The following is a 55,047-nucleotide window of genomic DNA, read 5'->3' on the forward strand; positions in this document are numbered from 1 at the left end:
ATACGGATCCCCCAGATCCTCTCCACTACGGACCCCCCAGATCCTTCTCCACTATGGATCCCCCCAGATCCTACTCCACTATGGATCCCTCCAGATCCTTCTCCACTACGGATCCCCCAGATCCCTCTCCACTACGGTTCCCCCAGATCCTTCTCCACTACGGATTCCCCCCAGATCCTTCTCCACTACGGTTCCCCCCAGATCCTACTCCACTACGGATCCCCCAGATCCTTCTCCACTACGGATCCCCCAGATCCTCTCCACTACGGACCCCCCAGATCCTTCTCCACTATGGATTCCCCAGATCCTTCTCCACTACGGATTCCCCCCAGATCCTTCTCCACTATGGATCCCCCCAGATCCTTCTCCACTACGAATCCCCCAGATCCTTCTCCACTACGGTTCCCCCAGATCTTACTGCCTTATTGCTGTTTTTGGATTGTGGGGACCCCAGCCAGAGTTTATAGCACCAAATTCCCAAGTTAGTCATGTGGACAAGAGTGGTGTTGGGATTTTTGAGATGCAAAGAAAGTATATCAAATATATTATTTAATAATATTTTACTTTTTATTTTGGGCAACAGTAAGTCCAACATCATGTTACATACTGATCCTGATACACATGTATTTGTTCTGTTTTGTTTTGTTTTGTTTTTAGATAGCATGTACTACTGGGGGGATCCTTCTCCACTATAGATCCCCCCCAGATCCTTCTCCACTACGGATTCCCCAGATCCTTCTCCACTACGGATCCCCCCAGATCCTTCTCCACTACGGATCCCCCCAGATCCTTCACCACTACGGATCCCCCAGATCCTTCTCCACTATGTATCCCCCAGATCCTTCTCCACTATGGATTCCCCAGATCCTTCTCCACTACGGATTCCCCAGATCCTTCTCCACTACGGATTCCCCAGATCCTTCTCCACTACGGATCCCCCAGATCCTTCTCCACTACGGATCCCCCAGATCCTTCTCCACTATAGATCCCCCCCAGATCCTTCTCCACTATAGATCCCCCCCAGATCCTTCTCCACTACGGATTCCCCAGATCCTTCTCCACTACGGATTGCCCAGATCCTCTCCACTACGGATCCCCCCAGATCCTTCTCCACTATGGATCCCCCAGATCCTTCTTCACGACGTTTCCCCCCAGATCCTTCTCCACTACGGATCCCCCAGATCCTTCTCCACTACGGATTCCCCAGATCCTTCTCCACTACGGTTGCCCCAGATCCTTCTCCACTACGAATCCCCCCAGATCCTTCTCCACTACGGATCCCCCCAGATCCTTCTCCACTACGGATCCCCCAGATCCTTCTCCACTACGGATCCCCCAGATCCTTCTCCACTACGGATCCCCCCAGATCCTTCTCCACTACGGATCCCCCAGATCCTTCTCCACTACGGATTCCCCAGATCCTTCTCCACTACGGTTGCCCCAGATCCTTCTCCACTACGAATCCCCCAGATCCTTCTCCACTACGGATCCCCCCCAGATCCTTCTCCACTACGGATCCCCCAGATCCTTCTCCACTACGGATCCCCCCACATCCTTCTCCACATCCCCCCACATCGTCGGAAAAAGCTAATTTGCATACCCGACGCGGAAAACGACGCAAACTCCACCCAGCGGACGCCGAAGTATTGCATCTACGATCCAAAGCCGTACGCCTGTCAGATCTAACCCAGATGCCGTCGTATCTTGGTTTGAGGATTCAAACTAAAGATACGACGCGGGTAATTTGAAAGTACGCCGGCGTATCAGTAGATACGCCGGCGTACTCTCTCTGTGGATCTGGCCCACTGTATATAGAGAGAGAGAAGATACACTGTATAGAGAGAGAGAGAGAAGATACACTGTATAGAGAGAGAGAGAGAAGATACACTGTATATATATAGAGAGAGTATGCACTGTAACAACATTGAGGACAGTGAAGGGGTGTGAATACTTTTTCAAGGCGCTGTACATAATAAGAAATATTGAATGAAATATTATAAATCCCACGATTCCCGGCCAACAGACATTCGAGTTCCTCAACTCTTTTATTATTTGTTTATTTACCAAGTGATACAATAATGACAGGAGGTAAACATGAAGATTTTATTGAAGGCACTTGTGATCTCTATACAGATCTGTCAAATGTAACAAACTCCCATCTATACAATAGAATCAGTTCCAATCACATGTGCAAAAATCTGACTTTTTTTTTTTTTTTTGAGGGAATAACAAAAACCTCTAGAAAATAAAACGATACATTTCCAACGACTTATAAAAATGAGACATTCACCATCGTCAAAAATCGACTAACAACAAAGTATAAAGACGGATTGTTTCGGAGAGTCTGTCGGAAGGGATTTTATAGTTGGATTCATACATTTTTGTATCCAACCTGATAAAGTTTTTTTATTCAGCTTTTTTTTTTTTTTACCAGTCTGATGATTTAATTTTTTGCTCTCACATTAAAAAAAAGCAGATCCTTCACCGGCCGGCACAAGACGACCCGTCCTGACCGCGCTGCAGGCAAGGCGGCTCGTTACCCACTACATTTTTCACTGGCTGTTGGTCGTTCACGTTTACCTACAATGACGGAAGTGTGGTATATGTTTTGTTTTTTTTATTATCATTATTCATTCTTTATTATTTTGAACAAGATCCCATGTATCGCCCCCTCGTCGCCCCCGCTGCTTTTTTCTGGGTAGTATTTATTTTTTATTTAAAAAGAGACAATCTGAAAGCAAAACAACAACTGTACTATAGTATTCATAAAAACAAAGGGCCAGATTCACGTATAATTGCGTAAATCTGCGGCAGCGTAACGTATCACATTTACGTTACACCGCCGCAAGTTTTACGGGAAAGTGCTTGATTCACAAAGCACTTGCCTGTAAAGTTGCGGCGGCGTAGCGTAAATCCGCCCGGTGCAAGCCCGCCTAATGCAAATGATCCGGGTAGGGGGCGTGGATCATTTAAATTAGGCGCGTTCCCGCGCCGATCGTACTGCGCATGCGCCGTCCCTAAAATTTCCCAACGTGCATTGCGCTAAATGACGTCATTGGTTTCGAAGTTGACGTAAATGGCTTCCAGCGCCATTCACGGACGACTTACGCAAACGACGTTAAATTTTAAATTTCGACGCGGGAACGACCGCCATACTTAACATTGCCTACGCCACCTAGGGGGCAGCTTTACCTTTACACCGCATATCTCTTACGGAAACGGCGTAAATTTACTGCGACGGGCAAGCGTACGTTCGTGAATCGGCGTAACGACTCATTTGCATATTCTACGCCGACCGCAATGGAATCGCCACCTAGCGGCCGGCCTGGAATTGCAGCCTAAGATCCGACGGTGTAAGTCACTTACAATTGTCGGATCTTAGGGAGATCTATGCGTAACCTGATTCTATGAATCAGGCGCATTGATACGACCGGCTGGACTCAGAGATACGACGGCGTATCAGGAGATACGCCGTCGTATCTTCTTTATGAATCCGGCCCAAAGATTTTATATACATAGTAAAAAATATTAAATCAAATTGATCTTTTCTGATATCTCCTACATCTGACCAGCCGGCTATATCCTAGTAAATGCTGGTGAATGCCCTCGAAAAATGTATCACCCCCTCCCCCCCCTTCCTCCGCCTTCTTTTTTTTTTAGACAGAGCGGTATTTATTTTCAATTAGAGAGAGACAGTCTGAAAGCAAACAGCTACTGCTGCACTATAATATGTATAAAACAACATTTTATGTACACAGTGAGAAATATTAAATTGACCTTATTGTATTTCCTACATCTTCCTGGCCGGCTAAATCCCTGTGAATGCCAAGGAATGCCCCCGGAAAATGTATCCTGAGTGTTCCAAGTATCCCCCCGCCCGCCTTATTTTTTTTAAGGCAGGTCAGTATTTATTTTCAATTAGAGAGAGAAAGTCTGAAAGAAAACATCTACTGCTTCACCACATTATTTGTAAAAAAAAAAAATACATTGTAAGAGATATTAAATTGACCTTATTGTATATCCTAATATTCGCCTACTCTTTGCTTTCTTTTTTTGTAGACAGGGCAGTATTTATTTATTTTTTTTCATTTAGAGAGAGACAGTCTGAAAGCAAAACAGCTCATTATGTGTAAAACAAATTTTATGTACATAGTAAGAAATATTAAATTGAACCGGCTGGCTAAATCATTGTAAATGCTGGTGAATGCCTTTAGAAAAGGACCTTCCTTTTTTGTAGGTAGGGCAGGATTTGTTTCCACTTAGAGAGAGACAATCTGAAAGCAAACAGCTACTGATCCATTATATTATGTATGTGTAAAACAAAGTTTAAATACACAGTACGAAATAATAGAAAATGCATTTTGAGTGTTCCAAGATCTCATGTATTGCACCCCCTTTTTTTTAAAGGCAAGGCAGTATTTTTTTAAATTAGAGAGAAACAGTCTGAAAGCAAACAGCTACTGATCCATTATATTATGTATGTGTAAAACGAATTTTAAATACACAGTACGAAATAATAGAAAATGCATTTTGAGTGTTCCAAGATCCCATGTATTGCCCCCCCCCCTTATTTTTTAAGACAAGGCAGTATTTTTTTTTCAATTAGAGAGAAACAGTCTGAAAGCAAACAGCTACTGATCCATTATATTATGTATGTGTAAAACAAAGTTTAAATACACAGTACAAAATAATAGAAAATGCATTTTGAGTGTTCCAAGATCCCATGTATTGCACCCCCTTTTTTTAAAGGCAAGGCAGTATTCTTTTCAATTAGAGAGAAACAGTCTGAAAGCAAACAGCTGCTGATCCATTATATTATGTATGTGTAAAACAAATTTTAAATACACAGTACGAAATAATAGAAAATGCATTCTGAGATCCCATGTATTGCGCCCCTCCCCCCCTTATTTTTTTAAGGCACAGCAGGGTTTTTTTTCCAATTAGAGAGAAACAGTCTGAAAGCAAACAGCTACTTATCCATCATATTATGTATGTGTAAAACAAATTTAAAATACACAGTACAAAAATAATAGAGATCCCATGTATCGCACCCCTCCCCCCTTATTTTTTAAGACAAGGCAGTATTTTTTTTCAATTAGAGAGAAACAGTCTGAAAGCAAACAGCTACTTATCCATCATATTATGTATGTGTAAAACAAATTTAAAATACACAGTACAAAAATAATAGAGATCCCATGTATCGCACCCCTCCCCCCTTATTTTTTAAGACAAGGCAGTATTTTTTTTCAATTAGAGAGAAACAGTCTGAAAGCAAACAGCTACTGATCCATTATATTATGTATGTGTAAAACAAATTTTAAATACACAGTACGAAATAATAGAAAATGCATTCTGAGATCCCATGTATTGCGCCCCTCCCCCCCTTATTTTTTTAAGGCAGAGCAGTATTTTTTTTTCAATTAGAGAGAAACAGTCTGAAAGCAAACAGCTACTGATCCATTATATTATGTATGTGTAAAACAAATTTAAAATACACAGTACAAAAATAATAGAAAAATGCATCCTGACTGTTCCAAGATCCCATGTATTGCACCCCTCCCCCCCCCCCTTATTTTTTTTAAGGCAAAGCAGAATTTTTTTTCAATTAGAGACAGACAGGCTGAAAGCAAACAGCTACTGCTGTACCATATTACGTGTAAAACAAACTTTAAATACAAAGTAGAAAAAAAATCAAAAATCAAAATTGTCCTTATTATATCTTCTACATCTGATCGGCCGGCTAAATCCTTGAATGCCCTTTAGAAAAAGTATGCTACGTATTCCAAGATCACAAGTAAAGCCCCCCCTTTTCGTCCTTCTTTTTGTAGACAGGGCAGTATTTTTTTTTTTCATTTTTAATTTAGAGAGAGACAGTCTGAAAGCAAACAGCTACTGCTGTACTATAGTATTTGTAAAACAAAGATTGTATATACAAAGTATAAAAATGTTAAATTAAATTGACCTTTTTATATCTCCTACATCTGATCGGCCGGCTAAATCCTTGAATGCCCTTTAGAAAAAGTATGCTACGTATTCCAAGATCCCAAATAAAAGCCCCCCTTTTCGTCTTTCTTTTTGTAGACAGGACAGTATTTTTATTTTTTTCTAATTTAGAGAGAGACAGTCTGAAAGCAAACAGCTACTGCTGTACTATAGTATTTGTAAAACAAAGATTGTATATACAAAGTAAAAAAAATGTTAAATCAAATTGACCTTTTTATATCTCCTACATCTGATCGGCCGGCTAAATCCTTGTAAATGCCGGTGAATGCCCTTGGAAAATGTATTCAGAGTGCTCCAAAATCCCAAGTATTGCCCCCCCCCCCCCGCCTTATTTTTTTAAAGGCATGGCAGTATTATTTTCAATTAGAGAGAGACAGTCTGAAAGCAAACAGCTACTGCTGTACCACAGTATTTGTAAAACAAATAATAAATACATAATAAAAAATAATATTAAATCAAATTGTCCTTATTATATCTCCTACATCTGACCGGGCCGGCTAAATCCTTGTGCACGCCGGTGAACGCCCTTGGAAAATGTATGCCGAGAGCGTTCTACAGCATCCGGAGAGGTTTACGGCACACATACAGAAGAAGAGGTAGGCCCATCTATGAGCACCATAAAAAGCCTGCTGAATTGGGCTGCGACGGTTTAAATTGAAAGGATCTTGTGACTTTAGCACAGCTGCAGCGTTGCCTGGATGGCATTAACCAGTCCCCCGTGATGATCCCGGCTCGTTTCTTCCCCAGAACTAGCACAGGCTGAAGTCTTTGGCTTTCTGGCTGATGGTGTGACGCCGCCTTCTTTTGGGCTGGGGGCACTCCCCTCCGTAGGACGGCCAATGGAAGCCCTTCATGTGGCAGTTCTCGGCCCCGATTTCCTCGGATTCCGAGTCGTCTTCCTGGGGGAAGGGAAAGACACGGCCGGGATAAGCTTCCTTCAGCAAGTCCTCGAAGATCACTTCCAGGTTCCTGCCGGCTTCGGCCACCTCCGAATCTTCCTGTCGTAAAATAATAAAAATGCTGAATTTTTTATTACAGTAATGAAAAAAAATTCTGGAAAAACATGGAGGACGGCGGGAAAACGTTCCTCTTTTAAACCCCCCCCCTCCATCCCCCCTTCAGTCTCCCACCGGCAGAGATAAAAGATACACATTATATCACTTTGTATCCTTTTTATACATCATTATTGTATCTTTTTATATCCTCCCCTTCAGTCTTGCACAGTTGTACCGGCTCCTCCCCCTGGACTGAAACGCCTTCTTCTGAATTCACCGCACACTGTGAGCTTCTCACCATGTGCATTAGAAGCTCCAGCAAGTCAGATAGAGCCCCGCCCCATTTCCTGGCTGGATTTCCGCCCACCGTCATCTAGCTCTTTCCGCGTAATTTTGAAGCGTATCAATTTACTCGGCGTAACATTATCTTTCACATTCTAAAAACAAATTGGGCTAACTTTACTGTCGTCTTTTCTTCTATTTCGCATTGTAATGTGGATTCTTTGGGCCAGATCCACGAAGCAGTTACGCTGGCGTGTCTATTGATACGCCGCGTAACTGCTAGGTTGCTCCGGCGTATCTTTGTTTTGTATCCACGTACGTCTTAGTACGCCGTCGGATCCAAGGTGCATATTTACGCTGGTCGCTAGGCGGCGCTTCCGTCGATTTCCGTGTCGAGTATGCAAATTAGCTAGATACGCCAATCCACAAACGTACGTCCGCCCGGGGCTTTTTTTTCGTCGTTTACGTAAGGCTTTTTTCGGCGTAACGTTACCCCTGCTCTATGAGGCGTACGCAATGTTAAAGCGGATGTTCCGCCAAAAAAAAATATTAAAAGCCAGCAGGTACAAATACTGCAGCTGCTGACTTTTAATATTAGGACACTTACCTGTCCTGGAGTCCAGCGCCGATCGCAGCAGAGCACGAGCGATCGCTCGTCACCCTGCTGCTCCCCCCGCCATCCACGGTGAGGGAACCAGGAAGTGAATCGCTGCGGCTTCACTGCCCGGTTCCCTACGGCGCATGCGCGAGTCGCGCTGCGCCCGCCGATTGGCTCCCGCTGTGTGCTGGGAGCCGAGTGTTCCCAGCACACAACGGGGGGGGGGCGACGGGATGTGACGCAATGCCCGTCTTTTGCCCGTGAATGCCGGGCCGGAAGTGGGTGCAAATACCTGTCTTTAGACAGGTATCTGCACCCCCCTGCCCCCTGAAAGGTGTCAAATGTGACACCGGAGGGGGGGAGGGTTCCGATCAGCGAGACTTCACTTTAGGGTGGAGAACCGCTTTAAGTATGGACGTCGGGCCAGCGTAGAATTTTCCGTCGTGTACGTCGTTTGCGTAAAACGTTCGCGAATAGGGCTTTGCGTAAATTACGTTCACGTCGTCTAGGCGTTGAGTGGGCGTAGTTTAATTTGAAAATTCGACGTGATACTGAGCATGCGCGCGCCTGCGCTGTACGAAAAAAGCGTCATTTACGTGGGGTCAAGCTTATTTTACATAAAACACGCCCCCCTGTTCATCATTTGAATTCCACGCCCTTACGACGGGAGATTTACGCTACGCCGCCGTAACTTTAAAGGCAAGTGCTTTGTGAATACAGCAAAAGTAGCGGCGGCGTAGCGTAGCTACGCCTGCCTAAAATGGCGATGCGCTACGTGGATCTGGCCCTATGTCTAACTGCAAAATTTATATATAAACACCTTTAAAATTTATTTTTGAAATTAAAAAAAGTGCGCTTGCAAGACCGCTGCGCAAATATGGTGTGACAAAAAGCATTGTAACGGCCGCCTCTTTATTCTCTAGGGTGTTCGAGAAAAAAAAATGTATAATGTTTGGGGGTTCTAAGTAATTTTCTAGCAAAAAAAAAAACGTGTTTTTAACTTGTAAACACCAAATCTAAAAAACAGGCTGGGTCCTTAAGTGGTTAAACTTTGCCAGAAGTGACAGAAAAGGGTGGCGAAGTGGTAGAGCCGGGAATCCGAAGCTCCTCTGTACATAGGATGATGATATTGGATACAATGTCACCAAGAAAAGGAAGGTGTCACCGCCGGAATCATTGATGACATTTAAATCTCCATTTTCAGAACTCGATCGTCTGCAACAGAACACCGACCTCTCCTGTTACCGAGATCCATTCATCACCCTCCCCCGTCTTTCCGCGATACGATATCCCCGTAAGCTGCAGGTTTAAATCTGCGCAGAGCGGTGAAACGAGTTGGCCGAGGTTCAGGTATTGAGTGTCCGTTTGTGACGCACTTCAAAACCCCACTAATTGCCTGTAATGTACACAGAGCCGCGAACCGCGACCGAGCCCTCCGCAAATATTTAGAGGCGGAAAACGCGGCGGCGGCCAACTTTTTGTGGATCGTCATTGACTGTGAATGGGGGGGGGGGCCGAGAAACATCAGAGAATTTTCATTTCCATAACGAGAAATTTACTAAAACGTCCATAAAATTTGAAATATTTTGACGAAGCGCGTTGGAATCAATGATCAAAGCTGAAGTTTAATCTACATATACATTCCCCTCCCCCCATCAACATTAAATAATAATTAAATCCTTCTTATTTTTTCTACATTATTTAGGTCTCTATGCAATGCAGGCAGATCGTGGCTTTTGGGAGGGGCCGTCAGGGTGTTGTGATGTAAAACATCCTGCTGGCCCCTCCCCCCCTTATCAGCATGCTAATTAAATATTTAAATTAAACCTGTTTTCATTACATACCTTATTTTAGAGGCATTGATTTATTTTTGATTTTTTTTTTTTTTAGTTTATTGAATTTTATTTTATTTATTTCTTTATTGATTTTTTTCTTTTTATTCTTTATTTTTTTAGTTTATTTTAGAGGCATTGATTTATTTATTTTATTGAATTTTTTTATCGAATTTCTTATTTTTTTCTAATTCTTTATTTTTTATTTTATTTTAGAGTCATTGATTTTTTTATTTTATTGAATTTTTTTATCGAATTTCTTATTTTTTTCTTATTCTTTATTTTATTTTAGAGGCATTGATTTTTTTATTTTTATTTTATTGAATTTTTTTATCGAATCTTATTTTTTTCTAATTCTTTATTCTTTATTTTTTATTTTATTTTAGAGTCATTGATTTATTTATTTTATTGAATTTTTTTATCGAATTTCTTATTTTTTTCTTATTCTTTATTTTATTTTAGAGGCATTGATTTATTTCTTTTTATTTTATTGAATTTTTTTATCGAATTTCTTATTTTTTTCTTATTCTTAATTTTTTATTTTATTTTAGAGTCATTGATTTATTTATTTTATTGAATTTTTTTATCGAATCTTATTTTTTTCTAATTCTTTATTCTTTATCTTTTTATTTTATTTTAGAGTCATTGATTTATTTATTTTATTGAATTTTTTTATCGAATTTCTTATTTTTTTCTAATTCTTTATTCTTTATTTTTTATTTTATTTTAGAGGCATTGATTTATTTATTTTTAATTTTATTTAATTTTTTTATCGAATTTATTATTTTTTTCTTATTCTTTATTCTTTATTTTATTTTATGTTAGAGGCATTGATTTATTTATTTTATTGAATTTTTTTATCGGATTTCTTATTTTTTTCTTATTCTTTATTTTTTATTTTATTTTAGAGTCATTGATTTTTTTATTTTTTTATTTTAATTTTATTGAATTTTATTATTCTTTATTTTATTTTATTTTATTTTAGAGGCATTAAATAGTCCCCGCCTCCCCACAAATCAACATTTAATATGAAATACATTTTTATGATTTTATTACATTATTTCAGACCGAGTGATATCCTCACCGGGTCTCTGTGCTTCTCTAAGCAATGCAGGGAGATCATGGTTTTTGGGAGGGGCCGGCAGGGGGCTGTGATGTTTTCAGGAAGCTATGTACAACATCCTGCTGGCCCCTCACCCCTCATCAGGATGCTAATTTAATATTTAAATTAAACCTGTTTTCATTAATACCTTATTTTAGAGGCATTTTTCTTATTGAATTTTATTTTATTTTTTATTCTTTATTTTTATTTTTTTATTTAGAGGCATTGATTTATTTATTTATTGTTATTTTATTGAATTTTATTGAATTTTTTTATTCTTTTATTTTATTTTATTGTAGTGGCATTAATTAGTCTCCGCCTCCCCACAAATCAACATTTATTATTACATTATTATTATTTTTTTATTTTTTTAGTTTATTGAATTTTTAATTTTTATTCTTTATTTTTTATTTTATTTTAGAGGCATTGATTTATTTATTGAATTTTATTTAATTCTTTATTTTTTATTTTATGTTAGAGGCATTGATTTATTTTAATTTAATTTTTATTTTTTAGTTTATTGAATTTTTTATTTTTATTCTTTATTTTTTATTTTATTTTAGAGGCATTGATTTATTTATTGAATTTTATTTAATTCTTTATTTTTTATTTTATGTTAGAGGCATTGATTTAATTTAATTTAATTTTTATTTTTTAATTTAATAGATTTTAGCGGCATTAAATAGTCCCCGCCTCCCCACAACTCAACATTTAATATTAAATACAATTTTCATGATTTTATTAACATTATTTCGGAACCAAGTGATATCATCACCATCGGGTCTCTGTGCTTCTCTAGGCAATGCAGGCAGATCATTGGCTGGTGGGAGGGGCCAGCACAGTGTGCTTCCTGAAGACGCCACCTCGGTACTCCTCCCAGGACCCCCTCAGCCCTGATGTCATCAATGGGAGGGGTTATTGCAAATATCAAAAAGCCTTGATGGGAGGAGTCAGTCTGGAGGAGTGGGCGTGGCTAGTCTGGCTGTATTTGCATAGGTTACGCCCACATGTGATGCTGAGCTTCTATGATTGAAAGAACTGAGAAGCGATGAACAAAAGGGGCGGGGCCATGGACAGTCAGGCTGGGGAGGAACGGCGACCTCCAGCCAGGAAATGAGGCGGGGGGAGGCGGGGCGAGACGGGGCGGGGCTCTGTCTGACTCAAGAGCGAATAAACAACATTTAATTCGATATTTTCATCATCACTTACATAGTTAAATTTAGCGCAATTCCAAAACATGAGCCTTATGTCGGACACCAGCTCCTCGGGGGCGGAGTAATGGGGGATGTGCCTCTTCTGCAGCTTCTTCCGGATGATTGACAGGTCCATCGGCCTCTTGATAATCTGGTAATAGTGACGCGCCTTCATTAAAAGATGTGCATATAACAAACACACCAATTAGTCTGATTGGAGGGTCACCGGATACATTGCGAATCCCTAAAATCACATCACATGACCGTCACGGACCAATCACATCACAGAGGTCCGTGTAGAAAACAATTCGCTGGGCAAAGATTCTCATCCTTCACAAATAATCCCCAATACATTCCTTTCCTGGGATCAGCGGCTCCCTCTAGTGGTCGAAATACGGGATTGTCCTGATTGAGGCGTTTCAGGAAAATACAGCATTGTGGCCACTAGGTGGAGCCGATCATCAGGGGGAAAAAAGGGCAAAATACGAGGATTATCCGCGACATTCACACAGCAAATGTTTTATAAATAAGACCCATTAAGTGCATCTAAACTTTTTTTTATTTTGGATGAAGTATAACCAGGATAGAAGCTCGGTCCTGTCTCTGTCCCCGCTATTGACAAGAAACTCAACAAAAAAATTGTATCATCACTAGAACAGGAAGAGAGGGGAAACCTTCCAACGGTGAAACCTGTTTAGGACAGATAGGTGCAGATTGAGGTAAATTAGTGTCCAAAATCTGGTAAAAAAAAAACTACAGAAGCTGAAATATATTTTATTAGATTATTATTATTTTATTTATATTTTATATATTTATATTTTTGGTTTAATTATATTTTATATGTTTTATTGTATTTGTTTGATTTATTTATATTATATATTTTTTTTAGTTAGATTTTTTTTATTTTACTTTATCCATTTTTCGATTTTATAAATGTTTTATATTTCATAATTTTTTCATAAATTTTTACATTTTGAGACTTCAGATTTTTTAATGTTATTTTGTACATTTTATAATATTTTTTTATATTTATACTGTATTTTTTACATTTTTATTTTATTTATATTTTAATTTCATTTTTTATTATTTTGTATTACATTTTATATATATTTTTTTTATATTTTTATTTAAACTCCATATATTTTTTTCCTTTTTTATATTGATATGTTATAAATTTAAATTGTATTATTTTATTCACAGTTTCAATTTTTTATTGAATTGTTTTTAATTTTATTTATATTGTATATTTTATTTAGAATTTAGATTTTTTAAAGTTATTTTATTACATTTTCAATTATTTTGATATAGATAGATAGATAGATAGATAGATAGATAGATAGATAGATAGATAGATAGATAGATAGATAGATAGATAGATAGATAGGTGGATAGATAGATGGATAGATAGATAGATTTATTAATTATAGTTACATTTTAGACATTTCTATTTTATTATTTTATTTAGATTTTAGTTTTTATATTTTATTATTTGTATAGTTTTTACATTTTTTACTTTATTTTATTATTTTTTATGCATTTTTTATCTTGTTCAATTTTTTAATTTGTATTTAGATTTTAGATTTTTTTTAATTATTTTATTCAATTTTTTATTCTATATATATATATTTCTTTAGAGTTACATTTTAGACATTTTTATTTTATTTAGATTTCAGATTTTTTATTTTATTTATTTTTTTTTTTTTATAGTTTATGCATTTTTATCTTACTCAATTTTTTCATTTGTATTTAGAATTTAGATTTTTTATTTTTTTTTATAAAAAAATGTATTCTATATATTTTTTTATAGTTCCATTTTAGATATTTTTAATTTTATTATTTTAACATTTTTTTTTATTTTATTTTATTATTATTTGTTATAGTTTATACATTTTTTGTATTCTATTATTTAATTTGTATTTTGTACATTTTCTTTTTTTATTTTATTGTATGTATACATTTTTATTTTTTACAATTATATTTTTTATTTTATTTTTTAAATGCAAAATATATATATATATATTTCATTGGTGATGATTATAATTAATTGATTTCACAACAGGTGTCAAATATATCGATAACCTTATATATTGTCCGGAATTATCTGCACCGTTTTTATATAGTTACATTTTAGACATTTTTATTTTATTTATATTTTATATTTTTTTTATTTAATTCAATTTTTATTTTTTATTTTATTCTATTATTTAATTTGTATTTTGTACATTTTCTTTAATTTTATTATTTTTATTTTATTGTATGTATATATTTTAATTTTTTATAATTATATATATATATACACACATTTAATTTTATTGGTGATGATTATAATTAATTGATCCTACAACAGGTGTTAAAGACCGGTATATAAAGTATATTGATAACCTTATATATTGTCCGGAATTATCTGCACCGGTTATTTTCAGATCCCCGATGAAGGGAGCCCTTCTGAAACACCCGAAATGCGTCAGTTTTACAGTAAATATATTTTTGGAATAAATAAAACTCGTTCTGAACACAAATCCCGCCAGGTCTTCCTTCCGGGGCATTACTGGGACCCGATGGTTGCCATGGCAATCGGTGTCTTAGAGGGAGCTGCCCATGAATCCCAACAACACCCCGGAGACCCATGTTGGTGCCTCGCCCATAAATTGCCGGGTTTCGGCGCTCCGAATCTTTCTCGACCAATGATAGGAGGACTCACCAGAGGGCTGACCGGCTCCTGGAAGGGGACACTCAGACTGTTACAATACAGAGAGAGGACCAACTTCTCACACTTCTGTGGAGAGAAACAAACCATCAGAAACAATGTATCTGCCTGGAGGGAACGAGAAACGCGTCGCACAGCGCCCCCCCCCCCCCTCCTCACGTCTCCTTCAACAGAACAAACTCATTATTAAGTTCTACATTGACCCCTCCCACATTGTGGATCTTTTTTTGGGGGGGTTATTCAGCCCGGGGCACCTAGAGGAAAATAATTAGATTTGTTTTGGACAGGGCACAACTGCACTCACAGTACGGGGGGGGGGGGGGCTAAGAACTAGTTATTTTCCCAGGACAGACCCCCTCCCCCAGTACAGGTCTCCCCCCAGAGCAGATTCCCTCAGAACAGACCCTCCCAAGTACAGACCCCCCCCCCCCCAGTATATATTCCCCCCTCAGAGCAGCTACCACAGTACAGATCTCCCTCCTGAACAGTCCACCCCCAGTACAGACCCCCCCCCTAGTACAGATCTCCCCCAGTACAGACCCCCCCCCCCCCAGTACAGAGATCTCCCCAACAGTACAGATCTCCTCCCAGTACAGATCTCCCCCAGTACAGATCTCCCCCCCCAGTACAGATCTCCCCCAGTACAGATCTCACCCCAGTACAGACCCCCCCCCCCAGTACAGATCTCCCCCAGTACAGATCTCCCCCCCCAGTACAGAGATCTCCCCAACAGTACAGATCTCCTCCCAGTACAGATCTCCCCCAGTACAGAGCTCCCCCAGTATAGATCTCACCCCAGTACAGATCTCCCCCAGTACAGATCAGCCCCAGTACAGATCCCTGCCCCAGTACAGATCCCCCCAGTACAGATCCCCCAGTACAGATCTCCCCCAGTACAGATCTCCCCCAGTACAGATCTCCCCCAGTATAGATCTCCCCAACAGTACAGACCCCCCCCCCCAGTACAGATCTCCTCCCCAGTACAGATCCCCCCCCCAGTATTGATCTCCCCAACAGTACAGATCTCCTCCAGTAAAGATCTCCCCCCAGTACATATCCCCCCAGTACAGATCTCCCCCCCAGTATAGATCTCCCCCCCAGTATAGATCTCCCCAACAGTACAGATCTCCCCCAGTAAAGATCTCCCCCCAGTACATATCCCCCCAGTACAGATCTCCCCCAGTACAGATCCCCCCCCCAGTACAGATCCCCCCCCAGTACAGATCTCCCCCCAGTACAGATCCGTCTCAGTATAGATCCCTCCCCAGTACAGATCTCCCCCCAGTATAGATCCCCCCAGTACAGATCTCCCCCCAGTACAGATCTCCCCCAGTACAGATCTCCCCCAGTACATTTCTCCCCCCAGTACAGATCTCCCCCCAGTACATTTCCCCCCAGTACAGATCTCCCCCCAGTACAGATCTCCCCCCAGTACAGATCTCCCCCCAGTACAGATCTCCCCCAGTACAGATCTCCCCCAGTACAGATCTCCCCCCAGTACAGATCTCCCCAACAGTACAGATCTCCCCCAGTAAAGATCTCCCCCCAGTACATATCCCCCCAGTACAGATCTCCCCCAGTACAGATCTCCCCCAGTACAGATCTCCCCCAGTACAGATCTCCCCCAGTACAGATCCCCCCAGTACAGATCCCCCCCAGTACAGATCCCTCCCCAGTACAGATCCCCCCAGTACAGATCTCCCCCAGTACAGATCTCCCCCCAGTACAGATCCCCCCAGTACAGATCCCTCCCCAGTACAGATCTCCCCCCAGTACAGATCTCCCCCCAGTACAGATCCGTCTCAGTATAGATCCCTCCCCAGTACAGATCTCCCCCCAGTACAGATCTCCCCCCAGTACAGATCTCCCCCAGTACAGATCTCCCCCAGTACAGATCTCCCCCCAGTACATTTCCCCCCAGTACAGATCTCCCCCCAGTACAGATCTCCCCCCAGTACAGATCTCCCCACAGTACAGATCTCCCCACAGTACAGATCTCCCCCCCAGTACAGATCTCCCCCCAGTACAGATCTCCCCCAGTACAGATCTCCCCCCAGTACATTTCCCCCCAGTACAGATCTCCCCCCAGTACAGATCTCCCCCAGTACAGATCTCCCCCAGTACAGATCTCCCCCCAGTACAGATCCCCCCAGTACAGATCTCCCCCAGTACAGATCTCCCCCAGTACAGATCTCCCCCAGTACAGATCTCCCCCCAGTACAGATCTCCCCCCAGTACAGATCTCCCCCAGTACAGATCTTCCCCCAGTACAGATCTTCCCCTTACTATATACAGTATATCTCATGCAGTATATCCGAGGAGAATAACACTTTTCTCAGGGGACTCACCCTCTGATTGCAGGGGTCCAGGTGCGGTAACATCCCCTCCTCTATTTTATTGTCCCGGCTATATCGAACGTTATCGCAGTCGTATTCCACCTCCGGCTTCTTCTCGTTGCGGCACAGCGTGCACACCCATTCCCCGCTGCAGGATACAAGAAAAAAAGCACATTTCTTAATCCGCCCAAACGCTGCCCCCTGGTGGTCATCAACAAATTATTACTTCAGCTGCAGATTCCTCTCAGGCCAGTAGGTGGCGGCACAGTATCATTTTCCACCCCGCCACGCACCAGGAGTAGATGGGAGGCTTCATCAGGTGGGATGGAAAATTCATTTGTTGCGTGTTTTCAATAAGCGCACATTCTGTGTTATCACTTTATTATTATTATTATTATACAGGATTTTTATAGCACCAACAGTTTACACAGCGCTCATCACTTATGTAAAAGCCCCCTCTATTGGCTGCCCATCGGGGGGGAGTATAGTCAGCAACCTTGCTAATTAACTAGCAAGCATAAAAATCAACTGGCCACACAATATATTGTTCTCGGCCAACCAAAGCAGTCTCATCTTTGATATGAGCTTCTTACAATTCCTCATCCATATTTTTCTTATTGCAATAAATAGAAATTTGTAGATTGGCCACTAGAGGGAGCTCTGTCTTCAGTGGCCCAGATTCAGGTACATTTGCGCTCTATTTGCGGAGGCGCAGGGCAACGATTTTTCCCTGCGCCCCCGCAAATATTTTGCGCTGCCCTCGATTCACGGAGCAGTAGCTCCGTAAATTTCGAGGGCGCGCCGGCAAAATTGCCCGGCGTAAGCGCGCACAATCTAAATGATCCCGCCGGGGGCGGGAATCATTTAAATTAGGCGCGCTCTCGCGCCGAGCGTAGAGCGCATGCTCCGTCGGGAAACTTTCCCGACGTGCATTGCGGCAAATGACGTCGCAAGGACGTCATTTGCTTCAAAGTGAACGTAAATGGCGTCCAGCGCCATTCACGAATCACTTCCGCAAACGACGTAAAATTTGAACGTCGCGACGCGGGAAGGGCGGTATACTTTAGCATTGGCTGCCCCTACTATTAGAAGTAGGACGCAGTAGGACGCAAACTACGTAGATTTCAAATTTCGCGACGCGGGAACGACGGGTATCCTTAGCATTGGCTGCGCCTGCTATTAGCAGGAGCAGCCTTACGCTAAAGACGCTGTATGGAAACTCCGTAACTTGCGTACGCAGGGCCCGCGCAACATTGTGAATCGGCGTAAGTATGCAATTTGCATACTATACGCTGACCACAATGGGAGCGCCCCCTAGCGGTCAACGCAAGAATGCAGCCTAAAATCTGCGTGGCATAAGAGCCTTATGCCACGCAGATTTTAGGCTGCAGTCGGCGTAACGAGTTCTCTGAATCAGGAGAACTCGTTACGCCGGCGCAAGTCAGCAATTGCGCTGCGTAACTATGGTTACGCAGGCGCAATTGCTTACTGAATCTGGGCCTGTGTTTTTTTAAACGCAATTTTTTGGGGAAAAAATTTATTTTAATGAATTAAAATAAAGAATACATACTATGGGCCAGATTTACCAAAGAGATACGACGGCGTTTCTCCTGATACGCCGGCGTATCTCTGTTTCTATCTATGCGGCTGGTTCATAGAATCAGTTACGCATAGATATCCCTAAGATCCGACAGGTGTAATTGTTTTACACTGTCGGATCTTAGGATGCAATACCGCGGCCGCCGCTGGGTGGAGTTCGCGTCGTAAACCAGCGTCGGGTATGCAAATTAGCAGTTACGGCAGATCCCCGACAGGTTTTCGCGTTCGCTACGTCGCTGCTAGTCTAGTTTCCCGTCACAAAGTTAGTCATCGTTTGACCGTCGTTTGAACCAAAGTTAGTCGACGTTTGCGTCGTTTGACGCAAAGTTAGTCGTCGTTTTAGTCAGCAATCGTATTGCTGTCTAAAGTATGGCCGTCGTTCCCGCGTCGAAATTTAAAATTTAACGTCGTTTGCGTAACACGTCCGGGAATACGGAAGTACGCTACGCGTCGCCGTTCGAAAAAAATGACGTCACGGCGCGCAAAGCACGGCGGGAGTTAGGAAACGGAGCATGCGCAGTAGGTCCGGCGTGGGAGCGCGCCTAATTTAAATGGCACGCGCCCATTTGAATTGGCCCGCGTAGTTTTCATCGCAAGTGCTTTGTGAATCAGGCACTTGCGATGAAAACTTGCGGCGGTGTAACGTATCTACGATACGTTACGCCGCCGCAGTTCTATGTGATCTGGCCCTTAATACCCCAATTGTTTGTAAAATATAAAAGATGATGTTATTCTTATTTAATTTTTTAGTTTCAGTAAAAAAAAACAATTTTTACACTGTCCGTTTATTTGTATATTTTAATTTTTTTTTTTTTTTTTTTTTATCACTTTTATTCCTATCACAAGGAATGTAAACATCCCTTGTAATATAAATAAGGGGTGACAGGTCCTTTTTATGAAAAGATCTGTGATCTATAAAACCCCAAATCCTTTACCCTTAAAAGCAAAAGACCCCCCCCCCCCAAAAAAAAAAAAGAAGGGACCTTTTGCTTTATTATTTATTATTTTTATTATTTATTTGATTTATTTTTTTTACTGCCCCTTTATTTTTATTTTTGTATCACTTTTATTTCTATTACAAGGAATGTAAACATCTCTTGTAGTCGAAATAAGAGATGACAGGTCCTCTTTATGGAGAGATCTGAGATCTATGGGCCAGATTCACATAGAACTGCGGCGGCGTAACGTATCATAGATACGTTACACCGCCGCAAGTTTTCATCGCAAGTGCCTGATTCACAGAGCACTTGCAATGAAAACCTACGCCGGCGGCCTCCGGCGTAAGCCCGCGTAATTTAAATGGGCGTGTGCCATTTAAATTAGGCGCGCTCCCGCGCCGGACCCACTGCGCATGCTCCGTTTCGAAATTCCCGCCGTGCTTTGCGCGCCGTGATGTCATTTTTTCGAACGGCCACGCGCGTAGCGTACTTTCGTATTCCCGGGCGGCTTACGCAAACGACGTTGATTTTTAAATTTAGACGCGGGAACGACGCCCATACTTTAGACAGCAATACGCTTGCTGACTAAAGTTAGGGCACCTAAAACGACAACTAACTTTGCGACGGGAAACTAGACTAGCGGCGACGTAGCGAACGCGAAAATCCGTCGTGGATCGCCGTAACTCCTAATTTGCATACCCGATGCTGGTTTACGCGAAATCCCCCCAGCGGCGGCCGCGGTATTGCATCCTAAGATCCGACAGTGTAAAACAATTACACCTGTCGGATCTTATGGATATCTATGCGAAACTGATTCTATGAATCAGCCGCATAGATAGAAACAGAGATACGACGGAGTATCAGGAGAAACGCCGTCGTATCTCCACTGTGAATCTGGCCCTATAAAACCCCAAATCCTCTACACTTAAAAGCAAAAGATCCCCAAAAAAGTGACCTTTTGCTTTAAAAAAAAAATGTGTTTACTTCCACCCTGGACTGGAAGTGATGTCATGACGTCGCTCCAGTCTCAATGAGGGGATCAGAGAGGATCTGGTCTCTGGTATCCTCTATAGTCAGCCGCGGTAAACCGCCAGGTTTTACACCAGTAAAAACCAGTAAGTCCAAGAAAAGCTCCGGTGAGCGGCTTCGTAAAGCGATCCAGCAGCTAATTAGCCTCTAGAACCACTTTCATGAGAAACAGAGTCAGCAGTTGCAAACACAATACCGGGGTTATGGCTCATAGAGTTGCATTGTTAGGAAGAGCAGCAAAGCACAACCATTGTGTAGCACTGCATAGGAGGAAGCAGAACCTGCATAGGAGGAAGCAGAGCCTGCATAGGAGGAAGCAGAGCCTGCATAGGAGGAAGCAGAGCCTGCATAGGAGGAAGCAGAATTTGAATAGGTGGAAGAAGAACCTGCATAGGAGGAAGCAGAACCTGCATAGGAGGAAGCAGAATTTGAATAGGTGGAAGAATAACCTGCATAGGAGGAAGCAGAACCTGCATAGGAGGAAGCAGAACCTGCATAGTAGGAAGCAGAACCTGCATAGGAGGAAGCAGAACCTGCATAGGAGGAAGCAGAACCTGCATAGGAGAAAGCAGAGCCTGCATAGGAGAAAGCAGAGCCTGCATAGGAGGAAGCAGAGCCTGCATAGGAGGAAGCAGGAAGCAGAACCCACCATGATGCTATCACTACTTACACTGGGAAGCTGAGCAGAGCCGGGACGTGGCAGGACAGGTGGTAGACCTTGGGACAATTGTCGCAGCACAGCATTTCCCCTCCGTTCAGACAAACCGCACAGAAGTCTTCATTCTCTATGTGGCCCCCGGGGCCCTCTGACCTCCTCATAGGTTGGGGCCCCGGAATGGTTTCACATTTCTGGCTCGGTTCTTCTTCCACGGCCATATGTCGGATCTCCTGACCCGTCCCGCCTGTGTACGAGTGAATACGCGGGTAGAGGTGGGGTTTCGGCGGCGGTGGCGGCGGCGGCACAGGATTGGGCGTGGGTCGGGAGAAGTCCATAGCGTATGATATCGGGGCCTGCTGCGGGAGCTCGCTGGAGGCGGAGGGCGGGGGAGGGTTTTCTGTGTTCACCTGCAATGACAGATCCTCAGTCACTAAAACATCAAATAAACTTCAAAAGTCGTTTTCAATCATTTATTGCGGCAAATTTCTTTTATTGTAATAAAAACAACAATAAATAAGGGGCTCGGCAAATCTTGTTTTAAACTTGAAAAACCTGAACTTACCACCTAAGTGTAGACATGTGCACTGCTTTTTGCTTTTTTCGGAAATTGAGAAATTCGAAAAATTTGTTTTTTCGTTTTATTTGTTTTTTTTTTTTGCTTTTTTACGTAAATTCGGGAAAGTCAAAAATTCATAATTCGAAAATTCGGAATTCCGAATTTTCAGATTTCCGAAAAAGCAAAAAACGAAAACGAAAAAATATGAATTTTTCGATTTTCCGAAAAAAAAAAGAAAAAGGATGAAACGAAAACAAATTTTCGGAAATTTAAAAATTTTCGGAATTTGGAAATTTCCCATTTTCGAATTTTAGATTTTCGATATTTTGCAATTTCGAATTTTTGAATCTCGAATTTTCGAATTTCGTAAATGCAAAAATTCGGAAATTGAAAAAATTTGGAAATACGAGAATTCGGAATTAACACATTTCTTAAAATTTATTAGAAACTCAGGGCCAGATTCAGGTAGAATCGCGGCGGCGTAACGCATCGTAGATACGTTACACCGCTGCAATTTTTCATCGCAAGTGCCTGATTCACCAAGCACTTGCGTGAAAAATTCCGCCGGCGGTCTCCGGCGTAAGCCCGCGTAATTTAAATGGGCGTGTGCCATTGAAATTTGGCGCGCTCCCGCGCCGGACCTACTGCGCATGCTCCGTTTCAAAATTCCCGCCGTGCTTTGCGCGCAGTGACGACATTTTTTTGAACGGCGACGCGCGTAGCGTAATTCCGTATTCCCGGACGGCTTACGCAAACGACGTGAATTTTTTAATTTCGACGCGGGAACGACGGCCATACTTTATACAGCAATACGTTTTCTGTGTAAAGTTAAGGCACCCAAAACGAAAAGAAGATATACAGAAAGAAGATACGCCGGCGCAGCTTTGAATTTACGCCGCGTATCAATAGATACGCCGACGTAATTCTGAATCTAGCCCATAATCTTTGCTACAAACTGTGCATTGTGGTGTAAAATGTTGCAAATATTACCTTCAGGGAAAACAAAACAAATACATTGTTACCTTCTGTATTTATTGCATTCTTCCGGCACCATAGACTAGACAATGTGAGGAAATCACAAAGTCATAATATAAAAAATATATAATAATACCAAAAGCATAACAAACCGTAAAATAAAGGGAAATGTGGATTATTAGCGACAATCATCTTCTATAGTTTAATCCCCCCCCCACCCCAACTTCTCTTTGCAGCCATGGAGAGGCTCGTCTCTGCCCCCCCCCCCCCCTGCTATAACTTATGACCAGCTATAGATGGTGCTAAGCCTTAGAGCTCCGATTGGCTTAGAGTTCCGCCCCTCCCTCTCCCGGTGTTGTGCAGGGTTTTCCAATACAGATACCGATGGGAGTACTTACCTTTATGGACAGGCTTCTAGACCTCGCCCCGTATTTAACCAGTAAGCGCAGCGAGCCGTCTTCGTCCTTCTTCTGCGGCTGCACCTTGAAGGTGGGGAGCTCCCCCGAGTCCTGAGGACAGATCTTCAGACGTTCCAGACGCACATACGGGATTTTGGTTTCTTTGGGTTCCGGCCTGGAAATAAAGAACTACTTGTTACCGACAGCGAGAGGGCGAGAGACACAGAAAGGGGGACAGACATCAAACACAAAAGTCATTAGTGAGCCGAGTACAACAAATATTAATTGTCAGGGCTGGCGGGTTCTTCAGGGGCTGGGCTCAGCCCTTCCGTCTCTGAGCTGGCCACTCAGCTGTCGGCTAATTGCCAGCTCCCATCTCTCCACAGCGACTCACCTGTTGATGATCCTGCTTGCCAGTCCTGCCTACTTAAGCCTTCCAGCTCAGTTGCTCTCTGCCTTCGCCTTGGTCAACATCACAGAGACTCCTCTCCTGCGTTCCTGTTGAAGACTTGCATGGCTGACGTTAATTCTGGCTCCTGATCCCGCTTGCTGTTCTACTACGTATATCTCTGGCTCTCTGACATTTGGCTTGGCTGACGTTCCTTCTGTCTCCTGATCCCGCTTGCTGTTCTACTACGTATATCTCTGGCTCTCTGACATTTGGCTTGGCTGACGTTCCTTCTGGCTCCTGATCCCGCTTGCTGTTCTACACGTTCTTCTCTGGCTCTCTGACATTTGGCTCGGCTGACTATCCGATCCGGTTCCTGAACTCTGGCTATGTTTTGAATACGCTTACTCTGTTTATCTTTTTTATTATTATTAACCGCTACGTCGACAGAATGGCACAGCTGGGCAAATGGGCATGTACATACGTCCCCTTTAAATTGCCGCCATGTGGCCGCACGCGGCGGTGCGCTCGTGACCCTGTTGAGAGCTCCGTGACCGTGCCCGCAGGACCTGCAGACTTGATGTCCATCGGTGTCCCGCGAGAGGTCAGTGTAAACACAGCATCTCCCCGTTCTTCCTAGTGACATGTCACTGATCGTCTGTTCCCTGTCATCGGTAACAGTGATCAGTGACGTGTGTCACTCGTAGCCACGCCCCCTAACAGTTAGAATCACTCCCTAGGACACACTTAACCCCTTCCTCACCCCCTACAGGTTAACCCCTTCCCTGCCAGTGTCATTTACACAGTAATCGGTGCAATTTGTATAGCGCTGATCGCTGTATAAATGTGAATGGTCCCAAAATGGCGTCAAAAGTGTCCCATGTGTCCGCCATAATGTCGCAGTCGTGATAAAAAATTATTAGAATTATTTATCAATAAAAATGCCATAAATCTATCCCCTATTTGATAGACGCTATAACTTTTGCGCAAACCAATCAATAAACACTTATTGCGATTTTTTTTTTTAACCAAAAATAGGTAGAAGAATACGTATCTGCCTAAACTGAGGAAAAAATGTTTTTTTATATATTTTTTGGGGGGATATTTATTTTTAGCAAAAAGTAAAAAATATTGGCCTGGATTCAAGAAGCAATTGCGCCTGTGTAACCATAGTTACACAGCGCAATTGCTTACTTGCCCGGCGTAACGAATGCTCCTGATTCAGGAACCTCGTTACGCCGACTGCAGCCTAAGATATGACTAGCATAAGGCTCTTATGCCCGCATATCTTAGGCTGCATTCTTGCGGTGGCCGCTAGGTGGCGTTCCCGTTGTGCTCAGCGTATAGTATGCAGATTGCATACTAACGCCGATTCACAATGTTACGCGAGCCCTGCGTACGCAGTTTACGTCGTTTGCGTACGGCGGTTTTCGCGTAAGGCTGCCCCTGCTATTAGGGGCAGCCAATGTTACGTATACCCATCGTTCCCGCGTCGCGAAATTTGTATTTTACGTAGTTTGCGTAAGTATTTCGGGAATGGCGCTGGACGCCATTCACGTTCACTTTGAAGCAAATGACGTCCTTGCGACGTCATTTGCCGCAATGCACGTCGGGAAAGTTTCCCGACGGAGCATGCGCTCTACGATCGCCGCGGGAACGCGCCTAATTTAAATGATTCCCGCCCCCTACGGGATCATTTAAATTGCGTGCGCTTACGCCGGGCAATTTTAAAGAGCGCACACGCAATTTACGGAGCTACTGCTCCGTGAATCGCGTGTAGCGCAGTAAATTTGCGGGGGCGCAGGGCAAAAACGGTGCCCTGCGCCTACGCAAAAAATGCGCAAGGCTACCTGAATCTACCCCATTGCTTTTTTTTTTTTTTCAAAATTGTCGCTCTATTTATGTTTATAGCGCAAAAAACAAAAACAAAACGCAGAGGTGATCAAATACCACCAAAAGAAAGCTCTATTTGTGGGAAAAAAAGGACGCCAATTTTGTTTGGGAGCCACGTCGCACGACTGCACAATTGTCAGTTAAAGCGACGCAGTGCCGAATCGCAAAAAAAAAGTGGCCCGGTCATTGGCCAGCCAAATGATCCGGGGCTGAAGTGGTTAAACAAGTGTGATTTAACTGTACTTGTGTCTCGGTGCGATTCATGGTTTCTGACGCGTATAAGACGCAGGAATGGAAATACGGCGCGTTGTAGAAGAGATCGGAGAACGCACCATCCCATAATCCCACAACGGATTCCTGGACTTGGGACCTCCAGGGAACAATTCCACCATAGAAATCTGTCCAGCACTGCGGACAGGAAAATACAGGAAGACATTCGATTTCCTACCTTGGAGCTTCTTGTTGGGTCTTCGTGACTCCAGAATAGCGCGGCTTGAAGCGGTTTTCAGAATCTGCATGAAAATTCACAGTGATGTCAGCGAGACTTTCTTCATAATTAATGAGGTCCAACTACAGACCTATATAGAGAAATCAGGACCTCCTTCCTCCTGATGAAGACCCCTCTAGTGATATAAAGATCTACATAGAGCAATCAGGACCTCCTTCCCCCTGCTGGTGACCCCTCTAGTGATATAAAGATCTATATAGAGGAATCAGGACCTCCTTCCCCCTGATGAAGCCCCCTCTAGTGATATAAAGATCTATATAGAATAATCAGGACCTCCTTCCCCCTGCTGGTGACCCCTCTAGTGATATAAAGATCTATATAGAGGAATCAGGACCTCCTTCCCCCTGATGAAGACCCCCTCTAGTGATATAAAGATCTATATAGAGGAATCAGGACCTCCTTCCTCCTGATGAAGACCCCTCTAGTGATATAAAGATCTATATAGAGGAATCAGGACCTCCCTTCCTCCTGATGAAGACCCCTCTAGTGATATAAAGATCTATATAGAGGAATCAGGACCTCCTTCCTCCTGATTGGTGATCCCTCTAGTGATATAAAGATCTATATAGAGGAATCAGGACCTCCTTCCCCCTGATGAAGCCCCCTCTAGTGATATAAAGATCTATATAGAGGAATCAGGACCTCCTTCCTCCTGCTGGTGACCCCTCTAGGGATATAAAGATCTATATAGAGGAATCAGGACCTCCTTCCTCCTGATGAAGACCCCTCTAGTGATATAAAGATCTATATAGAGGGATCAGGACCCCCTTCCTCCTGATGAAGACCCCTCTAGTGATATAAAGATCTATATAGAGGAATCAGGACCTTCTTCCTCCTGATGAAGACCCCTCTAGTGATATAAAGATCTATATAGAGGAATCAGGACCTTCTTCCCCCTGATGAAGACCCCTCTAGTGATATAAAGATCTATATAGAGGAATCAGGACCTCCTTCCCCCTGATGAAGCCCCCTCTCCTTCCTCCTGCTGGATTATACATTTTTATACAGTATAACGTACCAGCCTCGTTTTTTATCTCCTTGTTGATAACAGGTCGGGGAGGAGGAAAGGTTTTCCTGGGAGCGGCTGGCGGTTCGGTTGGAAAACTTTTTTTTAGAGACAGATTTATGGGTTCTTCGAGGATATTTTCCAGCGGCAGGACGATGTCGCTAAGGGCGGAGCCGTTGTTGTCATTGGGCAGAGGGGGTTCAGCGGGAGGCTCACCGCAGCTGAAATTCTGGTTCTCGATCTGGAAGGAAGAATGGAATACTGAATGCAGAGGAGAACAACCGGGACACACATCACAACCTGCTACGTCACCGAGCTTCACAGTCTGACTCCAAACCAGAGAGGTTCTGAGTGGAAAGTTAAAATCTGTGGCACGTTTTTATTTCGGAGAGGAAGGGGGCGCTGTACATGTGCCAAGAATAATCTACTATACCACAATATATTTATATAGAATTTCTATACACCCCTCAGTCACATTTTTGTAAATCTTTTTGTGTCGGCCACACAAAATATTGACACTTTGGGCCCCAATTTGGACATTTTCACTTAGGGGGTGTCCTGACTTTTGTTGCCAGCGGTTTAGACATTAATGGCTGTGTGTTGAGTTATTTGTTATACAAGCTGTACACCCCTCCCCCCTGTGTACACTCCTCCCCCCCTGTACACTCACTACACAACATTGTAGATACAAAGTGTAATTTCTTCAGTGTTGTCACATGAAAAGATTTACACAAATGTGACTGGGGGTGTACTTACTTTTGTGATATGCTGTGTGTGTGTGTGTGTTGGGTTAGGTGGGGTTGTGGTTGGGTTGGGTCAGGTGGTGTTGGGTCAGGTGGGGTTGTGGTTGGGTTGGGTCAGGTGGGGTCAGGTGGGGTTGTGGTTGGGTTGGGTCAGGTGGGGTTGGGTCAGGTGGGGTTGTGGTTGGGTTGGGTCAGGTGGTGTGGGATCAGGTGGGGTTGTTGGTTGGGTTGGGTCAGGTGATGTTGGGTCGGCTGGGGTTTGGTTTGGGTCAGGTGGGGTCAGGTGGGGTTGTGGGTTTGGGTTGGGTCAGATGGGGTCAAGTGGTGTTGGGTTGGGTGGGGTTGTGGGTTTGAGCTGGGTTGGGTGGGGTCAGGTGGGTTTGGGTTGGGTTGTGTTAGATCAGGTGGGGTCGGGTGGGGTTGTGTGTTGGGTCAGGTGGTGTTGGGTCCGGTGGGGTTGTGGGTTTGGGTTGGGTCAGGTGGTGTTGGGTGGGGTTGTGAGTTTGGGTTGGGTTGGGTGTTGTCAGATGGAGGTGGGTCGGGTGGGGTTGTGGGTTTGGGTCAGGTGGGGTTGTGGGTTTGGGTTGAGATGGGTGGGGTTGTGGGTTTGGGCTGGGTCAGGTGGTGTTGGGTCAGGTGGGGTTGTGGGTTTGGGTTGAGTTGGGTGGGGTCGGGTGGTGTTGGGTCAGGTGGGGTTGTGGGTTTGGGTTGAGTTGGGTGGGGTCGGGTGGTGTTGGGTCAGGTGGGGTTTGGGTGGAGTTGGGTGGGGTCAGATGGTGTTGGGTCGGGTGGGGTTGTGGGTTTGGTTCGGGTGGTGTTGGGTCGGGTGGGTTTGGGTCAGGTGGGGTTGGGTCGGGTGGGGTTGTGGGTTTGGGTTGAGTTGGGTGGGGTCGGGTGGTGTTGGGTCAGGTGGGGTTTGGGTGGAGTTGGGTGGGGTCAGATGGTGTTGGGTCGGGTGGGGTTGTGGGTTTGGTTCGGGTGGTGTTGGGTCGGGTGGGTTTGGGTCAGGTGGGGTTGGGTCGGGTGGGGTTGTGGGTTTGGGTTGAGTTGGGTGGGGTCGGGTGGTGTTGGGTCAGGTGGGGTTTGGGTTGAGTTGGGTGGGGTCAGATGTTGTTGGGTCGGGTGGGGTTGTGGGTTTGGTTCGGGTGGTGTTGGGTCGGGTGGGTTTGGGTCAGGTGGGGTTGGGTCGGGTGGGGTTGTGGGTTTGGGCTGAGTTGGGTCAGATGGTGTTGGGTTGGTGGGGTTGTGGGTTTGGGTTGGGTCAGGTGGTGTTGGGTCAGGTGGGGTTGTAGGTTTGGGTTGGGTCGGGTGGGGTTGTGGGTTTGGGTTGGGTGGGGTTGGGTTGGGTTGGGTCAGGTGGTTTTGGATCGGGTTGGGTTGTGGGTTTGGGTTGAGTTGGGTGGGGTTGTGGGTTTGGGTTGGGTCGGGTGGTGTTGGGTCAGGTGGGGTTGTGGGTTTGGGTTGAGTTGGGTGGGGTTGGGCTGGGTTGGGTCGGGTGGGTTTGGGTCAGGTGGGGTTGTGGGTTTGGGTTGAGTTGGGTGGGGTTGTGGGTTTGGGTTGGGTGGGCTTGTGGGTTTGGGTCGGGTTGGGGCGGGTGGAGTTGTGGGTTTGGGTTGAGTTGGGTGGGGTTGTGGGTTTGGGTCGGGTTGGGTCAGGTGGTGTTGGGTCAGGTGGAGTTGTGGGTTTGGGTTAAGTTGGGTGGGGTTGGGTCGGGTGGTGTTGAGTTGGGTGGGGTTGTGGGTTTGGGTTGGGTCGGGTGGGGGTTGAGTTGGGTCGGGTGGGGTTGGGTGGGGTTGGGCCAGGTGGTGTTGGGTCGGGTGGTGGTGTGGGGCTGGGGTCGGTTGGGTCGGGTGGGGTTGAGTTGGGTGGGGTTGTGTTATATTCCCAATCATCCAACAAGGAAGGTCCCCTGTAGCGGAGAGGTGACAATAATATGATTACATTTGTAGCAATCTCTGTATTATTGTAGATTGGGATTCCCGGGAGGGGGCGGGTCTCGGGCGTAGCCGGGATGGCACACAATGCGGCAGCAGAAGAGGCAGGGGAGGTCTCTGAGCTCGGCGAATGTTTGTGTCGGAATCCCCCCGAGAGGCAGCAAATCATACCTTACATACAGCGTTCCCCAGGAGAGCGCCCCCTGTTGCTAGGTGATCGCCGGATTCTAAGTGCATGCTCTCGCTCACAGCTGCTTCCACCTGCCCGAAGGCAGCGATCCTCTCCGCTTCCACGTCGGCGCCGTAGCATCTGTCCGCCGGCTGCCCGAAAAACTGGCAGGGCACCGGCTGCATCTGGGGGTCTTCCGGGCGCGGCAGGCGGGGCGACGGCAAGTCTGGCTCCGGGGAATCGGAGAAACTTTCCGAGGCCGAGCGCTGAAATGCAAAAAAAAAAATCAAATAAAAAATGCAAATGTATTTTATAGAAGACGGCGGTTCAGCGCCGTGCGCTTTTTTGTGCTTTTTTCCGAAACGCGCTGCAGTTCATTTTTCAGCCGCTGCGTTTCGGAAAGGGTCCAAAGCAGTGCTTTTTTGGTTTATTAGACTTCAATGGAGAAGCTGCAGAAAAGCATGAAGTGCGTTTTTCCCGGGATTTGCGTTTTTTTTTATCTGCCCGACAACAAATTGGCCCCCGAGAAAAGAGAAATAAATGCAGAGTAATAGAAAAATAAAATTCACGCCCACTGGGGCGTTCCTTACGTGGCGGCGGTTTCCGTTCCCTACCTTCCTGGCGGGACTGGCGTTGAGCTGGTTCCGCCGACAGGCGTCGTTCTCCACCGCGGCGATGATCTCATCGGCTATTGACTGGGCTTGGATGTTGACGGGAGAATGGCTGGCGACGGGCGACAGATCCACCGTGTGACCTCCCGGAGATATGGGGTCATCACACACCTGGGAACACAGAAAGAGGGTCGGCGCTGAGACTCGGGACGGGTTCAGAGAGGAGCACAGAAAACATGGCGATATCCCTGGGACTGGCATCAGGTGATACACAGATATCAATCCTCCTACATAAGTTGTACCTGTTTATCTGTAGCCTCCACCTCTCTGCCAATCCCTCTACTGGCCTCCATTCAGTGTCCTCAACCCCTCTCTACAAATCCCTCCACTGGCCTCCATTCAGTGTCCTCCACCCCTCTCTACCAATCCCTCCACTGGCCTCCATTCAGTGTCCTCCACCCCTCTCTACCAATCCCTCCACTGGCCTCCATTCAGTGTCCTCCACCCCTCTCTACCAATCCCTCCACTGGCCTCCATTCAGTGTCCTCCACCCCTCTCTACCAATCCCTCCACTGGCCTCCATTCAGTGTCCTCCACCCCTCTCTACCAATCCCTCCACTGACCTCCATTCAGTGTCCTCCACCCCTCTCTACCAATCCCTCCACTGACCTCCATTCAGTGTCCTCCACCCCTCTCTACCAATCCCTCCACTGACCTCCATTCAGTGTCTTCCACCCCTCTCTACCAATACCTCCACTGGTCTCCATTCAGTGTCCTCCACTGACCTCCATTCAGTGTCCTCCACTGACCTCCATTCAGTGTCCTCCCCCCTCTCTACCAATGCCTGCATTCAGTGCCCCCCCCACCCCTCTCTGTCGATCCCTCCACTGGCCTCCATTCAGTGCACCCCCACCCCTCTCTACCAATCTCTCCACTGGCCTCCATTAAGTGCCCCCACCCCTCTCTACCAATCCCTCCACTGGCCTCCATTCAGTGTCCTCCACCCCTCTCCTTTCAAAGTGCCACCTTTATACAGCTTATCTGAGCTTTCAGAAAGTAGGGGGCTTGGAGCTGCACCCTGCAGAGCTCAGCGAGAAGCTTATCAAGGGAGTTCCACAACATCCTGGCTCTGTGAGTCAGCGATTCGAGAGTGGGCGGCTCTCCTGGGTGGATCTGCTGCAGAATTGCCCGTGTAAGACATTGGGTCGAAAAAGTACAAGACGATCATTTAAAATAAATGTAATTTAAAAAGAATTTAGGGTTTTAGAAGAAAACAAAGTGCACTGACCGGCGCCACGTCCTCCTGGCTCTGCAGGGGCACCGGGGCCGGCTGGCGCACGATGTAGTTGATTTGGCCCACGATGGTTTGCTGGACGTGTTGCGGCTGTTTGCTCTGGTGGATCTGGACGTTGGACGGCTGGCTCTGCAGGAGAAGCTCCAGGCCCTTCTGCATCTGCTCCAGCTCAAACTGCTGGTTGATGATGTCCAGGCTGTTGTGCATGACTTGCTCGTGGGTGGGGTCAGAGGAGCCGAGCCCAGCGGGGGCCTGAACCTGGTGCCGCTGCTGTTGCTGCACATGGCTGACGCTGTGCACCGGGCCCAGCTGCATCTGCACAGACGGGGCCTGCAGGGTGGCGGCCGTGGTCAGCGGGATGGTCGTGTGTACTTGGCTGAAATCCTGAGTGGTCACGGCGCAGATGGGGGCAACGCTCTGTACGGTGGGCTGGACGGTGGCCCCTCTCTGCTGCTGGCTCTCTGACCAGAAGGAGGCGCTGTCCTGTTCGCTGTGCGGCTGCTGAGTCAACCACGGCTGGATGACCCTCAGGGGGCGGGAGGGACATTTCTGCTCCTTGGCCGCGCTATACTGTAGGGGCTGCACCGCCTGCTGCTTGATGGTGGTGGAGTGGGAGAAGTTGACGTGGTGGCTGATGGTGCTGTTCACCGGTTGGCTCTTGGTGACGGACGGCAGGGTGTGGCAGTGGGCGCAGCAGACCGGGGTGGGGATCTGGACGGTGGGGGTAAAGTTCTGGGTGTTACTAAGGGGGGTCAGATGGGGGGTGTTGGGTTGGTGATGACCCTGATAGTACGATGACTGAAGGTCTTCTACTGGTGCGTAGCTGGGGACCTCCGGGGGCGCTAAGTGCGCAGGATCCGTCAGTATACAACCTGGAGAAGAAAATGTGCGAAACGCGTGAGTCGTCTACAAAGATAACAGAATTTTACACAACAAAACATTTTATGATGTCCCCACTGGCCTTCACTCATTGTCCTCCACCCTCTCTAACATCCCCCCCCCCTCCACTGACCTCCATTTAGTGTCCTCCACCCCTCTCTGCCCATCCCTCCACTGGCCTCCATTCAGTGTCCTCCACCCCTCTCTGCCAATCCCTCCACTGGCCTCATTCAGTGTCCTCCACCCCTCTCTGCCAATCCCTCCACTGGCCTCCATTCAGTGTCCTCCATCCCTCTCTGCCAATCCCTCCACTGGCCTCCATTCAGAGTCCTCCACCCCTCTCTGCCAATCCCTCCACTGGCCTCCATTCAGCGTCCTCCACCCCTCTCTGTCAATACCTACACTGGTCTCCATTCAGTGTCCTCCATCCCTCTCTGCCAATCCCTCCACTGGCCTCCATTCAGTGTCCTCCACCCCTCTCTGCCAATCCCTCCACTGGCCTCCATTCAGTGTCCTCCACCCCTCTCTGCCAATCCCTCCACTGGCCTCCATTCAGTGTCCTCCACCCATCTCTGCCAACCCCCCATGCAGTAGCTTCCACCCCTTTCTCCCAACTTTCCACTGGCCTCTGCTCAGTGTCCACCACTCTTGTCTGTCAATCCCTCCAATGGCTTCCATTCAGTGTCCTCCGCCCCTCTCTTCAAATCCCTTCACTGGCCTCTGCTTAGTGTCCTCCACCCCTCTCTACCAATCCCTCTAATGGCCACTATTCGGTGTCCTCCACCCTTCTCTGCCAATCTCTCCAATGGTCTCCACTCAGTGTCCTCCAGCCTTCTCTGCCAATCCCTCCACTGGCCTCCATTCAGTGTCCTCCACCCCTCTCTGCCAATCCATCCACCGGCTTCCATTCAGTGTCCTCCACCCCTCTCTGCCAATCCCTCCACTGGCTCCCGATCACCCAAAGAATTTTTTTTTTAAATACTACAACTCACAAAGCCATCCACAAATCTCTACCCTTAGCTACGCCACCAACTTTGCCTGAAAATATCAGCCAGACCGTTCTCTCCACCCCTCCCAAAATCTCCTGCCCTCATCACCTCCTCCCACACTTATCTCCAAGACTTCTCCAGAGCCTCTCCCATCCTCTAGAACTCCTTACCTCAGCCCATCTAATTATCTCCTACTCTGTAAACCTTCAGGTGATCCCTAAAAAAAAAAAATATTTCTTCAGGGAATCCTATTCCACCTTTTACTGATAAACCTGAACTTTTCATTTTTCCATCATTTCATCCCAAACAGTTATTACTCTCATCATCCCATTAGATTGGAAGCTCCCAAGAGCAGGCCCTCTGATCCCTCTTGTATTGAATTGCATTGTAAGTACACTGCAGAAACTGATTGGCGCCATATAAATACCGTATAATAGTGATAATAACAATAATCATGATAATAATGATGGTGATAATAATAAGGATAATAATACCCAAATTTGATATATTTTTGGTCCAGACGGACGGCTCCCAACTGAACTTCATCTTCAAGGGGCGTCCGAAATCCCCCCCACAGCTGGTCTCCAGGAGTCGCTGCATTTGGAACACAATCTGTTGGGAAAATGTCACAGTCAGGAAAAAAAAATCTTTCTGAGTTTAAAGAGTATTTCCACCTTTAGTAGTCAAACAGGAACAGCGCCAATGTCATATTCCTTACTTATTCGCAACATAAATATTAGGAATGCACCAATATCATTTTAATTTTTTTACAACGAGTACGAGAACCGATACTATATATACTGGATCAGTGTTCCAATTTATCTTAAAAGTGATCAGTATGGAGGTTTTAAGGGGTGTCTATGAGAGTTTGTAGACATTTTTGAGGATTAGGTACTGATGTTGGAAGAGCTAGCCTTGGGCCCCACGTTGGGCACCAAAAAAAAACAAAAACAAAGAACCTGGCTCGTAATCCATGTTTTATTGTAATTCCAAAGGTGGTCATTATGGAGGTTTTGAAGGGTGTCTGTGGAAGTTTATGGCCATTTGTGAGGTCAGGTCCTGATGTTGGATATGAAGAGTTGGCTCACACCTTGGGCCCCATGTTGGGCACCAAAAAAAAAAGACCTAGCTGGCAATCCGTGTTCCAATACAATCCCAAAGATGGTCAGTTAAGATTTTTTGGAGGGTGTCTGTGGGAATTTGTAGCCATTTGTGGGGTTAGGTACTGATGTTTTGAATGAGAACTCTTGGCTAACATCTTGGGCCCCACGTGTGTATGATGGTTAGCCGGTGATATCACTGAGTTAAGGACAATCAGTCGGTGTCGAATCAGTTCTACAATCTCCCACATTGCACTAAAAACAATGGCAGAGCATCAGGGGAAGATATATATATATATATATATATATATATATATATATATATATATATATATATATATATATATATATATATATATATATATATATATATATATATATATATATATATATCTTCCCCTGATGCTCTGCCATTGTTTTTAGTGCAATGTGGGAGATTGTAGAACTGATTCGACACCGACTGATTGTCCTTAACTCAGTGATATCACCGGCTAACCATCATACACACGTGGGGCCCAAGATGTTAGCCAAGAGTTCTCATTCAAAACATCAGTACCTAACCCCACAAATGGCTACAAATTCCCACAGACACCCTCCAAAAAATCTTAACTGACCATCTTTGGGATTGTATTGGAACACGGATTGCCAGCTAGGTCTTTTTTTTTTGGTGCCCAACATGGGGCCCAAGGTGTGAGCCAACTCTTCATATCCAACATCAGGACCTGACCTCACAAATGGCTACAAATTCCCACAGACACCCTTCAAAACCTCCAAACTGACCACTTTTGGGGTTACTTTAAAACATGGATTACTAGCCAGGTTTTTTGTTTTTGCTTTATTTGGCGTCCAACGTGGGGCCCAAGGTGTAAGCTAGCTTCCAACATCAGTACCTAACCTCCAAGAATGGCTACAAACTCTCCTAGACACCCCTCAGAACTGCAATTTGGGAGCTTGTAGAACTGATTCGACACTGACTCATTATCCTTAACTCAGTGATATCACCGGCTAACCATCATACACACGTGGGGCCCAAGATGTTAGCCAAGAGTTCTCATTCAAAACATCAGTACCTAACCCCACAAATGGCTACAAATTCCCACAGACACCCTTCAAAACCTCCATACTGACCATCTTTGGGATGAATTGGAACGGGGATTGTGAGCCAGGTCTTTTTTTTGGTGCCCAACGTAAGGCCCAGGGTGTGAGCCAGCTGTTCTCATCCAACATCAGTACCTAAACCCACAAATGGCTACAAATTCCAACAGACACCCTTTAAAACCTCCAAACTGATCACCTTTGGGGTTACTTTAAAACATGGATTACTAGCCAGGTTTTTTGCATTTGCTTTATTTGACGCCCAACGTGGGGCCCAAGGTGTAAGCTAGCTCTTCCTACATCAGTACCTAACCTCCAAGAATGGCTACAAACTCTCAAAGACACCCCTCAGAACTTCCATACTGACCACTTTTAAGATAAATTTGAACACGGATCCAGGTCTTTTTTTTTGGTGCCCAACGTGGGGCAGCTCTTCTCATTAAACATCAGTAACTGACCTCACAAATGGCCACAATTTCCTCCAGACACACTCTAAAACTTCCATACTGATGACCTTTAGTATAAATAAAAACGTAGATTGCTTGTCAGGTCTTTTTTTTTGGCAACCATCATGGGCCCAAGGTGTGATCGAACTCTTTTCATCCAACATCAGTATCTAACCCTACAAATGGCTACAAATTCCCACAGATACCCTCCAAAACCTCAAAACTGACCACCTTTGGGATTACTTTAAAACATGGATTACGAGCTAGCTTTTTTGGGGCCCAAAGTATGAGCTAGCTCTTCCAACATCAGTACCTAACCTCAAAGACACCCTTCAAAACCTAAATGCTGACCACTTTTTGGGTGAATTGGAACACGGATTGCCAGCCAGGCCTTTTTTTGGTGCCCAAAGTGGGGCCCAAAGTGTGAGCCATCTCTTCTTATCCAACATCAGGACCTGACCTCACAAATGGCCATAAATTCCCTCCAAAACCTCCATTATGACCATCTTTGGGATGAATTGGAACATGGATTGTAAGTCGGGTCTTTTTTTTTTTTGGTGCCCAACGTAAGGCCCAGGGTGTGAGCCAGCTCTTCTCATCCAACATCAGTACCTAACCCCACAAATGGCTACAAATTCCCACAGACACCCTTCAAAACCTCCAAACTGACCACCCTTGGGATTTCTTTAAACCATTTTTTTTTGGCGCCCAAACGTGGGGCCAAAGGCTAGCTCTTCCAACATCAGTACCTAACCTCAATAATGGCTACAAATTCTCATAGACACCCCTCAAAACCTCCATACTGACTACTTTTAGGATGAATTGGAACACTGATCCAGGTCTTTTGTTGGTGCCCAACATGGAGCTTGAGGCATGAGCTCTTCTTATTATCAGTGGCTGACCTCACAAATGGCCCAATTTCCCACAGACACCCCAAAACCTCTCTACTGACCACCTTTGGGATAGGGGATGGTGGGTCGTCTTCTCATCCATGAGTGGGTATGTGATGTGTGTAATGCGGTGCACAGTGTATCATACACACCAGTTCCTTGCTGAACAGGAAGGGGACGCTGTTTTTGCTGTACATGGCCCAGTTGATGAAGTTCTGGACGTGGTCCAGCTGGCGGTTCAGAACCAGCACTGACTGCAAATGCTGCTCAAACTTCTGCTGCTTCTCACTGGTGATTTTCTGTGTCAGGAAGAGAAAAAGAACCGTGTGACTTACTGTAGGGGGGGGAATCAGAATCCAACCTCTATAGGGCAGAGCAATGGACTAATGGAGGGGCCCCTGGGGGCCACATGGGTGGGAGAAAAAAAAAGAATCTTTGAAAAACAGAACTTTCCTGGCTGGAGGACGTCCAGTCGTGCAATTCGTTTAGTTCTGAATTCGTTTTTCGTCAATATGCGACATATTCGTTAATTCAGAAACATCCAACGAAAGATACATTTTTAAAAAAAAAATTTTTTGAATAAACGTAAATCGGAAACTCGAAAATCAGTACAAAAATCCAAGAAAAAGAACGAAAATCCGATATATATTTAAAATTAGAAAATAGGAACAAAAATCCGAAAGGACAAAAGGCAGAAAATTCAAAAACCCAAAAGAATTAAAATCCAGAAGTAGGAAACAAAAAAATGTAAAATTCTAAAGAACAAAAATCCAAAAATTTGAAAATCAGAAAGAATTGAAATCGAAAAATAGAAACAAAAATCAGAAAATTTGAAAAAAGGAACACAAATCAGAAAATCCGAAAATTTGAAAATCTGAAAATTACAACAAAAATCGGAAAATATGAACAAAAATCCGAAAGAGAGAAAATCAGAAAACCAGAATGAAAATCCAAGAATAGGAATGAAAAACCAGAAATTTGGAAGAACAAAAATCAGAAAATTTTAAAAATCAGAAAGAACGAAAATCAGAAAATAGGAACAAAAATTAGCAATTTTGAAAAAATAAAAATCAAAAAAATTGAAAATCTGAAAAGAATTAAAAACCAAAAATAGGAACAAAAATCAGAAAATTTGAAGATCAGAAAGAATGAAAGTGAGAACGAAAATCCAAGAATAAGAACGAAAATCAGAAAATTTGAAAAAACAAAAAACTGAAAATTCGAAAATCTGAAAGAATTAAAAACCCAAAATAGGAACAAAAATCTAAAAATTTGAAAATCAGAAACAAAAAACATTTGTATAATTTCTATTTCTATCTATTTTATTTATTATTAATAATAATAATAATAATAATAATAATAATAATAATAATAATAAAAACGATAATAATAGTTGTTAACTATTTAAATTATAGGTATTTGAATCTCCTTTCAAAAAAATCTATTAGTGATTGTAAAGAATTAGAATTTATACAACGTTACGGATTTATTAGAAAGAGCGAATATCGATCATAACGAATGATTCGAAAAAACAAACAAAAGAAAAACGATAAGACAGACGCACTGCCGGAAACACTTTCCACCAAATCAGTGAAAGAACAAACAAAATCTCCACCCCACACAGCCCTACGCTTCCCTCTTCCCACCCCCAGGGCAGCACTTCCCTCTTCCCACCTCCAGGGCGGCGCTTCCCTCTTCCCACCCCCGAAGCGGCACTTCCCTCTTCCCATCCTTAGGGCAACACTTCCCTCTTCCCACCCCCGGGGGGCGGCGCTTCCCTCTTCCCATCCTTAGGGCGGCACTTCCCTCTTCCCACCCCCGGGGGGCGGCGCTTCCCTCTTCCCACCCCCGGGGCGGCACTTCCCTCTTCCCACCCCCGAAGCGGCACTTCCCTCTTCCCACCCCCAGGGCGGTACTTCCCTCTTCCCATCCTTAGGGCGGCACTTCCCTCTTCCCACCCCCGGGGGGTGGCGCTTCCCTCTTCCCACCCCCAGCCCCGCGCTTCCCTCTTCCCACCCCCAGGGCGGCACTTCCCTCTTCCCACCCCCAGGGCGGCGCTTCCCTCTTCCTACCCCCGGGGCGGCACTTCCCTCTTCCTACCCCCGGGGTGGCACTTCCCTCTTCCCACCCCCGGGGCGGTACTTCCCTCTTCCCATCCCCAGGGCGGCGCTTCCCTCTTCCCACCTCCAGGGCGGCACTTCCCTCTTCCCACCCCCGGGGCGGCACTTCCCTCTTCCCACCCCCAGGGGGGCACTTCCCTCTTCCCACCCCCGGGGCGGCACTTCCCTTTTTTCACCCCTGCGCTTCCCTCTTCCCACCCCCAGCCCCACGCTTCCCTCTTCCCACCCCCGGGGTGGCACTTCCCTCTTCCCACACCCAGGGCGGTGCTTCCCTCTTCCCACCCCCAGGGCGGTGCTTCCCTCTTCCCACCCCCAGGGCGGCGCTTCCCTCTTCCCACCCCCAGGGCGGCGCTTCCCTCTTCCCACCCCCAGGGCGGCGCTTCCCCTCTTCCCACCCCCAGCCCCGCGCTTCCCTCTTCCCACCCCCAGCCCCGCGCTTCCCTCTTTCCACCCCCAGGGCGGCGCTCCAGCTCACCTCCAGCTGCTCCAGCAGAGAGTTCATCCTCTTGGTCAGCTCGTTGATAATCACCATCTTCGTCATCTTGATTTGGTTCTCCACCTTCCTCTGCATGTGTTTTATTTCATACAACCTGAGAGACACAAGAGGAGAAAACGTCAGGATGTGCCGCCATCCCCGGAGTCTACGGGACCCACATTCCTCCGCTCGTCCTGAGAGTCTCCGGGACCACCATTCCTCCGCTCGTCCTGAGAGTCTCCGGGACCACCATTCCTCCGCTCGTCCCGAGAGTCTCCGGGACCGCCATTCCTCCGCTCGTCCCGAGAGTCCCTGGGACCGCCATTCCTCTGCTCGTCCCGAGAGTCTCCGGGACCACCATTCCTCCGCTCGTCCTGAGAGTCTACGGGACGACCATTCTTCCACTCGTCCCGAGAGTCTCCGGGACCGCCATTCCTCCGCTCGTCCCGAGAGTCTCCGGGACCGCCATTCCTCCGCTCGTCCCGAGAGTCCCTGGGACCGCCATTCCTCTGCTCGTCCCGAGAGTCTACGGGACCGCCATTCCTCCGCTCGTCCCGAGAGTCTCTGGGGACGCCATTCCTCCACTCGTCCCGAGAGTCTACGGGACCGACATTCCTCCTCTCGTCCCGAGAGTCTCCGGGACCGCCATTCCTCCGCTCGCCCAGAGAGTCTACGGGACGGCCATTCCTCCGCTCATCCCAAGAGTCTCCGGGACCGCCATTCCTCCGCTCGTCCCGAGAGTCTCCGGGACCGCCATTCCTCCGCTCGTCCCGAGAGTCTCCGGGACGGCCATTCCTCCGCTCGTCCCGAGAGTCTCCGGGACGGCCATTCCTCCACTCGTCCCGAAAGTCTACGGGACCGCCATTCCTCCGCACGTCCCGAGAGTCTCCGGGACCGCCATTCCTTTCGCTCGTCCCGAGAGTCTCCGGCAAAGAGGACCTGTCATCGGTGATATAATAAGGTGCGTACATTCTACATATTGTGTCATTGTCACAGGACTCCCCCCCCCCTGGACTACAGAACAATCAGCCTTTATGTTGTAGAGAGCTAATAGTGGGAGTGGTTGATTACTTTAGCAAAAGACAACTGGGCAGGGCTGACACCTTTCAGTCTCCAGCAATGCAGAGATGAGTTCTCACTCACCGGTCCTCTATCTGCTTCCCGGCTGCTTGCACAACGATTTTCTTCTCCTCCACTTGCGTGACGACATTTTCCAGCAGAACCCGCTGATTCTGCAGAGCCTCCTCCAGCCTCCGGAACCTGAGAGGATGACACAGAAATATCACTGCGGGGCCCCCGGCTCGTCTAACCGAACAGCCAATCACACCCCAGTGTTCCTGTGCGCTCCAGCGGCCCCCAATGTCTCCAGTGACCCCAGAAGTCCTGTGTCTCTATTGACTCTGACCCCTGACCCCCAGTGTCTTCAGTAATCCCGACACTCTGGTGCCTCCAGTGGCTTCTTGCCTTGTGTCTCCATAACCTCATATGTCATATCCAGTGACCCCAGAGTATCCTTCATCACCGTGACCCCAGAGTATCCATCATCACCCGTGACCCCAGAGTATCCTTCATCACCCGTGACCCCAGAGTATCCTTCATCACCGTGACCCCAGAGTATCCATCATCACCCGTGACCCCAGAGTATCCTTCATCACCCGTGACCCCAGAGTATCCTTCATCACCCGTGACTCCAGAGTATCCTTCATCACCCGTGACCCCAGAGTATCCTTCATCACCCGTGACCCCAGAGTATCCTTCATCACCCGTGACCCCAGAGTATCCTTCATCACCCATGACCCCAGAGTATCCTTCATCACCCGTGACCCCAGAGTATCCTTCATCACCCGTGACCCCAGAGTATCCTTCATCATCCGTGACCCCAGAGTATCCTTCATCACCCGTGACCCCAGAGTATCCTTCATCATCCGTGACCCCAGAGTATCCTTCATCACCTGTGACCCCAGAGTACCCTTCATCACCTGTGACCCCAGAGTACCCTTCATCACCTGTGACCCCAGAGTATCCTTCATCACCCGTGACCCCAGAGTATCCTTCATCACCTGTGACCCCAGAGTATCCTTCATCACCTGTGACCCCAGAGTATCCTTCATCATCCGTGACCCCAGAGTATCCTTCATCATCCGTGACCCCAGAGTACCCTTCATCACCTGTGACCCCAGAGTATCCTTCATCACCCGTGACCCCAGAGTATCCTTCATCACCTGTGACCCCAGAGTATCCTTCATCACCCGTGACCCCAGAGCATCCTATGACTCCAGGGCACCCTGAGCCCCCCTGTGCCCCCCCCCGTGTCTCTATGCAGCCTCGGGTACACTTCTGTCTCTCCCTGTGAATACGGACCCCAGTCCATGACACCCCCCCCCCCCGATCTCCTACCTGTGATCCTTGTGCTCCAGGACGAGGCAATGGCGGCAGATCAGACTGTCACACGACTCGCAGAATAACTTCAGCGTCTCCTGGGTGTGGAGGGGGCAATACATGGGGTTCCCGGAGCCGCCGTCAGTCCCTGCCGAGCAAAACGCAAAACTTCAAACCCTTTATAAAGGAAAATTCCCGGAAAAGAGAAATTCCTTAAACACTCAGGCCCATATTCTCTCTAAAAATCCGCGGGCTGCGCTTAAGGCACTTACACTCCGCTGTCCCAACTTACTGGAGCAAGTGTTGTATTCCCCAAACACTTGCTCCATAAGTTGGGACGGCGAAGTGTAAATGCCCCGGCGTAGCCTGGCGTATCTCCAAGGGGGCGGCTTGTATTCAAATTAAGCGCGCCCCCGATTCTAATGAACTGCGCATGCGCCGGGCTTCAAAAAGCCCAGTGCGCATGCTCCAGTTCTCGGCGGAAAACGTCAATGGTGCCGACGTGTGCGTCATTGACGTAAAGTCGTATTCAAGAACGACTTAGTAAAACGACGTACCCGACGAAAAAACACGACGCGGACCCGACGCCATCCGTAACATGGCCTACGTGGGACTGGCGGAAACTTACTCCTCATATAGTAGGAGTAAGTTTCCGCTTACGCAAATGACGTTAGCGACGGTTACGCGACGCAAACTCATTCGGGAATCGGCGTAGAAGGATCATTTGAATACGCAAATGAGTCCTTCACGTAAATGCCATCTAGCGGCGGCCGGCGTCATTACATTTAAGATCCGCCAGTGTAAGTGACTTACAGATGGCGGATCTTGGGCCAGATTCACGTAGCGCAGCGGATCTATAGATCCGCTCGTTCTACGTGAATTAAGATCCGCTCCCGCAAGTTTGGGAGGCAAGTGGCTAATTCACAAACAACTTACCTCCAAACTTGCGACGGCGGATCCTAAATCCCCCGGCGGAATTCAAATTCCGCGGCTAGGGGAGTGTACTATTTAAATCAGGCGCTTTTCCGCGCCGATTTAAATGCGCAGGCACCGTCCGGGAAATTTCCCGGCGTGCATTTCTCCCACTGACGTCGCTAGGACGTCAGTGGTTTCGACGCTTACGTAAACGACGTCCGTCCGTATATGAGAACGACTTACGCAAACGACGTTAAAAAATTTAAATTCGACGCGGGAACGTCGGCTATACTTAACATTGGCTGCGCCTGATAAAAGAAGGGGTAAGTATACGCCGGAAAACCGCTACGGAAACGACGTAAGAACACTGCGACGGGTCCGCGTACGTTCGTGAATTTGCGTATCTCGCTGATTTACATATTATTTATCGTAAATCAGCGGGAACGCCCCCCGGCGCCATTTTTAAATTGAAAAAAAGATCCGACAGTGTAACACTGTCGGATCTTAGCCCTATCTATGCGTATGTGATTCTATGAACCAGGCGCATAGATAGGACCAGTGTAAGTCAGAGATACGATGGGGGATCAGGAGATATCAGGAGATAATACACCGGAGTATCTCTTTGTGAATCTGGCCCTTTAAGTGTATCTATGCGAAAATGATTCTAAGAATCAGTCGCATAGATACACGGGCCAAAAAAGGGAGTTACGATGGAGTATCCTGAGATACTCCATCGTAACTTCTATGAGAATATGGCCCAAAGTGCAGGAAAAAGCTTCTCCTTCTATTTCAACCAATCTGATCGTACGTTTTATGAGGGGGGAAATAATTAGGCGGCCACTAGGCCCCTGTGAGTGCGAGGCCTTAGGCGACCGCCTAATTTGCCTAATTAGCGAGCCGCCTCTGGTTGCAGCGCATCCCGCATTGTACCTGTCCTTTGCTGCAGATAATGTTCTCCGCTCCCCTTGCTGTGCCGGTGCTGCTCCGCGCAGGTGCTGCACAACCACTTGTTACAACGCGTGCACAGGCTGTGGGCGGGGTTCTTCTCCGCGCATTCGTAGCAGCTCTGAAACGCAAAAAAAGACTTTCATTACATATATGAGGAAATGTAAAGAAGACTCACCGATATGCAAATGATCTGATTTCCTTCCCCAGGAGGGATGTAGAGAGGAAAAGGAGTGCAGGGGGTGCAGGGTGAGAAGGGGGGATGCTTGTGGGTGGAAGGATGTAGGGCAGGAAGAAGAGGCAGAGGATGCAGAGGGGGGAAGGCAGTGCAGGGGATCTAGCAGGGAATGAAGGTCGGGAGAGGGTGCAGGAAATGCAGGGAGGGAAGGGAGTGCAATGAATGAAGGTTGGGAGAGGGTGCAGGGGATGCAGGGGGGAGCAGGGCAGGGCAGGTAGAAGGGAAGGGAGTGCAGGGAATAAAGGTTGGGAGAGGGTGCAGGGGATGCTGGTGGTGGAGTAGTGCAGGGGATGAAGGCTGGGAGAGGTTGTGGGGAATGCAGGGGGGAGTAGTGCAGGGAGTGCAGGGGCTGAAGGGTGGAAAGAGGAAACAGGGGGAGCAGTGCAGGGCATATACAAGTGAAGGGAGTGCAAGGAATGAAGGTTGGGAGAGGGTGCAGGGGATGCAGGGGGGAGCAGTGCAGGGCGCGTAGAAGGGAAGGGAGTGCAGGGAATAAAGGTCGGGCGAGGGTGCAGGGGGGAGCAGGGGGGAGCAGGGCAGGGCATGTAGAAGGGAAGGGAGTGCAGGGAATAAAGGTTGGGCGAGGGTGCAGGGGATGCAGGGGGAGCAGGGCAGGGCATGTAGAAGGGAAGGGAGTGCAGGGAATAAAGGTTGGGAGAGGGTGCAGGGGATGCTGGTGGTGGAGTAGTGCAGGGGATGAAGGCTGGGAGAGGTTGTGGGGAATGCAGGGGGGAGTAGTGCAGGGAGTGCAGGGGCTGAAGGGTGGAAAGAGGAAGCAGGGGGAGCAGTGCAGGGCATATACAAGTGAAGGGAGTGCAAGGAATGAAGGTTGGGAGAGGGTGCAGGGGATGCATTGAAGGAAGGCAATGCAGGGAATGTAGAAGGGAAGGGAGTGCAGGGAATGAAGGTTGGGAGAGGGTGCAGGGACTGCTGGTGGGGGGAGCAGTGCAGGGGATGTAGAGGTGAAGGGAGTTTAGGGATGAAGGTCGGAGAGGGTGCAGGGAGGGAAGGCAGTGCAGGGGATGTAGAGGAGAAGGGAGTGCAGGGGATGAAGGTCGTGAGAGGGTGCAGGGGATGTAGAGGAGAAGGCAGTGCAGGGGATGTAGAAGAGAAGGCAGTGCAGGGGATGTAGAGGAGAAGGGAGTGCAGGGAATGTAGAAGAGAAGGCAGTGCAGGGGATGTAGAGGAGAAGGGAGTGCAGGGGATGTAGAGGAGAAGGCAGTGCAGGGGATGTAGAGGAGAAGGCAGTGCAGGGGATGTAGAGGAGAAGGCAGTGCAGGGGATGTAGAGGAGAAGGGAGTGCAGGGGATGTAGAGGAGAAGGGGGTTCAGGGGATGTAGAGGAGAAGGCAGTGCAGGGGATGTAGAAGGGATAGGAGTGCAGGGGACGAAGGGTGGGAGAGGGTGCAGGGGGTGTAGGGAATGAAGGCAGTGCAGGGGATGTAGAGGAGAAGGCAGTGCAGGGGATGTAGAGGAGAAGGCAGTGCAGGGGATGTAGAGGAGAAGGCAGTGCAGGGGATGTAGAGGAGAAGGCAGTGCAGGGGATGTAGAGGAGAAGGCAGTGCAGGGGATGTAGAGGAGAAGGCAGTGCAGGGGATGTAGAGGAGAAGGGAGTGCAGGGGATGTAGAGGAGAAGGGAGTGCAGGGGATGTAGAGGAGAAGGGGGTTCAGGGGATGTAGAGGAGAAGGGGGTTCAGGGGATGTAGAGGAGAAGGGAGTGCAGGGGATGTAGAGGAGAAGGGAGTGCAGGGGATGTAGAGGAGAAGGGGGTTCAGGGGATGTAGAGGAGAAGGGGGTTCAGGGGATGTAGAGGAGAAGGGAGTGCAGGGAACGTAGAGGAGAAGGGAGTGCAGGGGATGTAGAAGGGATAGGAGTGCAGGGAATGAAGGGTGGGAGAGGGTGCAGGGGATGTAGGGAGGGAAGGCAGTGCAGGGGATGTAGAGGAGAAGGGAGTGCAGGGGATGTAGAGGAGAAGGGAGTGCAGGGGATGTAGAGGAGAAGGGGGTTCAGGGGATGTAGAGGAGAAGGCAGTGCAGGGAACGTAGAGGAGAAGGCAGTGCAGGGGATGTAGAGGAGAAGGGAGTGCAGGGAACGTAGAGGAGAAGGGAGTGCAGGGGATGTAGAAGGGATAGGAGTGCAGGGAATGAAGGGTGGGAGAGGGTGCAGGGGTGTAGGGAATGAAGGCAGTGCAGGGGATGTAGAAGTGAGGGGGGTGCAGGAATGTTTTTTTTCCAAATTACAATCACATGACATTTGAACCCTGATGTAGGCGTGTCTCGGAATATCGAATGATGGGATTGGCCGTCCTTCATTTGTCTCTATCACTCCCGGCCTATCAATGTATTACTCGGAGGAAGGTTCCGTGTATTCCGGTGAGTTTGTATTCAGCCGGCACACGTGGGGGCCCAGCGCACGCTCCTCTGGGGCCGCAGCGCATGTAACCAGCCTGGATACAACCAGCGAGGAGAAAAGTGTCCCTGGAAATTATTCCGCTTCTTGGCAACGATGTGAAGCCCCCGGGGGGCGTTTATAGAGGTGAAATGTGTCCCGCCCCCAGGGAGCCATCCAACCTGCTAATGAGGATAATAACACATCTATGGACGGGGGGGGGGGGGGGGGGGACACCCTACAAGAGAGGAGCCGAGAATCCCAACTACAAATATACAACGTGTCACTTCCCTGGGCCTGGTGATCTCTGTACAGCACCGCGGTATATGTCAGAGATATATAAATGTATAATAATAGTGTGTGACTGTGGGGGGAGGGGACATTAGAGTGTAAGCTCCTCTGTACAGAGACTGATGTGGGGGGGAGGGGACATTAGAGTGTAAGCTCCTCTGTACAGAGACTGATGTGGGGGGAGGGGACATTAGAGTGTAAGCTCCTCTGTACAGAGACTGATGTGGGGGGAGGGGACATTAGAGTGTAAGCTCCTCTGTACAGAGACTGATGTGACTGTGGGGGGGGGAGGGGACATTAGAGTGTAAGCTCCTCTGTACAGAGACTGATGTGACTGTGGGGGGAGGGGACATTAGAGTGTAAGCTCCTCTGTACAGAGACTGATGTGATGTGGGGGGGGAGGGGACATTAGAGTGTAAGCTCCTCTGTACAGAGACTGATGTGACTGTGGGGGGAGGGGACATTAGAGTGTAAGCTCCTCTGTACAGAGACTGATGTGGGGGGGAGGGGACATTAGAGTGTAAGCTCCTCTGTACAGAGACTGATGTGGGGGGAGGGGACATTAGAGTGTAAGCTCCTCTGTACAGAGACTGATGTGACTGTGGGGGGAGGGGACAATAGAGTGTAAGCTCCTCTGTGCAGAGACTGATGTGACTGTGGGGGGGAGGGGACATTAGAGTGTAAGCTCCTCTGTACAGAGACTGATGTGACTGTGGGGGGAGGGGACATTAGAGTGTAAGCTCCTCTGTACAGAGACTGATGTGACTGTGGGGGAAGGGGACATTAGAGTGTAAGCTCCTCTGTACAGAGACTGATGTGACTGTGGGGGGAGGGGACATTAGAGTGTAAGCTCCTCTGTACAGAGACTGATGTGATGTGGGGGGAGGGGACATTAGAGTGTAAGCTCCTCTGTACAGAGACTGATGTGACTGTGGGGGGGGGGGGACATTAGAGTGTAAGCTCCTCTGTACAGAGACTGATGTGACTGTGGGGGGAGGGGACATTAGAGTGTAAGCTCCTCTGTACAGAGACTGATGTGGGGGGAGGGGACATTAGAGTGTAAGCTCCTCTGTACAGAGACTGATGTGACTGTGGGGGGGGGGGGGGACATTCAGCAGAAGAGGACGGGGGAGGGGGAGATTCTCGGATCGGATCCGAGCGGCAGAGAACGACGGGGGAGGGGGAGATTGTAATTAACCCTCAAAATGTAAATTTCAAGGCTAAAAATAGAATTTTCCGTGACTGGCAGCAAAACAAGATAATTACGGAGTCGGAGAAATCGCAGAGAAAACAGACGCGTGTCACCGACCACCGGGGGGGGGGGTGGAGGGGCGCGGAGAGGAACGGGGCTCATTCACAACGATCGATGGGACCGCCGATCGATCGCGTGATACTAAACCGCGTCTGATTGGATCACAAGGTACAGAAACTGCCCGAAAAATGAAAAAGTAACAAAATTACAGATTCAGGAAATCGCAGAAAATATTTCCGGAGGAGAAAATTCCCGACAAATTTTGGGGCGAGAAAAAGTTTATAAACTGGAAAAAAAAACGTTTATCGATTGACCGGCAAATAGCAAAACATTAATAAAGTCATGTGATCGCTCCGAACCAATGGAGGGGAAGCTGGCAGTGTGAGGAGGTCATGTGATCTTTTCCACCTGCTAGGATGTCAGTGCTGGGACAGCTCCTCCTGGGGAAGCTCCTCCCTCCCAGCGAGAGATCTCTGGGATCTTTTCATCTGGCCAGTCCTTGTTACATTGTTGCTTTTTCCCCAACAAATAGATAAGACTTTGTGAACCTGGAAATCGTTCTGTGTGCTCTGTGCCCCCCTCTTCCTGATCTCTGTGTGTGCTCTGTGCCCCCCTTCCTGACTCCTTCCTGATCTCTGTGTGTGCTCTGTGCCCCCCTTCCTGACTCCTTCCTGATCTCTGTGTGTGCTCTGTTCCCCCCCCCCTCCTGACTCCTTCCTGATCTCTGTGTGTGCTCTGTGCCCCCCTTCCTGACTCCTTCCTGATCTCTGTGTGTGCTCTGTGCCCCCCCCCCTTCCTGACTCCTTCCTGATCTCTGTGTGTGCTCTGTGCCCCCCTTCCTGACTCCTTCCTGATCTCTGTGTGTGCTCTGTGCCCCCCTTCCTGACTCCTTCCTGATCTCTGTGTGTGCTCTGTGCCCCCCCCCTCCTGACTCCTTCCTGATCTCTGTGTGTGCTCTGTGCCCCCCCCCCCTTCCTGACTCCTTCCTGATCTCTGTGTGTGCTCTGTGCCCCCCTTCCTGACTCCTTCCTGATCTCTGTGTGTGCTCTGTGCCCCCCCTTCCTGACTCCTTCCCAATCTCTGTGTGTGCTCTGTGCCCCCCTTCCTGACTCCTTCCTGATCTCTGTGTGTGCTCTGTGCCCCCTTCCTGGCTCCTTCCTGATCTCTGTGTGTGCTCTGTGCCCCCCCTTCCTGACTCCTTCCTGATCTCTGTGTGTGCTCTGTGCCCCCCCCCTTCCTGACTCCTTCCCAATCTCTGTGTGTGCTCTGTGCCCCCCTTCCTGACTCCTTCCTGATCTCTGTGTGTGCTCTGTGCCCCCTTCCTGGCTCCTTCCTGATCTCTGTGTGTGCTCTGTGCCCCCCCTTCCTGGCTCCTTCCTGATCTCTGTGTGTGCTCTGTGCCCCCTTCCTGACTCCTTCCTGATCTCTGTGTGTGCTCTGTGCCCCCCCTTCCTGACTCCTTCCTGATCTCTGTGCCCCCCTTCCTGACTCCTTCCTGAACTCTGTGTGTGGTCTGTGCCCCTCCTGACTTCTTCCTGATCTCTGTGTGTGGTCTGTGCCCCCCCTTCCTGACTCCTTCCTGATCTCTGTGTGTGGTCTGTGCCCCTCCTCCTGACTTCTTCCCGATCTCTGTGTGTGGTCTGTGCCCCTCCTCCTGACTCCTTCCTGATCTCTGTGTGTGCTCTGTGCCCCTCCTCCTGACTCCTTCCTGATCTCTGTGTGTGGTCTGTGCCCCTCCTGACTTCTTCCTGATCTCTGTGTGTGCTCTGTGCCCCCCCTCCTGACTTCTTCCTGATCTCTGTGTGTGGTCTGTGCCCCCCCCCCTCCTGATTCCTTCCTGATCTCTGTGTGTGGTCTGTGCCCCTCCTCCTGACTTCTTCCCGATCTCTGTGTGTGGTCTGTGCCCCTCCTCCTGACTCCTTCCTGATCTCTGTGTGTGCTATGTGCCCCCTCCTTCCTGACTCCTTCCTGATCTCTGTGTGTGCTCTGTGCCCCCCCCTTCCTGACTTCTTCCTGATCTCTGTGTGTGCTCTGTGCCCCCCTCCTGACTTCTTCCTGATCTCTGTGTGTGCTCTGTGCCCCCCCTCCTGACTCCTTCCTGATCTCTGTGCCCCCCCCTTCCTGACTTCTTCCTGATCTCTGTGTGTGCTCTGTGCCCCCCCTTCCTGACTTCTTCCTGATCTCTGTGTGTGCTCTGTGCCCCCCCCCCCCTTCCTGACTCCGTCCTGATCTCTGTGTGTGCTCTGTGCCCCCCTCCTGACTTCTTCCTGATCTCTGTGTGTGCTCTGTGCCCCCCCTCCTGACTCCTTCCTGATCTCTGTGCCCCCCCCTTCCTGACTTCTTCCTGATCTCTGTGTGTGCTCTGTGCCCCCCCTCCTGACTCCTTCCTGATCTCTGTGCCCCCCCCTTCCTGACTCCTTCCTGATCTCTGTGCCCCCCCTTCCTGGCTCCTTCCTGATCTCTGTGTGTGCTCTGTGCCCCCCCTTCCTGACTCCTTCCTGAACTCTGTGTGTGCTCTGGGCCCCCCTCCTGACCTCTTCCTGATCTCTGTGCCCCCCCTCCTGACTCCTTCCTGAACTCTGTGTGTGATCTGTGCCCCCCTCCTGACCTCTTCCTGATCTCTGTGTGTGCTCTGTGCCCCTCCTCCTGACTCCTTCCTGATCTCTGTGTGTGGTCTGTGCCCCTCCTGACTTCTTCCTGATCTCTGTGTGTGCTCTGTGCCCCCTCCTGACTTCTTCCTGATCTCTGTGTGTGGTCTGTGCCCCCCCTTCCTGACTCCTTCCTGATCTCTGTGTGTGGTCTGTGCCCCTCCTCCTGACTCCTTCCTGATCTCTGTGTGTGGTCTGTGCCCCCTCCTCCTGACTTCTTCCTGATCTCTGTGTGTGCTCTGTGCCCCCCCCTCCTGACTCCTTCCTGATCTCTGTGCCCCCCCCTTCCTGACTTCTTCCTGATCTCTGTGTGTGCTCTGTGCCCCCCCCCTTCCTGACTCCTTCCTGATCTCTGTGTGTGCTCTGTGCCCCCCCTCCTGACTCCTTCCTGATCTCTGTGTGTGCTCTGTGCCCCCCCTTCCTGACTCCTTCCTGAACTCTGTGTGTGCTCTGTGCCCCCCCCCCCCCCTCCTGACCTCTTCCTGATCTCTGTGTGTGCTCTGTGCCCCCCCCCCCCTCCTGACTCCTTCCTGATCTCTGTGTGTGGTCTGTGCCAAGGGCTGCTGTTAGAAATCACACAGCCTACCTGACACCTCCCCCCCTCCAGGCTGAAAGTATCTGAGGACGAAGATTTATCAGTCCCTTAATTTGCAGCCTCAGCAGCCCAGATTAATGAATAGGAAACACTTGGAGGCTTCCTTCTCATTCACAATCTGAAGCATAGTAAACAGTTTGCTATGCTTCAGTGATGTACGGACACACAAGTCCCTCACTGTGTTCCTTGGGTAAGGAAGCGGCCAGTAAATTACATTTACCGGCCCCTCCCCCCACTCTCTATCCTGAAACCCCCTCAGTAACTTCTGCCAGGAGAAAAGAGGAGGGAAGCCGCCGGGAAAAGGGGCAAACGGGGGTCCGGAAAGCAGATGGGAGGGGCTCATGTGCTACGCCGGCATGTACCGGCCATCGGGACTGCTGGGAGTTTCCCGGGGGGCCGATGGCTCGGTGGGCCGGTCAGGCGCAGTCCTGGAGCCCCTCCTCCCTGACAGCGAGTGATCGTGATTTCAGATTTCCCTCCTGTAGGGGGAGCCGCTGCCGACACTTGCTGGAGAGAGTTTTGGCCTCACTTCTCCCTCCGGCCTGCAGGGGGAGATAGAGAGCCGGCAGACTTTCCTTCCTCTCCCCTCATCACTGATCACAGGACTGGAGAGAGGAAAGATGCTGCCTTCATTCTGGAGAGCTGTGAGTGAGTACTGGGGGTGGGGGAGGGGGAGGAGAGGGGGACTCTGATGCAAGGGGGGGGGAAATCTAATACAACAGGGACACTCTGATACAAGGGGGGAGACTCTGATGGGGGACACTCTGATACAAGGGGGGACACTCTGATACAAGGGGGGACACTCTGATGGGGGACACTCTGATACAAGGGGGGACACTCTGATACAAGGGGGATTCTGATGGGGGACACTCTGATACAAGAGGGACTCTGATACAAGAGGGACTCTGATGGGGGACACTCTGATACAAGAGGGACTCTGATGGGGGACACTCTGATACAAGAGGGACTCTGATGGGGGACACTCTGATACAAGAGGGACTCTGATGGGGGACACTCTGATACAAGAGGGACTCTGATGGGGGACACTCTGATACAAGAGGGACTCTGATACAAGGGGGACACTCTGATACAAGGGGGACACTCTGATACAAGGGGGACACTCTGATACAAGGGGGACACTCTGATACAAGGGGGACACTCTGATACAAGGGGGACACTCTGATACAAGGGGGACACTCTGATACAAGGGGGACACTCTGATACAAGGGGGACACTCTGATACAAGAGGGACTCTGATGGGGGACACTCTGATACAAGAGGGACTCTGATGGGGGACACTCTGATACAAGAGGGACTCTGATGGGGGACACTCTGATACAAGAGGGACTCTGATGGGGGACACTCTGATACAAGAGGGACTCTGATGGGGGACACTCTGATACAAGAGGGACTCTGATGGGGGACACTCTGATACAAGAGGGACTCTGATGGGGGACACTCTGATACAAGAGGGACTCTGATGGGGGACACTCTGATACAAGAGGGACTCTGATGGGGGACACTCCGATACAAGGGGGACACTCTGATACAAGGGGGACACTCTGATACAAGGGGGACTCTCTGATACAAGGGGGACACTCTGATACAAGGGGGACTCTGATGGGGGACACTCTGATATAAGGGGGACACTCTGATGGGGGACACTGATACAAGAGGGACTCTGATGGGGACACTCTGATACAAGAAGGACTCTGATGGGGACACTCTGATACAAGAGGGACTCTGATGGGGACACTCTGATACAAGAGGGACTCTGATGGGGACACTCTGATACAAGAGGGACTCTGATGGGGGACACTCTGATACAAGGGGGATTCTGATGGGGGACACTCTGATACAAGAGGGACTCTGATGGGGGACACTCTGATACAAGAGGGACTCTGATGGGGGACACTCTGATACAAGAGGGACTCTGATGGGGGACACTCTGATACAAGAGGGACTCTGATGGGGGACACTCTGATACAAGAGGGACTCTGATACAAGGGGGACACTCTGATACAAGGGGGACACTCTGATACAAGGGGGACACTCTGATACAAGGGGGACACTCTGATACAAGGGGGACACTCTGATACAAGGGGGACACTCTGATACAAGGGGGACACTCTGATACAAGGGGGACACTCTGATACAAGGGGGACACTCTGATACAAGGGGGACACTCTGATACAAGAGGGACTCTGATGGGGGACACTCTGATACAAGAGGGACTCTGATGGGGGACACTCTGATACAAGAGGGACTCTGATGGGGGACACTCTGATACAAGAGGGACTCTGATGGGGGACACTCTGATACAAGAGGGACTCTGATGGGGGACACTCTGATACAAGAGGGACTCTGATGGGGGACACTCTGATACAAGAGGGACTCTGATGGGGGACACTCTGATACAAGAGGGACTCTGATGGGGGACACTCTGATACAAGAGGGACTCTGATGGGGGACACTCCGATACAAGGGGGACACTCTGATACAAGGGGGACACTCTGATACAAGGGGGACTCTCTGATACAAGGGGGGACACTCTGATACAAGGGGGACTCTGATGGGGGACACTCTGATATAAGGGGGACACTCTGATGGGGGACACTGATACAAGAGGGACTCTGATGGGGACACTCTGATACAAGAAGGACTCTGATGGGGACACTCTGATACAAGAAGGACTCTGATGGGGACACTCTGATACAAGAGGGACTCTGATGGGGACACTCTGATACAAGAGGGACTCTGATGGGGGACACTCTGATACAAGAGGGACTCTAATGGGGGACACTCAAAATTAAAGTGGGCCGGTCTGGATGCCCCATTTTTGTCCCGGTCCGGCCCTCCTGGTCTGTGCCCCTCCCTCCTGACGGTCAGAGATCGGTCGGTGACTTACCTTCGCCATCTTGGAATGACCGATGGGCTCCTTTTAGACGGAGAGGTCGGGCGGCGTTCTCCCCGGAGGCGTCACATGAAGGAGAAATATGACCTGAAAAATGACACAAATGTCAGACGGGATCCGGACTCACAAAACGCAGAAGAACAACAAGTCCCAGCATCACTTCACTAAAGGAGTCATTGAATTTGGATGGATGGGGGAGGGGAGACTTTGGAATTCTGCTGTGACCCCGCTGGAAAAGTCTGGGAAATGGGGGTGAGGGGGGTCACCAGGACAGGAAGGGACACACAGCAATAAAGTTTAAAACAACAAAATAAAAATGAAAGCCACTAAAAGATAATAAAATACCAAAACCGTCCTTTGCTGCAACATTCACCTTCAATCCAGAGATTTCCCCCGCAGTGCTTTTTTTCCCCTCTACTAGATGTCCCCAGTTCAGTGGCCCCTCAGAGTGAGTGAGATCATCCCGGACGAGCCCCCACCCTGTGACGGGACATCCCGGACGAGCCCCCATCCCTGTGACTGGACATCCCGGACGAGCCCCCATCCCGGACGAGCCCCCACCCGGTGACTGGACATCCCGGACGAGCCCCCATCCCTGTGACTGGACATCCCGGACGAGCCCCCACCATGTGACTGGACATCCCGGACGAGCCCCCACCCGGTGACTGGACATCCCGGACGAGCCCCCACCCTGTGACTGGACATCCCGGACGAGCCCCCACCCTGTGACTGGACATCCCGG

The 55,047-nt window shown here is 47.9% G+C and overlaps 1 protein-coding gene across 2 annotated transcripts; it reads right to left on the bottom strand.

Annotated features, from left to right (window-relative positions):
* Positions 1-5,856: 5,856 nt before the first annotated feature.
* Positions 5,857-54,388, bottom strand: TRIM66 (tripartite motif containing 66). 2 transcript variants are annotated; one of them, XM_040327870.1, is made up of 18 exons: positions 54,300-54,388; positions 43,966-44,101; positions 42,139-42,268; positions 40,885-41,001; positions 39,742-39,856; positions 37,299-37,445; positions 34,110-34,227; positions 31,742-32,619; positions 30,457-30,624; positions 29,845-30,108; positions 27,009-27,237; positions 25,931-25,994; positions 23,202-23,376; positions 21,285-21,679; positions 17,061-17,196; positions 14,707-14,781; positions 12,022-12,156; positions 5,857-7,001 (listed from the first exon to the last, which is right to left on the bottom strand). In XM_040327870.1, the coding sequence occupies exons 1-18, from the start codon at positions 54,306-54,308 to the stop codon at positions 6,753-6,755; spliced, it is 3,540 nt and encodes a 1,179-aa protein (XP_040183804.1). In that variant the 5' UTR covers positions 54,309-54,388; the 3' UTR covers positions 5,857-6,752. The 2 variants fall into 2 exon arrangements, with proteins under 2 accessions (XP_040183804.1, XP_040183803.1); XM_040327869.1 differs by having other exon boundaries at positions 12,022-12,174.
* Positions 54,389-55,047: the final 659 nt, after the last annotated feature.

The sequence above is a fragment of the Rana temporaria genome, chromosome 11, assembly GCF_905171775.1.
Source record: "Rana temporaria chromosome 11, aRanTem1.1, whole genome shotgun sequence".
Lineage (NCBI taxonomy): Eukaryota > Metazoa > Chordata > Amphibia > Anura > Ranidae > Rana > Rana temporaria.

Bases quoted from the DNA above. Each gene is read 5' to 3' on its own strand.
- TRIM66 (XM_040327869.1), bottom strand. The intron at 30,109-30,456 runs GTAGGGAACGGA...TTTGCATTTCAG, and splicing joins ACGCCAGTCCCGCCAGGAAG to CGCTCGGCCTCGGAAAGTTT. The intron at 14,782-17,060 runs GTGAGTCCCCTG...TTCTCTCCACAG, and splicing joins TGGACCCCTGCAATCAGAGG to AAGTGTGAGAAGTTGGTCCT.